The 71,797-nt window shown below is 39.9% G+C and overlaps 4 protein-coding genes and 2 long non-coding RNA genes across 19 annotated transcripts in view; 2 read left to right on the top strand and 4 right to left on the bottom strand.

Annotated features, from left to right (window-relative positions):
• The window catches only part of npas3 (neuronal PAS domain protein 3), a 324,742-nt gene extending 298,449 nt beyond the window's left edge, over positions 1-26,293 (top strand). For all 8 annotated transcript variants that reach the window (XM_074661224.1, XM_074661223.1, XM_074661226.1 and 5 more), the window contains 5 exons: positions 1,322-1,515; positions 3,710-3,816; positions 16,731-16,878; positions 17,005-17,120; positions 22,785-26,293. In XM_074661224.1, the coding sequence (XP_074517325.1) occupies positions 1,322-1,515; positions 3,710-3,816; positions 16,731-16,878; positions 17,005-17,120; positions 22,785-24,418 (2,199 nt within the window). In that variant the 3' untranslated portion in view covers positions 24,419-26,293. The remainder of the gene's footprint in view (positions 1-1,321; positions 1,516-3,709; positions 3,817-16,730; positions 16,879-17,004; positions 17,121-22,784) is intronic.
• Positions 26,294-32,161: 5,868 nt separating this feature from the next.
• Positions 32,162-36,593, top strand: LOC141783446 (uncharacterized). The gene is made up of 4 exons (XR_012597274.1): positions 32,162-32,291; positions 33,018-33,081; positions 35,208-35,278; positions 36,458-36,593. It is a non-coding gene; the product is annotated as an uncharacterized LOC141783446 (long non-coding RNA).
• Positions 36,023-47,497, bottom strand: egln3 (egl-9 family hypoxia-inducible factor 3). Its single transcript, XM_074660754.1, has 5 exons — positions 46,928-47,497; positions 39,660-39,779; positions 38,540-38,676; positions 37,925-37,998; positions 36,023-36,853 (listed from the first exon to the last, which is right to left on the bottom strand). Exons 1-5 carry the CDS (start codon positions 47,285-47,287, stop codon positions 36,825-36,827), a joined length of 720 nt encoding a protein of 239 aa, XP_074516855.1. The 5' UTR covers positions 47,288-47,497; the 3' UTR covers positions 36,023-36,824.
• Positions 47,498-49,134: 1,637 nt separating this feature from the next.
• On the bottom strand, positions 49,135-51,648 carry LOC141783447 (uncharacterized). The gene is made up of 3 exons (XR_012597275.1): positions 51,513-51,648; positions 49,839-49,949; positions 49,135-49,362 (listed from the first exon to the last, which is right to left on the bottom strand). It is a non-coding gene; the product is annotated as an uncharacterized LOC141783447 (long non-coding RNA).
• Positions 51,649-53,439: 1,791 nt separating this feature from the next.
• Positions 53,440-58,288, bottom strand: sptssa (serine palmitoyltransferase, small subunit A). Its single transcript, XM_074661254.1, has 2 exons — positions 58,080-58,288; positions 53,440-55,480 (listed from the first exon to the last, which is right to left on the bottom strand). Exons 1-2 carry the CDS (start codon positions 58,180-58,182, stop codon positions 55,377-55,379), a joined length of 207 nt encoding a protein of 68 aa, XP_074517355.1. The 5' UTR covers positions 58,183-58,288; the 3' UTR covers positions 53,440-55,376.
• A 1,026-nt stretch (positions 58,289-59,314) lies between these two features.
• eapp (e2f-associated phosphoprotein) lies at positions 59,315-62,444 on the bottom strand. 7 transcript variants are annotated; one of them, XM_074661245.1, is made up of 6 exons: positions 62,202-62,444; positions 61,096-61,277; positions 60,771-60,926; positions 60,540-60,654; positions 60,319-60,447; positions 59,315-60,037 (listed from the first exon to the last, which is right to left on the bottom strand). In XM_074661245.1, exons 1-6 carry the CDS (start codon positions 62,279-62,281, stop codon positions 59,749-59,751), a joined length of 951 nt encoding a protein of 316 aa, XP_074517346.1. In that variant the 5' UTR covers positions 62,282-62,444; the 3' UTR covers positions 59,315-59,748. The 7 variants fall into 7 exon arrangements, with proteins under 7 accessions (XP_074517346.1, XP_074517348.1, XP_074517349.1 ...); XM_074661247.1 differs by having other exon boundaries at positions 60,771-60,923; XM_074661248.1 differs by having other exon boundaries at positions 60,771-60,920.
• Between the last annotated feature and the right edge of the window lie 9,353 nt (positions 62,445-71,797).

Raw genomic sequence — 71,797 nt, 5'->3', positions numbered from 1 at the left:
CAGCAACACACACACGCACACACACACACACACACACACACACAACACAGCGTTACAGTTAGTAGTTTTAAAGCTGTTGTGTTGCAGCAGAGACCTGCAGGAAGAAGAAGCTTCCTCCTCCTCCTCCTCCTCTGTTAACTCGCAGCTCACTCTGCTTGTTAACAGTTGTAGTCGTCGCTGCAGACGTCCTGCTGGAAGCTTGGAGACATCTCCGTTTATATACTTTTAATATGTACCAGAAAATATGAGAGAAACGTAAATCAATTCTTTAGCGTTAATGAATGAATCTGCAGTTTCATTCAAGTAGAATGTTTTATATTTTCTTTTCTGTCCTTAAATATCCGCTCATAGCAACTAAAGCATGAGGAATGTTTTAAATTACAATATTTAATCACAAATAATCGCATGATTGTCCGTCATTAGAGAGAATTTACAAGCATTGCACTTCATTTTATTGCACAAACCTCGAGGAAATTTACAGATAGGTCACATTAAACATAAAGGAAACACAAAATAACGACAAGAAAAGGTATAAAAAATAAAATCAGTTGTTTAAATATAAAATTTTAAAAAGCTCCTCCGTATAAAGTTCCCTGAAGGACAGCTCTGATTCATTTACTTATTTAATTTTACATTATTATTATTATTATTATTATTATTATTAATAATAATAATTAGTTTTTTTTATATATTATCACTCTTTTATTTTATCTTTTCCTTACCACTATTATTATTGTTATTATTATTATTATTATTATTATTATTATTTATCTGTTTTTTATATTTTTACACTTTTATCTTTCCCTCATTAGTTTTATTATAATTATTATTTATATATTATTACTCTTTATTTTTATCTTTTACCTTATAATTATTATTATTATTTAGATATTATTACTCTTTAATTTGAGCTTTTCCTTACTATTATTATTTTTATTATAATTATTATGAATATTATTATTATTATTTTTATTTATGTAGCTATTGAACTTAGTTATCAACATTATTACAATCACCATTTATCTACGTATTTATTTATTTATCTCTCCTCCTTCTCCAACACACAAACATCTTAAAACTAAAACAGTTGAAGGACAAAGATCATAGCCGTTGTGAGGAGTTGTGCCCGTATCCTTCTTGAATACTTCGTTACTACAAGTTCAATTAGGCTCCCAAAGCATCCTGGGTAAAATGGGTGGATCATAAATACATGCTGTACATTTGGACCATTCAAACGGTCGTGTGGTTTCTCTTCCTGCTGATACTTATCTACCCCCTTCCCCTCACCCCCCCTCTGTCTGTGTTTTTGTATCGCGGTCAGGTGATACACGTCACGGGGCGTCTGCGCATCCGGATGGCGTTGACGCACAGCCGCTCGGTGCCCAATCAGATCATGGGGATGGTGGTGGTGGCCCACGCCCTCCCGCCGCCAACCATCAACGAGGTCCGCATCGACTGTCAAATGTTCGTCACCCGAGTCAACATGGACCTCAAGATCATCTACTGCGAGAACAGGTACGGAAGGCCAAAGTGGTCGAGAAAGGCACGAGTTAAAACTAAAGTCTGCTGCTTTTAGGCACAGTTTTGTTTTGTATATTTATTTTTTTTTTCCTGAAGTTTTTACGTGTTTTAAGAGCAGTTTCTTGCTTTTTACGTGATCTTGACATATATATATATATATATATATATATATATATATATATATATATATAAATGTAAAATTAGACATTTCTGTCACAAAGCGTTGTTTGTAGTTTTTATAGGATTATATACGAACCAGAGTTTGATTAAACTTTACGGATCTCTGTGACTAAAACCTGACGGCAAATAGCAACAGGATTCAGCAAAGAAACAACAGAAAATAGAATATTATAACGGGATAAAAATGCCAGTTATCACTATAATAGTATTCATCTGCTGTTGAAGATCATGCGATGTGATCGAAAGCTCCAGTCGAGAGGAATCTTGATTGTTTTGTCAACAACGAACCTCAACTTTTAATCCACCGTGCACGAGACGTTTCTTACAAGTGTTTATAAAAAATAAAAACGTCAACAACAACTGGACAAACTCCATCTGCAGATGAAGACCATGTGAAGTGGTCGAAAGCTCCACACACTACAGCTACTAAATGAACCTAGCGGTGATGGTTTTGTTTCTGAGCTTCAGATTTACTGATTTACGGGTTTTTATGTCATGAACTTACTTAAGTACAAATTTGAGGTACTTTACTTGAGTATCTTTCCTGTTAGTAACCATGGTGACGTGTTAGTAACCATGGTGACGTGTTTAGTGGAGGCAGAATAATTCTCTGAACACGTTAGTTAAGCTAGCAAGTATTGTTGGCTTGTTTTTTTTTTTGTTTCTCTCAACATGTGCCGTCACTCTCTCTCCAGGATCACCAGTGGTAGTTGAGGAAGTTAACGTGAACCAACGGGACCAGATTAGCCGACCCCCGACGCCGTTAGCCTCCAGTCTTTCCTTTGTTTAGCCTCCAGCTAACACCAAAAAGTGTCTATATACAGTGTCAAACATAAAACTCCATTTTACCGTTTCTGTTCAAGGAAGGAAAAGCAAGTTGTTATTCACGAGGACGTGTGACCCGATCCTCCTGGTTTAACAGTGGAATGTGTCTCTGATGGATCTCGCTCCGTCCTCCGTCCAGATAAAGCAGATAGGCATCAGGATCTCGCTCAGGAGTTAACCGGCCGACCGGAGCGGGGGGGGAGATTCATATCAGACCAAAAAAAAAAAAAAGCCTTCATGTTTTATTATAAAAAGAGAGGAGGAAAAAATGATAGTAGACAGATTGCTTTTTTTTTTGTGGGAGGAAGAGGAGACACAATGCGAGGCAGATGATGATATTCAATGCGGAGCGACAGAAAAGCATCTCGGCGGCGGCGGCAGCGGCGAACAGACAAGCGTCGCTCCCATTACGGCCCCATTTTGAGGATGAGTTTCTAAGAGAATGAGAAAATGGGAGGTTTTTTTTTCTAAAGAACAGAGTGTGCTGTTATCTGCCTGCCAGACATTAGTCTCCCCCCCCCCCCACCACCACCACCTCCACCTCCATCAGAATGATACGGGGGAATTGTTCCCTCTATCCTGTGGCGAATTTGTTCAAATTAAACCTTTTAAAGCTGATTTGTGTTACCTGTACAATAGACAGACGGGCTGCTCTCTCTGTTGTTGCTCTATTAGCTCTTCTTCTTCTTCTTTCTCTTCTTCTTCTTCTTCTTCCGTGAATCACTCTTTTTAATCGCTGAGATATCAGAACTGTAGAGACGAATCTGTCCCGGGGTGACAAGTTCAATATCTCAGAGCTTCACAACATTTCCGTTCAGGTAAGTGAGCTGCAGATGTGGACACAGGAGCTCGTCCAGGACAAAGAAACAGGACGTATCAGCCTGCAGATATTCATAAAGTCGTGGTGGTCAGCCGTGTTTCCTTCATCGGCCAGCTCCCTCCAGAACTATCGTGCACTTGTGCCGGAGTAAACACGTAAACGAACACTGTAAAAGATTTTGGAGAAGACGTTTAGAACGGTATTTAGCCTCCTTCTTTCCTCCGGAAGCCTGATGAAACATGCTAACATTTTAGAAAACAAATGCCACAACACAAAACACACAATGTTCTAATTATAATGTACACATTTTATATTCTTTATACACTTGTCCTTGTGCATTAATGTAGCTTACTTGTGTTGCAGGATCAGCGACTACATGGACCTGGCGCCGGTGGACATCGTGGGGAAGAGATGCTACCAGTTCATTCATGCTGAGGACGTGGAGGGAATCAGACAGTGTCACCTGGACTGTGAGTACTAGTCATCACCTGACTACGTTACTCTGCACTGATTGGACAGTCAAGTCAACTTATTGATCATTGCTGGTACATTCAAACCGAGGTTGAATGACGTGCTTGTTCTGGAGCTTTGCGACTCCATCTCAGTTGCCATGGTAAATTGACAAAAAACAAAAACACAACAAAACTACTGGGTTAGGTTTAGTGAAACATCACGGTTCGGCTTAGAATAAGGATGTTTGTTAACGAAAACTGTGATGAAACGTGTTCGTCAACGACCTTTTTTTCCCATGAAGAGACGATGACGAGACGGCACCGACGTCATTAAACACCAACGGTGACAACATCAAATATGCAATATTGAAAAAAGACGAGACTAAAATGGAGTTTAAAAACATAAAAACTTTACCAAAACCTCTCTTTATTTTTGTCACCTTCCACCTTCTCTTATAGTTCTCTTACAGGCTTTCATGACACTTTACTTACTTACATAGTCCTTGTTGCGCCTGGTGGCACGTAGTGCAAGGACTAAGGATCTCCACTCATCTCTGTTGTTTGCTTTCTTCTCAACGCTGCTCCAGCTGCATCCTCTCGTCTTCATTTCTCCTTCGATGGTTCGTCTCCAGGTTGTTTTGGCCCTCCCTCTTATGCGTTTTCCCTCTGGTGTCCAACGCAATGCCACTTTTGTCATGTCATCAGATGGTTTCCTTAATACATGTCCTAGCCATCTCCATCTTCTTCTTATCAATATTGTTTCCAGTTCCAAGCACCCTGTCTGTCATTTGTAATCTTCCTATAGGCCAGAGTATCCTCATGATCTTTCTGAGGCGGGTGTTGTGAAAGCTGGAAAGCTTGTCTATATGTCTCTTTCAGTCATTCTCCAGCACTCAGCACCGTATAGAAGGACAGATAGAATACAGCTGTTGTATAACTTTAACTTGGTGTTTCTAGTTATGTGTGTTGACTTCCAGATGTTTCCAAGTCTTAGAAATGCTGTCCTTGCTTTTCCTAATCTGGCTTTCATGACACAGTGTCAGAGAATTTCTCACTCGCATCATTCACATGTTTGCATCGTGCCATTTGTATCGTCCGGCACAAATTTGCGTCTCTTCATCTCTTTGCGTTGACTCTGTATGTAATCGTGCCGTGCAGAAAGTTCGCTTGGCTCTTGGCTTGGTGTTCACCGTAAGAACAATACTGCAGCAGCAGCTGTGTTTCTAGATGTAACTTTGAAAGTTAAAGTCCACTTAAAGAATCTCTGCTCTCCTGTATCTTTGGAAAGTTTCCTCGCAGCAGCTCTACAGTCTTATTACCCTTGTCAGGAGGCATAATACACTCGGCCTCCCCGACACACACACACACACACACACACACACACACACACACACAGTGAGGCAGAGGTTTGGTGTCCCTGTTTAGTGGCTGTCTGGATGATTTGCGGCGTGCTGTTTGTTGCTGCAGTCAGATCTTTTACTGTGGCGGTATAAAAGCTGAGGAGGCGTTCGGAGGCTGCGCGGCGTTTCATGGCGTGTCGGAGGCAGTGAAGGCGTTTAGGCGGAACGCCAAATAATAACAACAAGCGCACAGCGAGGACAACAACACGCCTGATGGGATCAAATAGTGTCTGCTGCAGCTGATTACAGTCAGATACAGTCAGCACCATGGTCACTTCTCTCTGCTGCTTTAAGGTGTCGCTCCAGCCCGACTAGTGAGCTGCAAAACGTTACGTAGATATTCTTTATCTACACATAATGGGACCACTTGCAGCCAGAACCGTTTCTAAACCTTTCAAGGCCTTCAGGTGTTTCTGTCTGTTGCTTTTCTATTCACCTGGTTTGCAGGTTCAAATGAATAATCCATGAAAAGCTCTCTGATAGTCGCCACCGCAGGTTTGAAAAGTGGCTCTGAACTAACTCTAGCAACATATTCTCATATCAAGGTTTAAGTATCTTATGAAAGAATATTCCTAATTTTCCGTGCGTTCTCCTACGAATGTCCAGCATCAACTTCTGCTCCAGTCTTTTGAAAATAAATTTCAATCTTTACAGGAAACAACTTTCCGTGGTTAGGCTTATGGTCCGTGTCCACAGCTTCCGTGCTTTCCACGCCCCTCATTCATTGTCTATGTAAGCAGCCGCGCAATGCACTCTGGTAGCGTCGCGTCGCGATTCGAGAGACTAGGCGTCACGACGCCCGCTCCTCATTTGCATAAAGTTGAGGGCTCGTCTACTTTATGTAAATCACGGGCGTCCGACGTGACTCGCCGCCTCTCGAAACTCCCGAGGATCTTTTAAACTAAACGTTGTTGATCCAAGATAAAGACAGATTCAGCAACGGCATGGATTATTTCTCGCCTCAAATGTTTTCAGAAACACATTTCAGTGAACTAAACCTTTTTTTCCAGTGTGTTTTTTTAGTGTGTTTACCGCTGTGACCACCAGCAGCCTCGTCACGTCATGATGCTTTCTTTCATACGTCGCCTAATCTTTGCAGGTCTTAAGACCACGGTGGAAACGACATCAAGGACCTAAAATTACCAGGAAGTTCTTGGTGGAAATCCTGCTTAAGTGGTTTTGTTGACTAAACCTAAGCAAGTGTTTACTGCGACCGTAGAGGAGCGTCATAGTTTGACGCGCCGGGCTACCCAGTACGTTAAGAAAGTGACGCATCAAACATTGTCACTACTTTCAGTAAATGAATATCAGTTCTAAACGTTGCAGATCTCTGACTCTGCTGCTGTAACACCTGACAGAACTAAAAGATGTCACACACCTCAACCAGAGGAAAAAGAAAAGCATAAAGCTCCCTGAAACTTTTTCAATTACCTCCCCCCCAAAAGTTCCTGAGCTCCGAACATCCAGAGTGGCAATCAGGAAGTGACTCTACGGCAGCCCGGCGGGGTCAGACGGAGCACGGAGGGGGGTGGGGAGGTTAGGATGTGTAAAACACGACGAAGAAAAAAAGGAAGTGAAATAGGGAGGGAGATTATTCGCCTCCGTCTGCCGAGAGGACGGGAGGTCAGGGAGGCGAGCCCGGCAGCCGGCGGTTTAAATGACTGGGTTTTAGTGGAGCGTAGTCTAATACGGCACCTTCGGTCACCTCGGCTGCTCCTTTTATTCTTCCTCTTTCAAAATTAATTTCCTCTCTGAAAGGGGGGCTTTCAGAAATGGATGGCTACGGGGCGCCGGAGGTGTCTGTTTTTCCTCTCCTCGTCCTCGCCGTCAGATTGTTCTGAAATGGGCCGTTCTTCGGGGCGGTTTTAATTCTCCGGCTGCTGATTGTGTGGAAGCTGATTTCTAATGATTCCTAGCAGACGAGGTGAAGCTTTCTGCCTAACGGGAGGCTGACAAATCTGGTTTGTGTTTTGTCGGTGATGAGTTTTAGCTTCTGGTTTGGTTTGGGCTTCAAGAAAAAAAAGGTTGTTTGTCTTCAGCTCTGCTTTTGTGCCACGAATGTATGTTTACTTGACGGAGCTTCCAGTAGTGATGATGATGTCATGTTGTACAGGTATAACAAGACAACATCAGGGAGTCATCAGGCTGTTCTTTGTAATTTGCAGATGTGTAACTCCACGATAGAAGGTTGGAAACCAGCGACGGTGATCACATACTCATTGGTGCATAACGGTCCAGAATAAGGATGCACCGATACCACTTTCTCTCAGACCGAGTACAAGTACTTACATTTGGGTACTCTCCGATACCGAGTACCGATACGAGTACTTCTCTGAGCCAAAAGAGCCTCGTTAACAGCCAGCTGGAGGGTGTGAGCGACACACGGAAGGCTGGGGAGAGGCGGTGCGCCGCCACCGGCTCTAGGTCGGCTCGGAAAGGCTCGGGGTGAAGGTGGCTCGCGGCCCCAGCTTTACAGCGCTCCCCGCCCGGACCTCGCCACACCATGACGGGGCTCCCTGCTCCCGGTGCGACTGTCGACCGGGGCGGACTGTCCTCATTGCGCCCCAACCGCGTCGTGCCGCGGCCCACGTAAAAGGATGTCGGCAACCCACCCGACCCGTCTTGAAACACGGACCAAGGAGTCTAACGCACGCGCGAGTCAGAGGGTGCAAGCAAAACCCCGCGGCGCAATGAAAGTGAGGGTGATGTGGGATCCCGGCCCAGCGGGGTCGGGGTCGGGCGCGTCGGGGAGGTGGAGCGTGAGGACCCGAAAGATGGTGACGAGAGGTTAACATCACGCTGCTGTAAAGTTGTATCGGTGCCGTTTTGCGAGTACGAGTACATGAGCACAGTATCGGACCCGATACCCGATACTGGTATCGGTGCATCCCTAGTCCAGAAGCTAAGATTTGAAACAGCTTCCTGCTGGAAAAGTTCCCAAAAGTTTTCCAGAAAAGGATCCTGTGATTTATTGTCTGATTGCACACATCAGTCCCAGAAAGACTAACCCTGGTTCTTCATGTTGTTGTCCACCAGCTGCAGACTTTCAGGTGAGAAAAGTCTTTCTGTCTCTGCAGAGCGGCAGCAGCAGCTCTCGGGCTTTGATTCTTTTGTGGGATTTATTTCCACGTCTGCTCTCGGTTCCCCCCGCTGCTGCAGGAGTCGGATAGTTAGGGAATCGATCAAGGTGTATTTTAGAGGGATAGCCTGTTCTCTGAACAGGGATCTAAATTTTAAAAGGCTTCTTTTTAAGTGGAGGACGAGGCGTGATCCCTCTCTGTGAAAAAGGCGTCGCTCTCTAAGTCTCCATCATTACCTGCTGACAGCCGGTCTTAGCTCGGGTCAGATCTCAAAGTCAATCTGTCCTCGTTTCCACTCCGAGAACACAGAGACGGAGGCTGAACTCGTCTTTTCACAAAGAAAGAAAGGGAGGGAGGGAACGGGGAAAAGAGTGATTTGTAGGCAGAGAAAGAGGGAAGAAATACTCGGCACACGGGATGAAGAGATTCTCAAAGAGAGGCAGAGAAGTGGGAACGAGTGATTTTGGCAGAGGGAGAAAAGAAAGAAGAGAATGCTCATCTTCTCAAGGAGAGACCAGGAAGAATGAGAAAGTATAAAAGAGAGGAAAATACCCATCTCTTCACAGAGAGAGAGGGATCAGGGAATGTAGCAGGAGGCGGAGAAAAGAGAGAAATAAGGTGGAAAGAAAAGGAGGAGAAGAAAGAGGTTTTATAGAAGTAAAGAAAGAATACTTTGAGTTGATCTCAGAAGGACAAGATGGAGAGAAGAGAGATCTGAGAGATGTGTTGTAGAGAGGAGAAGAGATGTGCAGAGGACAGGATATACTCATTATCTTTTCACAATAAAAGCAAAGGAATGTGTTACGGATGGCTGAAGAGCCATAATGGAGGCTGAGCCCGACAGCCGACCCGACAGAGGACCTGGCCTTCAGCTGCTTTCATGCCAAGATAATTAATACTAGGGCCGTCAATCAATCAACCAATCAACCAATCAATCAATCAATCAATCAATCAATCAATTAAAAGGTTTGATCACAAATTAATCGCACATTTTTTATCCATTCAAAATGAACCTTAAAGGGAGATTAGTCCAGTATTTAATCATTTTATCAACATGGGAGTGGACAAATATGCTGCTTTATGCAAATGTATGTATATATTTATTATTGTAAATCAATTAACAACAAAACAATGACAGATATTATCATAAAGTGGGCGTGTCTGTAAAGGGGAGACTCGTGGGTACCCAGAGAACCCATTTACATTCACATATCTGGAGGTCAGAGATCAAGGGACCCCTTTGAGAATGGACATGACAGTTTTTCCTCACCAACATTTAGCGTAAGTTTGGAGCGTTATTTAACCTCCTTCATGACCAGCTAGTCTGACATGGTTGGTACCGATGGATTCATCAGGTTTTATAGTTTCAGATGATACCAATATCTTCACTCTAGCTTTAAAACTGAGCTCCTACAACCTAAAAATCACAGGTTATCTTAACGCGTTAAAGAAATTAGTGGCGTTAAAACAAATTTGCGTTAACTCGTTTTTATGGCGTAAACTTTGACAGCCCTATAGTTCGGATTATTCAACACGTTCTCATCCCAACTCGTCACATACTGATGCTTTGTCAGACCCCTCGGCATCACTTATTGGTCGCAGTACACACGTGCTTTATGTAGTGAATTAAACAAAAACACCTGCTTAGGTTCAGACTATAAAATCACTTAGTTAAGTTTAGTAAAAACAACAATGTTTGGGTTTGAGATTACAACGTTTGTAAAGTGAAAATGAAACATAAAGTTGTGAACAACGTTCTCCTGGATGGAAGCCTCGTGTTTGTTGGACCCATCCACCTCTGTGTGTCTTTCTTTTGCTTTTTAATTACATCACCGCAGTACTTTCTCTGAGCGGTTACTGTCTGGGTTTACATTGGAGTTAATGGAGCGGTCGGTGCGTCGCATAAAAAGGGCGCCTTGTGCAGAGGTATCCAGCGTTGGTATTTGACTCCCTGGGTATGAGAACAGGCTGAATTATTCTGTATTTACTTCTTCAATAACTCATTCATTGACACTTTTCTTTGCAAATTGTAGAGAAGTCAGAGAAAAGTCAGCAGGTGACGTTTTGGTCACTTCGTCCACTGTTTCCTAAAGTTTGTGTCTCATGTCATTGAGGTTGTCCATGTTTCCCGCTTTGTGTGTGTTTTACTAACATACCTGTGTGTAGAGTTTCACAGCTGTGTGTGTGTGTGTGTGTGTGTGTGTGTGTGTGTGTTTTACTAACGTACCTGTGTGTAGAGTTTCACAGGTGTGTGCGTGTGTGTGTGTGTGTGTGTGTGTGTGTGTGTGTGTGTGTGTGTGTGTGTGTTTTACTAACGTACCTGTGTGTGTGTGTGTGTGTGTGTGTGTGTGTGTGTGTGTGTGTGTGTGTGTGTGTGTGTGTGTGTTTCACTGACGTACCCGTGTGTAGAGTTTCACAGGTGTGTGTTTTGTGTCTGCAGACAGATAAAAACAGTCTTTCAGTGTGTGGATTCATTAAAGGCGGCGTTAGTCCGGAGAGACGAGCTCTGCTAAAACGCCTGCAGGCTTAAATCCACCGAGCTTTCACTTCTGTGCTCGTCTCTCTCTCTCTTTTATTTCCTATTGTATTTGAACGCCCCTCGATCAACTCTCTCTCTCTCTCTCTCTCTCTCTCCAAAACATCCCGTCTGCCTCTTCCTCTTTTCTGTCCTTTTTCCTCTCTCCGTACGTCCAATTGTCTCTCTCCTTTCTCCTCTTTTCCTCTAAAAAACAACCTTAATATTATTATTTATTTTGTATCTGATTTATTTCTCTCCTCGTTTCTCTAAAAAACTTAAATATCTCCTTTTTTTTGTTATTAAGACGGTTTCCCTCGCGTCCTCCTTCGTCTTCCTCCTTCATCTCTCTGAGAACCAGAGAAGAAAATCTCCTCTTCCTGTTGTATGAAGACGAAGAGTGTATCCCCTTCTGTCATGTTTTCTCATTTTCTTGCTCTTATTGTGAAAAGACGAGTAATATTTCTACTCTTTCTCCTAATCGGCAGAAAAAAACAACTTTCTTTCTTGTTCATATTTGAGGTGCACGCCGTTATAAACCTTTAGAGACGATCAGAAACAGCTCTGTGAGTTCATCTGGATTTAATTTACATTTGTCCGAAAAAAAACAATAAAAAGTCAGAAATTTGTCAAAAAAAAGTCTGAAAATATTTGAAAAAAAGTCTGAAAATTGTCAAAAAGTAATTCCCCAAAATATTCTGAAAAAAAAATAAATAAATGTCCGGAAAAAAGTCTGACAATTCTTTTTCGAAAAAAAATCTGAAAAATGCCTCGAAAAATTGTCTGAAAAAAAGACCAAAACAAAGACAGAAGAAAAGTGAAAACTTTTTATGAAACTATAAAACTTGATGAATCCATCGGTACCGACCATGTCATACTAGCTTGTTATGAAGGAGGTTAAATACGATCCAAACTTACGCTAAATGTTGGAGAGGTAAAACTATCATGTCCATTTTCAAAGGGGTCCCTTGACCTCTAACCTCCAGATATGTGAACGCGTGAGGGTTTTTTTCCGAAAAAATGTCCAATAAAAAGTCTGAGAAATGTCCGAAAATTGTCAAAAAAAAGTTTTTTAAAAATGGTCAAAAAAAAGTCAGAAAAAAGTCTGAAAATTGTCAAAAAAAAGTTACAAAAATATTTGAAAAAAAAGTCTGAAAATTGGGTTGTCCGAAAAAAAACAATAAAAAGTCTGAAAATTGGGTTGTCCGAAAAAAAACAATAAAAAGTCTGAAAATTGTCCAAAAAAAGTCTGAAAATTGTCAAAAAAAATGTCCCCAAAATATTCTGAAATTTTTTTTAAAAAAGTCAGAAATTTGAAAAAAAAAAAAAAGAAAATGTCCGGAAAAAAGTCTGACAATTCTTTTTCGAAAAAAAATCTGAAAAATGCCTCGAAAAATTGTCTGAAAAAAAGACCAAAACAAAGACAGAAGAAAAGTGAAAACTTTTTATGAAACTATAAAACTTGATGAATCCATCGGTACCGACCATGTCATACTAGCTGGTCATGAAGGAGGTTAAAAAACGCTCCAAACTGTCAACTGGCATGTCCATTTTCAAAGGGGTCCCTTGACCTCTGACCTCCAGATATGTGAATGTAAATGGGTTCTATGGGTACCCACGAGTCTCCCCTTTACAGACATGCCCACTTTATGATAATCACATGCAGTTTGGGGCAAGTCATAGTCAAGTCAGCACACTGACACACTGACAGCTGTTGTTGCCTGTTGGGCTGATTAATCATGATTAACTGCGGTCCAACTCGTGCGAGTAAAGAGAGGTGACAATTCGCTTCGCTCTCAGTGTGAATGCGACGTAATACCTAGTAGTCCGTGGGCGGCCTTTCAGACTGTTCTTCCGTGGGCCAGCAGAGGGCGACAGAGAGACCATCTACTTACTGTCTGTCTCTCTTTCTCTCATAACAAGAAGGTCTTCATCCCTCCATCTCCTGGCAGACAGGAAGGACGTTTCCATAACGCAATTTCACAGCAGTAAATTACCTTCACGTTAATGTGACACACACACACACACACACACACACACACACATACACACACAGAGTAAATCTGGAAGGTAAAACGAGACTAAAGAGGAAATCCAGCAGATTAAAGAGAAGGAAAGAGAGGAAGATGAGGTGAAGAAGGGGGAGAGGTGTAGAAAGAGGAAAAAGGAGAGAGGTAAACACAGAGGGGAAGACGACGGTGACATTGAGTGAAAGAGAAAGAGAGCGACGGAGGAAATGAAGAGAGAAGAGAGAGGAGGTAGAGAGGCTTTAAAAGGGAATAGGACTCCTTTAATCTATCGCTCTCTCTCTGCAGCCTCGGGCGAGCCTCCAGCACTCTCTCTCTCTCTCTCTCTCTCTCTCTCTCTCTCTCCTCTTCTTCATTAGTGGGCGATCAGAGAGTGGGTGATTTAATGGAGGAGTAAGAGGAGAGGGTTAAACATATAAAGCTCACCTGTAGGAGAGAGGGAGGAAGATGGAGGGATGGATAGACTAGACTAAAGAGTCTGCTCTCCTGGTTTTATCATCTTGGACTTGTTTTGGTCGCCGGTCTCCATCAAATCCAGTTGGCAGGTTACTTTTTTGTCCTTTCCCATCCTGCTCTGTTTACATTACAAACACAACTACTTTTAAACATTATGAAAGACTTGGATATCACCTATGGAGGATGGAGCCTGCCAAAATAATAAATAAAAAAATATTTCATTAAATGGAGCAAAAAAAATATACAAAAATAAAAAAATAAATGCAAAAATAAATAAATACATTCAAACATCAATAAAAATAAATACATAAATAAATAAAAGGGAAAATTATACAGAAGAATAATATATATATTATATATTATATATTATATATATATAATATGAAAAAGCAAATTAAAACAGAAATATCAATTTATGTCACATTTTATCAGTAAATTAAAGGCTACATTTATTTTTGTTTTTGATACATTTAATGGCATATTTATTTATCGGTCGAGTCATTTATTCATTTATTTATTTATTCATTTCATTTTGATTTTGACAGTTTTTTCAAGGCATTTTTTCCAACTTTTTTTCGTACTTTTTTGAGAATTTTCCGACTGTTTTCGGACATTTTTCAGACTTTATTTTGGAAATTGTTTTTACTATTTTTTTTTTACTTTTTACTGACATTTTTCAGACTTTTCATTGTTTTTTTTCTGTTTTTCTTCTAACATTTTTCTTTTTTTTTTTTTCTTTTTTTTTTTACAATTTTCGGACATTTTTCAGATATTTCATTGGACATTTTTCTGAAATTTTTTTGGACACTTTTTTCAAATATTTTTCTGACTTTTATTTTGACAATTTTCTAACTTTTTTCAGACTTTTTATTGGACATTATTATTGGACACATTATCTTCACTCTAGCTTAAAAAATGAACACGCAACAACTTCAGAAAGATCAATTTGATGCGTTAATGTGTTAAAGTTTTTTTGTGTGAATTAATTTCAATTTCGTTAACTTTGACAGCCCTAGTTAATACATTATATGATTTTCATTTCATTATACTTTATGCTTATAAAAAGTGGCATAAATCAAGTTTTGACAACAAAATCAAAGTTTAAAGTTAAATTTTTTTGCTGTTTACTGGATTAATGACCTAATGACAGTGACAGCCGTAGCAGCCTTCTATTTACTGAATAGTGATTATAATCGTCTGTATGGTGAACATCATGTGAGAGAGACGGTGTGTATTCTGCACAGTCTGCTGCAGTTATAAAGTGTGTGTGTATGTGTGTGTGTGTGTGTGTGTGTGTGTGTGTGTGTATGTGTGTGTGCGTGTGTGTGTGTGTGTGTGTGTGTGTGTGTGTGTGTCCTCCATTGGACATGCTGATACACTGAGCTGCTCTCTGAGGACCTGCAGTCATCTGAACAGGCAGCAGTGTGTGTGTGTGTGTGTGTGTGTGTGTGTGTGTGTGTGTGTGTGTGTGTGCATTCATTGTGTAGTTATTTACTCTGCCGTACAAACAAAGCAAGGTCACATTCAAGGTGACGTGATCTCACCATCTCTGCCTTAACATGCAAACAAGTTATTTTCCCTCCGTCTCTCTCTCTCTTTCTCTTTCTCTCTCTCTCTCTCTCTCTCTCTCTCTCTCTCTGAATAAAGAAGGAATGAGCGCCGGCCGCCCGACCAAAGTCAATTACAGCAGCCCCGGGGATGTCGTCTTAAACAATGCTATTAGTTTCTAATAGTTTTTAATTACTGGCCTTCTTTTTGTATAAATCACCCCTCCACTTTCTCTCTCTCTCTCTCTCTCTCTCTCTCTCTCTCTCTCTCTCTCTCTCTTTCTTCTCTGTCGTTACTGAAGCCTATTTGTGTCCGTAATTAAACGGAGGAGAGGGGATATGAATTTAGTGGCGGCCCCTCGCTCTCGTCTGCTCTGACTGTTTCTGTTTGAGCGGCTCCTGATTAATGCCAATACATATTGCTTGAGATAACCATTTAGTGGTTCATTTAGACAAATTTATTGCCTGCGTACCGTCGCAGGGCGGAGCAGAGGTGTGTGTGGGGGTGGAGGAGGGTGGTGCCTCCTGAGGCCACGGGGCGCTGTCGCAGTGACACAGCGCTATCTGGTGGAGAGCGTCAGGTACTGTTGTAATCATCCTTTACTGAAGTTAGATCATCAGAAACACAACGGGCTGAAGGTAAAAGCTCCACACTCTGATAGAAAATAGCAGAAAGAAGGAAGGAAGGTACGGAGACCTAAAGTGTCCAATATTAGATAAATAAACAAGACAAAAATATCAAAATCCAAATATATAATCTACAATAATATTGTGAAATTTGAAAGTGCAGCTCAGAATCATAAACATGTCATTTCATCCGACTTCTGCTCATAATGAATAACAGAATAATCCACTGGTTGTTTTTTCAAAGTCTGGTTTTATTTCATAATAACTTCCTTCAGAAACGTCGTTACCTTCTTTACCTTGATACATCCAGACAAACAGGGCAGAGCGAGTGAGATAAAGACATATGAGACGACTCGGGACATGTCGGTCTTGACTTGGGTCTTGACTTGGGACTTGTCAGTCTTAACTTGGGACTTGACTTGGGCTTGCCTTTCTTGACTTGGGACTTGTCTTGGGACTTGTCAGTCTTGACTTGGGACTTGACTTTGGACTTGTCGATCTTAACATGGGTTTTGAATTGGGACTTGTCAGTCTTGACTTGGGACTTGACTTGGGCTTGCCTTTCTTGACTTGGGACTTGTCTTGGGAGTTGTCAGTCTTGACTTTGGACTTGAGTGCAAAGACTTGAGACTTACTTGTGACTTGCAACAACGACTTGGTCCCGCCTCTAGTCTTCACCGTCATGACTCTACTTTCATAAAGAGTTAAGAGACGAGACGAGACAGTTTCCAGCTGACTGACAGCTGATGACTCTACAGCTGGTTTGTTGGTTGGTTGTGAATCATGTGACACGAGGCAAACGTTCAAGGCGTGCTAACCTGCTAACGTGCTAACCTGCTAACGTGCTAACCTGCTAACGTGCTACCCTGCTAACGTGCTAACGTGCTAACTGTTAGTCCGTGAATCTGAGATACACACACCTACAAACACACGGAGAGGCTGGCAGAGAGTGTTGGTCTGATTAATGACGGCAGCAGCAGAGCAGCTCTCAGCCAGCTGTCACATGACATCTGATGACTGCCTCACTTCCTCCCCCTCTCTCTCTCTCTCTCTCTCTCTTCCTCTCTCTCTCTCTCTCTCTCTCTCTCTCTATCTCTGTTCCTCTCTTCCTCTCTCTCTGTCCAACTCTTCCTCTTTTCTCTCTCGTGTGATGAACAAGCTGCTCGGTCAGTGTGATGTCCAACAGTTTGAAACAACATCCACCATGACATAACAACCCTCCTCCTCCTCTCTCTCTTCCTCTATCTCTGTCTCTCTGTCTCTCTCTCTCTCGCTCTCAGTGATGAACAAGGGTCAGTGTGTGACGAAGTACTACCGGTGGATCCTGAAGAACAGCGGCTACATCTGGATCCAGTCCAGCGCCACCATCGCCATCAACGCCAAGAACGCCAACGAGAAGAACGTCATCTGGGTCAACTACGTCCTCAGGTCAGAGGTCGACTCCGCCCGGTCGTCACGGCGACGACAATCGTCTCAGTTTCAATGAAAGACTAGACTAGACACATAAATACGAGAACGAGCGCCTAATAAAACCTTGACTTTGTGTGTTCACAGTAATCATGAGTATAAAGACGTGCCGATGGACATCGCCCAGCTGCCCAACCTGCCCGAGAAAACCTCCGAGTCCTCCGAAACCTCCGACTCTGAGTCCGAGTCCAAAGAAAACTCTGGTAGGTGGAATTAAACGTTTTAGAAAAGGGAGGAGATGGAGTAAATAAAACCTTTTAGATTCCTTCCAAGCACCTCTTCAAGTATCACCAGTATAATAACCAGCAATAAGAAACGCAGCCTGGATAAGAGAAGCCAGAGATGCTCTATCAGTCGGTGCCAGTGTGCCGTCTGTGCCCGGCTGGATGGTGATGAACGCCAACAGCTGCAGGGACTGAGCGCTCGCTGGCAGCGCCGCAAAAACCGCCACACAGTCACAAAAAAATAAATAAACGGCATAACTCTGTAGAACGCCACGAAAATACCTCCAAACTTCACACAAAGAGGCCTCAAAAGAACCACAGAGAAGCCTCCAAGAAACGCACCAAAACAAACACAGAATCCCACGTTGAGCAGCGTAACACCAAAACACGCCGTCTGTGACGCCGTTAAATGACGGCGATGCCAAAGAGTGTTGCCAATTTAAAGACTTTCTGGGTAAACCTCAACTGTTAACTAGAGCAGTTTGACATGTTCAGTCAACCAATCGACTGTAGCGACTCAGTTTTAAAGCTAGAGTGAAGATACTGGTATCATATGAAACTATAAAACCTGATGAATCCATCGGTAATCCATCTGAATGTTGTCAAAAAAAGACAGAAAGAAAGTCAGAAAAATATTCGAAAAAAATGTCAGAAAAATGTCCAATGAAATATCGGAAAATTGCCAAAAAAAAGTCTGAAAAAAAAATCGAAAACAATGTCCCAAAGTTTTTTCGAAAAATACCTGAAAAATGTCCCAAAAAAATACCTAAACAATGACAGAAGAAAAGTCCGATACTGGTATCAAATGAAACTAGAAAACCTGATGAATCCATCGGTACCAACCATGACATACTAGCTTGTAGTGAAGGAGGTTAAATAACGCTCCAAACTTTAGCAAAATTTTGGCGAGGAAAAACTGTCATGTCCATTTTCAAAGGGATCCCTTGACCTCTGACCTCCAGTTATGTGAGTGTGTGAGGGTTTTTGTTCGAAAAAATGTCCAATAAAAAGTTTGAAAAAGGTTTGAAAATTGTCCAAAAAAAATGTCAGAAAAAGTCAGAAAATTGTCAAAAACAATGTTCGAAAGAATTTCCGAAAAAAAGCTCGAAAAATGTCAGAAAAAAAGACTGAAACAATGACAGAAGAAAAGTCCGATACTGGTATCATATGAAACTAGAAAACCTGATGAATCCATCGGTACCAACCATGTCATACTAGCTGGTCATGAAGGAGGTAGTTTCATATGATACCAGTATCTTCACTCTAGCTACCGTTAACGTGTTATTATCACGTTTAATGTGACAGACCTAGTTAATACATGTTATAAAAAGTGGCATAAATCCAGCGTTTCAAGTGGATCTCATTAATTCTCACACAACACAACAAGCTTTGACACCAAATCATCGTTTAAAGTTAAATTCTTTTGAGCTGTTTACTGGATTAATTATTTAAAATAACACTAATTATCTTAATAATTTCACCAGAAACATCATAACTAACACTCCCTAACGTGAGCATTCATACAGAAGAAGAAATGAAATCTTAAAATTCAGATCCAGAAACACAAATCAGGGATTCATTACACCGTGCGCCACCAACCATCTCAAGCAGCCAACACTGGAGAAAGACAAAGCTCAGCCACTGCCAGTATAGTTTGAATTCAAACCAATACAGGGCCTCCACCTTGAGCATAATATTATCAAGTCCTGCAGCCTGTGTTGGCATGATGAGAATCAGTGCCAGCTGTTATTCTAGCTGGAGGAGAGTGATTCTGGCACCCTGTCGGCTGTAAACTGACGCCAGCTGCTGCAGGAGGCAGCGATTCAGCCGGGCTCCAACAGGCCCGAGGTGCTCAGGCTCAACATATTCTAAAATGAGATATCTGGCCTTTGACCTTTGTTCTGTTAGGATGCAATCTGTGCAGAGCCAGAGAGGACACGAGCGCCGCTGCCAAAAACAAAGAGTTTTTTTTGTTAGAGTTTTTTTTTTATTGGTGCAATGCAACAAAACATCAACATAACTGCTGCCCCAAATACTCACTAGAGCACCACATGTAGATTCATCCGCCGATGAAAAATAGTCCCCAACAAAGTCCCCATTTCCTCTTGTTTGTTTGATAAAAACTACAATGAAACTATACTAAGATTTACATCTTCAGTAGGAACCACAGACTGTATATAAGAAGTGGACGTGGTCACCCTGACGTCACCCGTTGGTTCATGGACTGCAGTTCTGAAGCCTCGAGTTCGGCATTTTATTCGACGTCATCTTGTGTTTTTTTAAACCAAGAACTGGTCGTGTCTATATGGTAACTTCCAAGTTGCGAAAACACGCGAAAACTCTTGTTAGACCCGCTGCCCGACGACGTATCCTAACCATAACCCCAACCATCCGAAGTCAATGCCGAACTTGGTTAGTGAGTTACCTTCTAAACACGACCAACAGAAGTGACACGAGAGGGGGGAGCTAAGTACAACCGAACGCTGAATAAGACATCACGTCGTCATCTTGGATTTTGACCGTCACCATCTTGGTTTTGACCGTCACCATCTTGGTTTTTGACTTTCACCATCTTGGTTTTTGACTGTCGCCATCTTGGTTTTGGGCCGTCACCATCTTGGCTTTTTGCAACCAGAAGTGACACGAGAGGGTGGAACTAAGTACAACCAAATGCTGAATAAGACATCACGTCACCATCTTGGTTTTTGACTTTCACCATCTTGGGTTTGTGATGGCGACGGCCAGAACCCAAGATGGCGACAGCTGAAGACCAAGATGGCGAAGGCTAAACACCAATATGGGGACGTCCAGAAACCAAGATGGCGACGGCCAAAATGCCAAACTCCAGGCTTCAAAATGGCAGTCCACAAACCAATGTTTGATGTCACGGTGACTACGTCCACTTCTTATATACATCTACAAGTCTATGGCCGGGTATCTTTCAAACTCTTATAACGCAGGTTTACTCTTCATAACACAGATGACAATAAAGAAACTTAATCCAAAATCTATATTTCAATTTGTAGTTATTGTTCCTGTTTTGTTGACTGGGGAAATATCAGGGACAACAATGGAAACAAGTCCAGGACTTTATGGTGTTAAATCTGACGAATTCTAGTATTTTATAAACCACCCGAACCCAAACCCTCGCCGGCTCTCCGGCTGTCTTTAAGACTCGAGGTCCACTTCTGATTCCAGCCGGAGAATGAATCTGTTTAGCTTGGAAAGCACACTTAATGGAGATACAAGGTTTTCCCCAGACAAAGCAATTGAGTCGACATTTCAGGTGCCACGAGGGAGTCGGAGCGATGCCAGCTGGGCGGCCGCCGGCCTCGGTGTGTGCTGGCAGCGTTTGAAGAGTGTGTGTTGTGTTGTGTTGTGTGTAATGGGCTGGACAGAGCCAACATGCCTGAACAGCAGCAGCTACACATACTGAACACACATCAGTGCAGCCACAACACAACACAACACATGGAAACCCTGTCTGGGAAAATAAAACGGATCAACACCTGAGAGCAACTACACGGGAATCCAAATACACAAACTGGATCCTCAGTAGTCCACGTGAAGAAAGCTTTAAGGAAGTCTTGTTTTCATGCCATGATTAGTATTTCTTCACTTTTAAATATACTGAAATATTTCCACAACTACTGGATGAATTGCCTTGAAATGTTGTACCAGCTTTCACGTATCCAAGAGGATAAACCCTGATGATATTGGTAGGGCCGTCCGGACGATACTTGGGTACCGATTAGATATGTTTTGTGATTTTTAAGTATTGCGATTCGATATTATTATTATTGAGATTTTTGTTTACTTTTTTAACATTAGACCATGAAGGGGAAAAAGTTGAATCATAGTATCAACATTAACTAGTGTTACAATATTTTTTTAAGTATTTGTTCATAAAGCAAAGTCCTTCACAAGTATAGCCAAAGACGGCCAAAAACCTAGATGGAGACAGTCAAAAAACAAAGATGACGACAGCCGAAGACCTAGATGGCGACGGCCAAAGACCTAGATGGCGACGGCCAAAGACCCAGATGGCGACGGCCAAAGACCTAGATGGCGACGGCCAAAGACCCAGATGGCGACGGCCAAAGACCTAGATGGCGACGGCCAAAGACCTAGATGGCGACGGCCAAAGACCCAGATGGCGACGACCAAAGACCTAGATGGCGACGGCCAAAGACCTAGATGGCGACGGCCAAAGACCTAGATGGCGACGGCCAAAGACCTAGATGGCGACGGCCAAAGACCCAGATGGCGACGACCAAAGACCTAGATGGCGACGGCCAAAGACCCAGATGGCGACGACCAAAGACCCAGATGGCGACGGCCAAAGACCCAGATGGCGACGGCCAAAGACCTAGATGGCGACGGCCAAAGACCTAGATGGCGACGGCCAAAGACCCAGATGGCGACGACCAAAGACCTAGATGGCGACGGCCAAAGACCTAGATGGCGACGGCCAAAGACCTAGATGGCGACGGCCAAAGACCCATATGGCGACGACCAAAGACCTAGATGGCGACGGCCAAAGACCTAGATGGCGACGACCAAAGACCCAGATGGCGACGACCAAAGACCTAGATGGCGACGGCCAAAGACCCAGATGGCGACGACCAAAGACCTAGATGGCGACGGCCAAAGACCTAGATGGCGATGGCTAAAGACCGAGATGGAGACAGCCAAAGACCTAGATGGCGACGACCAAAGACCTAGATGGCGACGGCCAAAGACCCAGATGGCGACGACCAAAGACCTAGATGGCGACGGCCAAAGATCTAGATGGCGATGGCTAAAGACCGAGATGGAGACAGCCAAAGACCTAGATGGCAACGGCCAGAACCCAAGATGGGGACGTCCAGAAATCAAGATGGCGACAGTCAAAATGCCGAACTCCAGGCTTCAAAACGACAGTCCACAAACCAATGTTTGATGTCACAGTGCCTACGTCCACTTCTTATATACAGTCTATGGCCGGGTATCTTTCAAACTCTTATAACGCAGGTTTACTCCTCATAACACTGATGACAATAACAAAAATGTAATCAAAAATCTATATTTCAATTCCACATTTTGTGGACTGTGGAAACATCAAGGACAACAATCGAAATAAGTCCAGGACTTCTCTGAGAACCCCCTCTGGCTCTCTTGTAAGACTTGAGGTCCAGATGGCGATGGTCAAAAACCAAGATTGATGTATACCCACCATCCTCAGTCTTCCTGTTTCTCTTTTTGAATGACGAATACAGACTACCGCCACCTGCTGGTGTGTAGAGTTATTTCCTCTCAGGCAGGCGTAGAGCATACATGGTAGTTGGCCGTTGGCTGTACTCTTCGCGGTGTGTTCGAGTGCAACTTTTTGGCCGAGACGAAGGCGGCGTAAAGCAACGCAACTGGTGGCCTTTATCGCCGCTATTTCTTTGATGTCGGGTTGGTGTGTCTGGGCTTTTACATCTGCAGGTGTTTGTTCATGAATGTCAAATTTCATGGTAAACCATCCAATTTTTTTCAAGACATTCAATTTCAACTGCAAAGATCATCCTCTGGGGACCATGAATGTCCGAATATGTCAATCCATCAAATATTTGTTGGGATATTTCAGTTTGAACCAATTTACCTCTTTCTCCTCAACAGACGCTGAGAACGCAAAGTCAGAGGGGAAGCCAGGCCACCAATCAGAGCGCGAGGACCCGGAGACGGACAGCAAGCGTCAGCAGCAGCCCGGCCAACCGCACTGCTCCTCCGAACAGGAAATGAAGCGTCAGGAGGAAGGAGACAGCTCGAGTAACCCCGAGAGCCAGGACAGCGATGACAGTCTGGAGCCTTCGGATGGAGAGGGGGAGGAACAGGAGGAGGCAAGAGGAGGAGGAGGACGAGGAGGAGGTGGAGGAGGTGGAGGAGGTGGAGGAAGGATTGGGAGGTTAGCAGGACTGGGAGGGTTAGGTGGACTGGGCGCCATCGGAGGACTGGGTAATCTGGGCGGGCTTCATATTAAAGTAGAGCACTACGGAGAGGGCGAAGAAGTACAGATGCACAACTCACAGACTTCTTCATCGGAGGAGGAGGAGGAAGAGGACGATGACGACGAGGAGGAGGAAGAAGACGGAGGCGTGCAGGATTGCGACGGCGCCGATGCCGGGAGCAAGCTCCAGAAGAGGCGGAAGAGGAGGAAAGTGCAGAAATGGGACGGATCCCGAAGCAGGAGGCTCCGTCTCTCCTCGACCCCGCCCAGCCCCGTCGCCATGGGTGACGCCACGCCGATGGTTGACCCCTCCCAGGCCACGCCTGCCAACTCCTCGCACCTCCTCACCTCCGCCGGCTCCCCAAACGGCGCAGGTGCGACGTCCTCCGTATTGAAGATCAAGACGGAGATGGCCGAACCGATCAACTTCGACAACGACAGCAGCATCTGGAACTTCCCACCCAACAGAGAGATTTCCAGAAACGAGTCGCCGTACAGCATGACCTCCAAGCCGGCGCCCCCGGGCTCCCACGAGAACTTCCCCTCCCCCCAGGGAGGCTCTCTCCAGGTCGCCATCCCCGACTCCGTCCTCACCCCTCCTGGAACCGAGGGAGGAGCAGGAGGAGCGAGGAAGCCTCCTTACAACGGAAGCTCGGCGCCGTCCTCCGCTTCCAGCGCCGCCAGTTTAGCGCCTCCCTCCAGCGCCTCCTCCGCCGACCCCCTGTCGCCTCCTCTCTCCGCCTCCCCGCGGGACAAGCAACAAGGCACTCCCACCACCTCATCTTCTTCTTCCTCCTCGTCCTCGTCGACCCCGTCATCCTCGCTGCTGTACTCCGGCGACCTGGAGGCTCTACAACGCCTACAGGCCAGCAACGTGGTGCTTCCGTTGGTCCACCGGGTAACGGGGACTCTGGCGTCCACCAGCACGACGGCTCCGCGGGTCTACACCACCGGGACCATCAGGTACGCACCGGCGGACGTCACCCTGGCCATGGCGCAGGGCAACCTCCTCCCCAACGCCGCCATGAACTTCGTCGACGGCTCGGGGTTCGGCCTGGACCCCAAGACGCCCATGGAGATGCTCTACCACCACGTCCACAGGCTCAACATGTCGGCGGCGGCAGCGGCCGGCCCGTTTGTCGGATCCCCGTCGGCCACGGGCGGGAACGGCGCCCTGGGGGGCCAGATGCCGACGGCGGCCAACGTTTTCACCACAGCGGAGGGACTTTTCTCGACGCTACCGTTCCCGGTGTACAGCAACGGCATCCACGCCACGCAGACGACTCTGGAGAGGAAGGAGGATTAACGCTACACGTTCGAGACCGCATTACTGTGTTTCTGGAATCAACAACTGTGTTCAAAGACTACTCACTAGTAAACAAAATAAAAACTATTTCCTTTATCTTTTATCAACACGGCACTGTGTTTCCGAGAGGGGAGAAAGGATGACAGATGTACTCTAGCACTTTGAATCTGAGCAACTGAGCTTGTGTAATAGACATGAATGACCCTCAAACATGTCCCCCCCTTTTTTCTATCTTTTACCTCTCTCCTCCTCATCCTCTTCTCCTCCTCTCTCTCTCTTTTTGCTCCTGTTTCTTGCGATCAGCAACGTTTTGTTTTTTTCCTCTTGAACAAACAAACAAAAAAAAAAACATTCTTTATTGTAAAGAATTTCTTTTCTTTGCCTACAGAGAATTCATATTTGCCTACGGACTCCGCTGGAGCCGGACGGGGGGATACTTTTTTATGATTTTGACTTTTATGTTGCGTCTTTATGAAGATGCTGATTGTGTGTATTTAACGGAGGACGGTAACAGGGATTTGACAGACTATGCGGCGGCGCTCCTCCACATGTATCTTGATGTGATCAAGGATTTTAAAAGAAGAGGGAGCTCTCTCTCTCTTTGCGCCCGACATAAAGGTCTCAGAGATAATAATCTTTTGAAAAAAGGTTTTTTTCTCGATTGAGGGAATAGTTTAGAGAATTAATGCTTTTCATTTTCTTTCTTTTTTTTTTTTTTATAAAATATTCTAGCTCAGATTTAACTTACGAATCAAGAAGAAAAACAAGAAAAAGCAATTTCAGCCGGGTAATGACCTGTGAATTATCGAATGTTACTACTTCCTCTCTTTTATCCCAGGAGTTTACCTTACAGGTCTCGCACCAAACATAACCTCCTCTAACATCATCCTCTCTCCGTCATCCTCCTCTCTCCACTTCTGTCTACCTGGTTTTTAAACATATACAGATTCATGGTGCTACCGACCGTCCAGTAACCCCGATTCAGCTGGCTGATGTGGGTGCTGTAAACGAACCCACGGCTCGTTGACAGACTGATTTATTTTTGGTTTTTGGAGGGGGAACTTTGTTTTGTTTTTTCTCTTTCTGACCTTCAGGAAAGTCAGAAACACAGCAAGAACCTTAGAACCTCTAAATCAGCATCTCTACATGTCCCTCCTTTGTTTGTCTTCAAACAAAAGCACTTAATCTGATCGCCATGGCAACATGGAGGTCGCATTTTAGGCTTTTTTTATTTTTGTGTTTTTTCTAACTTAATCACTTTTAATTCTCAGTGAGACTGAGGCTAATACGCTAGCGTTGCTAACTTGAAAAATGAATGTTGAAAAACCTCGACCGGCTCCTGTTTGATTAGTTTTACTACTTTTTCCTCCTCCTCCTCCTCCTCCTCCTCCTCCTCCTCCTCCTCCTCCTCCTCCTCCTCCTCCTCCTTCTTCTTCGTCTTCTTCTTCCTAAACCAGAATCACCTCCACAAGATTTTTCCTAAAAACAATCCACTCTCTTCCATCTCATCGCCGGACCCTGTGATTTAAAAAAGAAAAAGAAAAAAAAAAACATATCAACAAAGGAGATTGTAATAAAGACATGCATTTTTCAATCAATCAATCAATCAAACAATCAAAATCCAATAACTACAAAAAAAAATCTTTTTGAGGAAGAGAAAAAAAATTCCTTTAAACAAAAATGTTGTCTTTGTCGTTGTTCTTCTGTTCTGTGTTTCTTCTCCCCCAGCCCTCCGTTGCCAAAAAAAAAAAAAAAGAAATCTCACAACGTTTAGTGTTTTAAAAAGCACTGTGATTCATTTGTAATTATATTTTTTTCTTCTACTTTTTAGGTAAAAAGAGAAAAAAAAGATGAGAACACGTAAAAAAAACAAAACCACATCCATCTTTTTAAAGTTGACAGCCCCGTCTTTACCATCCCGTCATACCTTATTACCCAGTGTGATTAAGCCGTAAAAACGTTGTTACCGATGTGTTTAGTGTCACTGGCTGTCAAAAAGTCTTTCATGGCGACTTCTCTCTCTGTGTGTGTTGACTATATGCAGTATATACTGAGCTACTGTAGCTGTTTTTGTCCTTTGTCTTCTCTGTGCTCTATCTCTAGTGTGGGGGGACGGGGAGGGGCGGGGCTTAGATGGAGAGGGGCGGAGCCTATAGAGAGGCTAAGTCCCGCCTCTTCCGGTGGACCACCACGGGATCTTATTACGGAAAAAAATATGAACAGTAGTCAACGGAGAGAGATGAATGTTTTTTTTATCCTGTTTGAATTGCGCCATGAATCACACAGATGATGTTCCATCCATCCATTTTCTTATCCGCTTATCCGGCGCCGCGTCGCGGGGGCAGCAGGCTTAGCAGGGAATTTAAGATGTCCTTCTCCTCAGCAACGTTTTCCAGCTCTTCCTGGGCGAACCCGAGGCGTTCACAGACCAGATCAGATATTTAAGCTCTCCGGCATGTTCTGGGTCCATCCCGCCCGGGGCCCCTACCAGTTGGACGTACCCAGAAAACCTCCAAAGAGAGGCATGCCGAACCACCTCAGCTGGCCCCTTTAGAGGGGAAAGAGCAGCGTCTCTACTCCGAGCTTCCTCCAGATCTCTAAGGCTGAGTCCAGCCGCCCTACGGAGGAAGCTCATTTCGGCCGATTGTTTCCGCGATCTCATTCCTTCGGTCACTGCCCAAAGCTCATGACCGTAGGTGAGGGTTGGAACGTTGATGGACCGGTAAATCGAGAGCTTCGCCTTCCGACTCAGCTCCCTCTTCACCACGACGGTCCGGTACGGCGCATCGCATAACTGAAGACGCCGCACCGAACCGCCTGTCCATCTCGGTTTCCGGCAGAGCACCATCATGGCCTCAGACTCTGAGATACTGACTCTCATCCCGCCCCAGTGCGTGCTGAAGGTCACGGTCTGATGAAACTAACAGAACCACATCGTCTGCATAGAGCATAATTCTGAGGTCCCCAAACTGGACTCTCCTTCCCCCAGCTGGGCTTTGAGATCCTGTCCATGAAAATCACAAACAGGATCGGAAACGTGTTTCACTTTGTGCCGAGTACTGTGTATTTTTATTTTGAAAAGCGGACGTAGTCCCACGAGTCTACTTCCTAAAAGCCTAACCAGGTACAAGGACTGCAAATTAGCTAGAAGTCCGATATACGTTGCATCAGGTGCACTTTAATTAAGTGTAACAATGCCTACATGTATTGTCCCTGTCAGATAAATAAATAGACAAACTCATATCTGAGATTCATGGATGGCGCAATTCAAACGGGATCAAAAAAATATTCTCTCTCCGTTGACTACCGTTCATATTTGTTCCGAAAAAAGGTCCGATGGTGGTCGACAGGAAGGGGGCGGGACTTCGCCTCTCTATGGGATGATTGACATCCCCGACAACGACCCCCTTCTCTGTGTCTTCGTCCGTCTCTTCCTCCGTCTCCCTCTATCTGCAGTCTTAGTGAAACCAGTGGAGGTTCGTGGAATTTCGTGTTCGGTGGCCTTTGCAAAAAACAAAAAAAACTTTGTAGAGTCCACCTTTTTTTCCGCTGCTTCCTTTTCGTCTTTGTAAAACCTCTTTATTTTTTGTTTGTTTTTTTGTTTTTTTTGGGGTGGGGGGGGTTTTCTAATCCTTCTCTCTCTTTCTCTCTCTCTCTGCTATTGCTTTTTGCTGTTGTGTAGTCTTAATACAAACCTCTTTATCTTGCTGTCCTTTCTCTCAGAGACGAAAAGATTCTTTAACTAGCTCAAAGGTTTATGGAGCCATGTTTTTCCGCCGCTAAGGAATTCTGGGAATCGTAGTTTTCACGGCTCTTGCAGTACAAAAATTAAATTACGATGAGGAAAAAGCTTAAAAGTAGCATTTTTAGATTGTAGTCCTGGAATAAAAAAGAAAAAAGCCTCAGTTGTGAAACCTTTCCCAGAGTCCCTTGGGGGCTTCCTGTGTGCATTGGGTGTATTTCATTGGTTCCCACCGAAACTTGTTGACTTCCTGCGCAAAACTTTCTCTCACGGGACAAACTAAAAGTTACACAAGTGGTTCAAAGGGGGGAGAAAAAAAAAAAAAAAAAATTATTTCAGGACACGTAATAATAATAATAAAAATTTTAAAGATTTCTAAAGAAATTAAAAGAAGAAAAAAATATTTCGCACTATAAATCTATTTTTATAGGTGTTTTGGAAAACTGAACTGCATGTTTAGTAAGTTCGTCCGATGCGTTTCACGTGATCGATCCCTCTTTTGTTTTTGTTTGTTTGTTTTTTTCCAGCGTTTTTTTGTGTTTTTTAAAGTCTGTCGATCCGAACGGGGGACGCGGCGGAGGCCCGTTTAGAGGAATAAAGTCTGCGTCGTGGCCTCTAATCTCTAACCTCCCTCTCTCACACATCAGGAAAAACAATCTGTAGCGTCTGTGCTTTTCTGTGAAGAATCAATGTCTTGTTACTGCGACTAACAACGAAAAATAATAAGCAAACAGGTTTATGAAATTTAACGATGGATTTATTTATTTTTGTGTTCGATAAAGAGGAATGTGATTGGTCCACTCGCTGTGGGTTGAATGTTAAATTCAGTCATTTCAGGAGCATTTTGTTTCCGGCTCCCTCTGGATTTTTCTACTTTTTGGCGGTTTTTGCGTGACAACGGGGGGGGGGGGGGGGGGGCACAAACGAATGGCAGGTAAAGAAAAGGGGATTGGTTGGCGTTGGCGGCGGCGACAGCGGGGGGCGGGACGGGGTGCACATAACTCAGACGAAACCAGGAAATACACCCACATGTAACAAAAACCAAAACAGCCGGTCCAAGCTGTTTCAATGTTTTTTCTGTGTTTTATGTCGAAAAATGAAAAACTTTTTTGCTGGTGATTTTAAAAACGTTATAAAAACCTTAAATCACAGCTGCTGTCGGAAAAATACATAGTGTTTAAAGAATTACAAATATTGAAAAATCAACTTCATTTACCTGTGAAAGAAAAACTGTTGTCTGTGTGTTTTTAACTATTTCTTGTACAATTATACAGATTCTTTTATGAGGAACTTGGTGCCAAGTAGCTGAAATACGGGAGAGAGGGAATCTCTTATTATCAATGTTAACAGTGTTATAAAAATTCTAAATACAAACAAATTAAAATATTAAAAAAGAGAAAACTATGGTACATTTCTATTTTTTTGTTTTGTTTTGTTTGTTTTTTTCCTCACAGAAGAGGGGGAAAAAACACATGACTAACTGATGCTAACTTTGAGTGCCTGGCTTATTTTTTATTATTATTATTATTATTATTATTATTATTTTCGAAAGACATCTTTTTGAGTTAATTTACCACGAATAATGCTGCAAAATTCCGAAAATGTACATACTTCATTTTTATAGCAGTTGTTCTTTTCTAAGTTTACTAGGTTCTCATCCGTTCAGAGGAACATGTCACATACACCGTTGTCTTTTTCTGTAACCCGGTTTTCACCATCTTACAGGTGCCATATTCATAATAAAAATTTCTCTCGAATTTGGGACCAGATTGCATCATTTCTTCTGTTTGACGCCTTCAGCCATCCCGCCAGAATAAGACAGACGCTGCTACATCTCAGTAAGCTGTCCCGTTTTCTTTCCTCCACCCTTTTATTTTGAAAAGCAGGATGCTTGTTTTCTGGTTCCTGTTTAGAAAAATTCTGCTGCGTCTCCTTGAGCTTCCTGTCAGCGTTTAGTTGGACAGATCAGAGGAGACGCTGCAGAGTGTAACTTCCTGTCCATGCCTGGAAACCTTCTCACCACCAGACGGCCAATCAGGTACGTGTATCTGCAGCACGGCGGTGGCGGTGGCGGTGGCGGTGGATACATCACCTGACATACTGGTCACATGGTCATGTAGGGTTTGCTTCACTATATGAGTCTCACTGCTGGTGAAATCAAAGCTGTTATGGTGTCGTGGTTTTACTCACCACACGGTCCAGAGGGTGCATTCAGGGTCGTGTCTAGAGGGTATCCCGCAAATTGTGAAATCTGATCTGAGATCTGCAAAAACTCTCGCTAGACCCGACGACCGACGACCGACAACCTATCCTAACCTTAACTATTAACGGCCAACACCTCGACTTTCAACAAACGTATTTTTTCATGCTTTTTCCTAATAACGTCCAGCTCCAGTCTTTTCAAAATAAAACTACTTAGTTATGTTTAGGAATAGATTGACTTGGTTAGTTTTAGGAAAAGATCGCGGTTTGGGTTTAAATAACCTTCTAATGCATAGAAGTGCGTCTGATTGAGAGTAGTTGATGATACAGAGACGCTTTCAAATAAGTAACAGATGTGATTGACAACAAGCACGTCGGCATTAAAGTGGCAGGTTTTTGAATGGAGTTTGGTGCGTAGAAGTGCGTCTGATGGAGAGTAGTTGAAGATACAGAGAAGCTCTCAAATAAGCCTGTATCCGTCCAGATCTCTCTCACTTTTATTACCTTCCTCTTGCCTGTATCATCTCTCCTCCACCCTTCCTCCTCCTCTCTGCAGTAATAAGAGCGGAGAGGTCAGTCAGTCGACCCTCTGAGGCCGACCAGCCAACTTTAAATATTTCACACTATTTTAAATGAGCGCCCATGAATGATAGATCACAGGCAGCTCTGCGGTGTGTGTGTGTGTGTGCGTGTGCGTGAGGAGGTGCTCCAACCTGGAGCTCCTTCTAATAACCTCTGGCTGTCCGTCTCCGTGAGGAGGTCTGATGTGGAATTTAGATCCGACAGCGTCAGTCGTTCACCGGAGGCGTAACGAGCGCCCTTTCATCATCGGCCCGTGATGGACGGATGATGAAACAAAGCGTTAGAGATGAAAACTCTCCAACTCTCTCGGGGGGGTGCGTGGGGGGGGCTGATCTCCAGCTAATTCCCAACATGCACTGGGAGTCAGAGCATCACTAAAATCTGTACGAGTATTTTTCGGAGACACGCCATCGCTGCCGGAGACATGATGTGACGTTTAAGTTCCTGAAGATGAGATCAGTCTGTTAATGTTCCTACAGGGAGTCCGTCTGACCGTCTGCGCTGCTTGAAACAGAATCTATACTGAACGTCTTCTATTTATCTACGACCGGCGCTGTGCTTCCTGTTGCATTGTGGGACATCCTGAGCCTGTTACTGTCTCATAACAGAAACAGATATATTTATTATACACAAAATTCAGATTTTCTTTTCTCCAGTCTTTGTTTTTACATATTTAGGCCTTTGTTTAATTATTCAAATAATTATTCAAGGTTTTATTAGTTTTTAATTTTCAATTAGTTTTTATTTAATTTTAGTTTTGAATTTTCCATTTAATTTAATTTTAATTTAGTTTAGTTTTAGTTTTCAGAGTGTTTGCTAGTTTTCTTTTAGTTTCAGTTTTTATATATTAAGTTTTTATATTTTTAGTTTTCATTTTTATATGTTTCATTTTCATATATTTAATTTTTATATATTGAGTTTTAGTTTTTATATAATTTAGTTTTAGTTTTTATATTTTTAGTTTTTATATATTTAGTTTTAGTTTTTATATATTTAGTTTTTATATTTTTAGTTTTCAGTTTTGTATATTTAAATGTGCGGTTAAGTTTTGATTGTTAAAGATGAAATTTAAATTTTTATATATTTAGTTTCAGTATTTATAAATGTAGTTTTTATAATTTTAGTTTTAATTTTTATATATTTGGTGATCATCCACCACCAGGTGATCAGGTGATCCTCCTTCACCAGGTGATCAGGTGATCCTCCTCCACCAGGTGATCCTCCTTCACCAGGTGATCAGGTGATCCTCCTTCACCAGGTGATCAGAGCTCTCAGCAGTGCAGGTCACACTAACTTGACTAAGATGGCCACAGTCTGCTACCTGAGCACAAACTTTACTGTGTACAGGTGAGTAACTAAAACTGCCTTTTGGGTGAAAATAACATCTGATCTGGTGAAATAAAGTTACTGATTGTAAAGCTGAAGACTTTATGTTTTCAAAATGGTAAGACATGATGCATATCTTCTATGAATAGATCATCTTTTACCAGCAAATGGAACTGGTATTAAGTATTAAGTATTAAAGTATTAAAGTGGCAGATTTTTGAATGGAGTTTGGTGTGGAGGTTCATCTTGCAAAGAGAACTTTAAAAGAATAACACTGATGTAGTTGATGACTTTTAGGAGTGCTCAGATTTAGGTAGCAGGTGTGATTGACAACAAGCATGTTGGCATTAAAGTGGCAGATTTTTTAATGGGGTTTGGTGCATAGATGTTGTTGTGTATTCTTTACGTCTATCTGCCCTGAGCTTACCTGAGCAAGTGGTAGGTTCCAGTCAGGTGAGGCTGATGATGATGATGATGATGATGATGAAGAGCAGAGGCTGCAGGTTTTATCTGTGAATATTCTCATTTCTGTCTGGGTTCCTGTATTTCATTGATATCTAATAAACATCACATTGTTTTGCATGGACTCTGGTCTACGCTGCTTCTTTACTTTACGTCTTTGTCCTTAGATGAAGTAGAAGAATCCGGCTCATGGAAAATAATAAAAGATATTAAAATGTGTCTGTATTAAAACATTGATGGTCTAGATTATCTGTATTACCTGACAGTGTGTTCTTCTTCTCACAGAGTTAAATCATCACAGTGAGGTGGAGCTACAGAGACATCCAGAGGATCAACACGGGAACTGCAGGTCAGTTCAGCAACTCTTGGTTTCTATGAGTTTTATGCATATTGTGTTTAAGATATGTGAATAATTTCATACATTTGGGAAGTTAAATACCTCTAATTTCTTGTTTTAGTTTTTGTCCTAGAGCTCAACAGCATATTAAATTAAAAAAAAGTTATTTTTACATCAGCAGCATGGATGTAGGATATATTTCTGTAGAAGCTCCTTAACTGATTATTATTTACAATTAATTTGGCGCAATTTACACAAAACGCTTTGAAGAGTTTAATCATTATAGCATTAAAAATTAACATTATTAAATAGTGCATGAAAATATGAAATTTCTTCAAAAATTATACAAATAAAACGAGAAATAAATGTGCAAAAGTATTATCGTTAATGTTACCGGTGATAATTCCTTTTGAAAACATCACGTTATTTATTGAATATTCTGTATCACTCTATTCTTTCATACTTTATTTTTTCCCTTTTTTCAAGGTTGTTTTCATAAATGCAATTTACAGTTCGTAATTACAATAGTTTATAAACCAATTTTTTAAATAGTTGAGCTTAGAGACGAACACAATAAGTGCACTAGAGAAAACAACTTCAGCATATAAAATTAATAAAAATAATAATAATAAAAATAATACTAAAAAGAAAGAATAGAAATTAAAAAATAAAAATATTAATACAAAGAAAAAAGTAATAATAATAATAATAATAAATTGTATCTGTATCACTCTAAATATAGATAATACTGTGTAGTATAGAGTGACTTCACAATGCAGTAAATCCTACATTAATATTTTTTGAACCAATTTACTTTTTTTCTGCATCAAACAAAACGCTTCTATTTGTTTTACTTAAGACACCAAACCTTAGAGATTTAATGTACTGTAGTGTACTTTACAGTACTTTAATGTACTGTCGCGTTATGGTACAAAACACTGAACCACCAATAACAAAAACTCATTTGGCACATTAAATCAAATTATCTTCATAGTAATGAAGTAATGCTCATGTACTGTTACTTGCGTACACTGTAAAAAAAAAACTTTTTTTTTTTTTACAGTTTTTCTCAAGAAATTTTAAATTTTTTCCCTGTATTTCAAGATGACTAAAAAAATTTAAAAAATTGCAATAATTCTGTTTATTAAAATGTGTCATGTGTTTTAACAAAATAAATCTGTATAAATGGAATACACTAAATATATATTTTTTTAACATCTTTTGATTTGCTAATTTTAACAAAACTAACCATCAAAATAAAGTTTTCTTTTCTGATAAAAGTAGCAGGATTTTCTGTAATTTTACCAGAAAATACTTTTGTTATACCGATATATCACTGTCAAATACATAAAGAATACTGTTATTAATCTATTTATTGTGCATAATTGCAAGAAAATATATGCCTAAAGAAAGAAATATTGTGTCATACTATACTATGACGTTTTTTTACTTTTTTGACATGCTATACTATGAGTTATTATGTGATGTTGTTATGAGTTATAAGAAAAAGACTTTCTTAGTAATTAACTAATGCTCATGTACTTTTACGTTTTCTGATATTTTATACTTCTACTACATTTGAGAGGGAAATATTGTACTTTTAACGCCCCGTCATTTATCTGACAGCTATAGTTTTATACTACTTTAACATTTTACATAAAAAGGCACGATCCACTATTAAAATATGACTTCTGATGGATTACTTTTTATACTTTAAGTACAATTTGCTGATAATACTTCAGTACTTTCACCTAAGTAAGATTTGGAATGCAGGAAGTTTTATCTTGTGAAAATAAAACGTCTCTTATTTGTATATCAAAGTAATTCATATCAATGAAAATCTGACTTTATTGCTCAACTGTGTATGAGAACAAAATAAATACATTTACGTTTGACAAGAAATTGTCCACATCCTCAACCACAAACATGATTATCATCCTTTTAAAACTTTAAAAATGATTTTAATGTCCGTTACATCTGTCAGCTGAACTCAGATCAGAACTACAGTCATGTCAATCAAAGAAAAGTTAGTTTCTTGTGTTTGTAACTTCCTTTAAGTTCCTTTTCTTTGGTTTGTTTTTTCGAAACAAGCTCACCCCGGTGAAGAGTGATTTACTCAGAGTGGTTTCTGTTTGCAGGGTGAACAGAGTGACGGCTTCCGGCTGTGAAACACTGAAGCGGGCTGGATGAGAACAGAAAACTCTGTCAGGTAAGAAACTCTTTCTCATTTCAGATCGACTTTTATATTCTATATACTCTGACGTTTTTTCATTTTTTATGACTTTTTTTTCGACCTATTTATACTATGACTTTTTTATGACTTTTTTCGCCTTACTATACTATGACTTTTTTTTTACATAATATACTATGACTTTTTTTCAACACACTATTCTATGAATTTTTTATGACTTTTTTTCAACACACTATATTATTACTTATTTATGACTTTTTTTGACATACTATATTACTTATTTATGACTTTTTTTGACATACTATATGACTTTTTTGACATTTTTTTACATACTATACTATGACTTTTTTTCGACATACTATACTATGACTTTTTTATGACTTTTTTTGACATACTATATGACTTTTTTATGACTTTTTTTCAACATACTATACTATGATTTTTGACTTTTTTTCGACATACTATATTATAACTTTTTTATGACTTTTTTTCCGACATACTATACTATGATTTTTTTATTACTTTTTTTTCAACATACTATATGACTTTTATGACATTTTTTTACATACTATACTATGACTTTTTTTCAACACACTATAATATGAATTTTTTATGACTTTTTTTCAACACACTATACTATGAATTTTTATGACTTTTTCTTCGACATACTATACTATGAATTTTTTTTTTTACTTTCTTCGACAGACTATACTATGACATTTTTTTTCAACATCAATTTAAAAACAGTCAAGTAACAAAATCCATTCTTAAAAAATAACTTTTATTCAACACATTTTTAAATATCATGTGACAGTTTTTCAGACTATTCATAGAATCTAGACTCAGACAAAAGGTTTCTTTTCCAACCAAACAGTGTAGTTACACCAACATGTGGTATTAAATCTACCTAAGGTAGTTCCGGTCTCACTGCAGTAAAAAAGGCGGTGTAAGTTGTTAGCGAGCGTTATTTTTTTCAGGACGGCAACTCGGGCTCAATAACGTCTCTGAAGAGCTCTTTGAACGGAGCATCAATTATTCATCTTCTCCAACACAGACATACAGTCTCTGTGCTTCACACACTGTCCGTCAAATCTTTGTCCTGCTCCATCGCCTGTGTTAGTGTTTTTCACGAATGTATGTTTCCAGTGTATTATCTGTAAAGCTTAAAGACTGTTTATCATCTCTCCTCCTACTTAGGTTTGAAGCGAGCTGAAGGCGAAGGTGCAGTCTGCTGTTTTCCTGCGTCTCAGCAGAGAGTATTGCACAAACATCGAGTAAAGCAGGAAAAGTCCAGAGCAGCTGCTGGTCACCTGAACTCATCATCCATTAGGTCACAGCAGTTCTTGCAGCCATGCAGGCAGGCTGTTCTTTCCATCCTGGATGCTGACCAGAGCTATGAGGGTATGCAGTTTTATCGACTGAAGAGTTAAATCCCCCCTCAACTCTTCCAGAGTGAAGTCTTTGTTGTTTTCCTTTTCCAAAAGCTTTGAGAGTCGGGAGGAATCGTGCTGTCCTCTACTGCAGATCAGGGTTTCAAACACCAGGTGATGACGTTTCCTCACAATCAACTGGAGCTGCTGCTCTGCTGCCGAGCTGAAGTAGAAACACAAGAAGGTACAAATAAGAATTGGGAAAGTAAAATATCCTTAAAAAAGTCATGGTATAGTATAAAAAACTCATAGTACAGTATGCTGAAAAAAAGTGTCATAGTACAATACGTCGAAAAATAAAAGTCAGTATAGTATAAACAAGTCATGGTATAGTATGTGGAAAAAAAAAATGTCATGGTGTCAAAATATGTCGAAAACTAAAAAAAGTCATAGTACAGTACGTCGAAAAATAAAAAAGTCATATTAGTACGTTGAAAAAAAGAGTGATTGTAAAAAAAGTCATAGTATAGCATGTTGTAAAATAAAGTGTCATAGTACAATATGTCAAAAAAAGTTATATTACAGTATGTTGAAAAATAAGTGATAGTACAGTACGTCGAAAAAAAAAAGTCGTAGTCTAATATGTCGAAACAAGTCATAGTATAAAAAGTCATAGTACGTCGAAAAAAAAAAAGTCATAGTACAGTACGTCAGTAAGTTTCATAGTGTCAAAGTATGTTGAGAAAAAAGTCATAGTACAGTGTGTCGAAAAATAAGTCATCGTATAGTATGTCGAAAAATAAAGTGTCATAGTACAGTACATCGAAGAAAGAAAAGTCATAGTATAGTTTGTTGAAAAAAAAAAGTTTCTTAGTGTCAAAGTATGTCGAGAAAAAAAGTGATAGTAAAAAAAGAAAAGAGTGATAGTATAGTATGTCAAACAATTTCATACAGAGGGAGAGTGACTATATTCTCTGCTCAGGTAGACATTACTCTATATCTTTACATAGACAATAGTTGTCTGATGATACATAAATGTCATGAGTCATTAAAAAGTCATAAAGTGTATGAAAGTATTCATCTAGTTTTCTGTACTGTTAAAAGAAGAAGTCACAAAAATAAAGTTTTAACCTACAAATCCACAAAATCTTGTACGTTGACTCCGTGTTATATTTCAGTTTTTTTGGGAGTAATTGTCCTTTAATTGTCCTTGCCTCATTGTGTAATTACTTACTGACTGGAATAATCCAAATAAAGTATTTATAAGTACTTGTATACTTGTGTGTATTTGTACCTGTCAAGTCCCTGAAGCGCCTCTTAGCCTCGGCTCTCTCCTCAGAGTCGAAGTACCAGACTGTGATGGCGTACCTGGAACACAAACAACAACGCTGATATTAGTGGTTTTACTTTTCTATATTCATGGAGGAGAGACATTTAAATAAACATCATATTAGTCTCAATATAAGATGCTGTTTATTCCAGCGTTGAACTGTTGTTAGCGTAGTTACACCTTCACACCAGCAGAGGATGCCAGTGATCTGTAGATGAAGTGTTTCTGTTCTCACTGAGAAAATAAACTCACTCATTGAACTGAGACATTTTAAACTGAAACTCATTTAAATTATATTAACGTTTTTTTCAGTGTGTTTTTGTTTCTTCACTGAGAGCTGAAAACTTAAAACAGGATTTTATATTTTAAATGTTTAAACTAATAACAGACTGTCTTTAGGTTTATTTATGTTTCTAAACTCATAATAATAAAACACACTCCTGCTGTGTTGACTGATTGTCTAATTTATTGACTGACTGACTGATCGATTACTGATTGATTGATTGACAGATTGACTAACTGATTGATTGACTGACTGACTGGTTGATTGATTGACTGATTGATTAGTTGGTTGGTTACCTGGTGCCGTAGGAGGGCTGCACCTCGTGTGGGTTCCTGCGGTCGGACCAGAAGAAGAGCAGCCGGTCGAACAGCGGTTTGATGTCGGCCACGTAGGATTTCCCCTCCGGAAAGATCCTGAGGACGCCGCCGTGCTCCTGATGATCAACGACACAAACATCAGCTGGTTGGAACATTTAAAAAGAAACCTGGTGAATCAGTGTTGATGATGATGATGACTGATTATCTGGAGATAGAACTGAGCTTTCCTTTGCTGTGACCGGCGTGTGAGGATGAAGCATTGAGTCGTTCAATTTTACTCATTTAGCGACTGGCTAGTTAGCTAGCTACCGGGCTAATCACACCATGATACAGTTACAGAACAGAAAAAGCACCACATGGACCGCTGGACTTAGTCGACATTACTTCAACATCTAGCCAGACTTTACCGTTACCATGGTGATACCAACATCGTTATACTATTAGCTCACAAGACACAGATATAAACCAAATGTTTAAAATGATTACTGTACAATCATAATTATAAGTACATTTAGCTGATAATATTTACATACTTTCACTTCAGTAAGGTTTTTGCAGGATTTCTACTTGTAGTGGAGTATTTTCACAGTATGGTATTAGTACTTTTACTGCAGTAAAGCATCTGAGGACTTCTTCCACCACGTTATGAAGTCAAACTTTTCACATCAACATCATCACAATACCATAAACATTACTATTTCCTCGTCAAACAGGAATAAATCTGACTTATAACGGACGGCTTAAACAAAGAACGTATATCGCCAAGAAGTGAAACTCAATAGTTCGTTCCATCGCAACGTCAGCGCCTTGGACTGAACGCGACTACTGGAGGCCTATAAAACATCCGCCTACAAAGTGCTGTAAAAAAGTAAAACTCAATTATTTCTATTCTACTGAAATGGTCTGTGTTGAACAATAAAAATAATACAAATATAAGTGTTTTCAGTCCAAAATGGCGTCAGCGGTTGTTGTCAAAAAAACACCAGAGTTTCGTCTCTTTGCTTCTAGACTCTCTGATCGCTATCGATAAAAATGACTAATCGTAAAGAGATCAAAAGGTCAGAGGTCAAACAGAGAAGGACACAGTCCCTGAACGCACCTTGGCGCTCCAGTTCTTGTTGAGGTAGTAGGTGCAGGTGATGCGGCGCCCGTCGCTGTTCGGGTTGTCCACGTGTTTGACGTAACCCGTCCCGTTTCCCGGGTAACAAGCCACCATGGCCTAAAGACACACACAGAGAGAGAGAGAGAGAGAGAGAGAGAGAGAGAGAGAGAGAGAGAGAGAGAGAGAGAGAGAGAGAGAGAGAGAGAGAGAGAGAGAGAGAGAGAGAGAGAGAGAGAGAGAGAGAGAGAGAGAGAGAGAGAGAGAGAGAGAGAGAGAGAGAGAGCATAGACCTCAGTATCAGAACAATAATACAGGTTTATTTACAACTTTCATTCCAGTGAGACACGAACAGGAGTGACAGCCAGCGCATGGAGGGACAGATTAAGGGATTAAAACGTATCACAAGAGGAAGTAATGCAATATATTGCTTTATTGATATTTTGTTAATTATTAGTAACTACCTGTAGTTGTTTTTAAGTTATTTCAAAAATGATACATTTAAGCGTTTATACTGCGTCATGATTAGGAACAAAATTCCAGATGCTCTGGATATCGAATTTAACACCTTTAACTTGATATCTTACAATTAAACTTCACATATGACGAGGAGGACTAGCAGAGCCATCTCGTGAATTGGAAGAAAACTTTACTGATAGCAATAACAATATATATTATTTTATTTTATTTTTGCAAGACTCATCCTTCTCATCTTGAAGCTAAAAAAATGTCCATAACACTAATATTTATTTTTTAAACTGGTATTTCTGTCTTTTCTATTTGATAGTTTTGGGAATTATATGGAATTTTCTTTTACTGTTAAAACATTTTCATTTGAGAAGATTAACCCTCGTTAAAAAGACAAGTTCGTTAACAAAACAAGCTCCAACAACAACAACACTGATTCACACCAAACTGCATCATCTCTACATCTCCGTGACGTCGGCGTCGGCCACCACCTGACCCTGATGATCACACACAGATCGCACCCAACCCTCACGTCTAATGCTTAAATAAAGTCGGAATTTTATGTGTTATTTTCTTTTTTTCTCGTAAAGTTATTACTTTATTCTCGTAATATTAAGACTTTTTATCGTAATATTAAGACTTTTTTATCGTAAAGTTACGACTTTTTAATCGTAAAATTACGACTTTTTTCTCGTTAAGTTACGACTTTTTTCTCGTTAAGTTACGACTTTTTTCTCATTAAGATACGACTTGTTTTCTCATAAAGTTATGACTTTATTCTGGAAATCTCAGAAGTTTTTCCCCTCAATGTGGCCCTATGTTAAAGGTCACATATTATGCTCATTTCCAGGTTCATAGATGTATTTTAATGTTGCACTAGAACATGTTTACATGCTGCAATGTTCAAAAAACCCTTTATTCTTCTCATACTGCAGCCTGAGTCTGCCTGCCTCAGAGCCTAATTCAGCCTCTGTCTGAAAACCACTGATTCACAGCCTGTCTCCTCCCACTCTGCTCTGATTGGTCAGCGTTTTCTGTCAATCAAACTTCCTCAACAACAACAGCGTCACCCTCCCCCTCCCTCCCGGAGCAGCTCTCTCTCTCTCTCTCAGAGAGACGAGTGGAGAGAGAGGCAGCTAGAATAGAGCTTATAAACCACTTTAAAGTTTATAAACCAGAAACTTCACCCAGCGCACGTTACCGGAGGAATCTGATCAGAAATCGGCGACACATGATGAACATCTGCGGTCCAGATTCCAGGTTTTCCTGACGGTTTCTCTCAGGTAAATAATACTATTTATATCTCTGTTAGTTAACTCAGTGTTTACCTCATGCATCAACTCTGTAAACCGTAAACACACACTCTGTTTTACGTCTGTCTTTACAGATCCATCTGTGAGAAATGACCGACAGAATCATCCCAGCTGAGAGCAGACAGCTGAAAGCAGATGGGAGATACAGAGCTAACCCGTTAGCATGTAGCTAACCCGTTAGCATGTAGCTACATGCTAACGGGTTAGCTACATGCTACCGCTATGACACGGTGTGTAAACACAGCGACCATCAGGGTGGAAAATAGAAGATGTGAAACAGTAGTCAGTTCATTATTTCTGCTAAAAGATAAATGTATGGAAGATCAGAGTAATGGTATATTATTTACAGTAGTAGCTGTCTCTGCGTTACCATGACTACAGATCACCGGAGCTTAGCTTACCATAGTTTACCAGAGCTGAAGACTTTCTCCTGTACCATGTTAACATAACTAACAGGTGAGATGATTACAAATGCTGTGAATAATTAATATTGTCATCTGTCAACTCAAATAAAGTTTGACTGTGAAACAGAAATGTGTTGTGTTGCTTACAGTCACTATTTACTACCTGTAATCTGCTACATGCATGACATCAAATATATATAATATATAAATATCATCTGTTTAAACAGTGTAATTACATAAAGCCTTTGTGAAAGAACATGTTATATTTAGATGATGGGAGTACATGAAGCCTGTTCTGCTGGTTCTTGCAGACTTTGCTCAAGTTAGGTTGAGGAGGAGAGACAGTGACGCGCTGTGGGGCGGGGTCAGCTACTGAAGGTTCTCTCTGGTTCGACCAGGAAACCCTCACGTGACTTGCATTTCTCTAATGACGTCAGAAGAGAAGGAAAAAAAGCGATTTTTTTTTCTGCACTCATTTCCGGACAAACGGAGGAGGAGAAAAAGAGAGAGGATGGTCTTTTATGATACTATGGTGGCCTGTAGACACACTGGGGACAGATATTGATGTTTAAAAGACATGGAAAAGTGCATTTTGCATAATAGGTGACCTTTAAAACATTTTCATTTGAGAAGATTAACCCTCGTTAAAAAGACACGTTCGTTAACAAAACAAGCACCAACAACACCAACAACACTGATTCACACCAAACTGCATCATCTCCTACATCTCCGTGACGTCGGCGTCGGCCACCACCTGACCCTGATGATTACACACAGATCGCACACAACCCTCTTAAAAGTCTAATGCTTTTATTGTGACGTATGTACCTGATTAAATGCCGTTTTTATGTGTGTTCATAACACACCTCTGCACGCTCCATAATATCTCACATCCTGTTCCCTTCCTTTTCTTTATGATCATCAACACACACGCACCGCTTTATAAAGGAAGGTCACGGCGTAGATTAACCCTCATCAAACACACGGGTCCCTGAACGCAACATCAACAACACCTTTAGTGACCTCACTGACGTCAGCGTTTTCCACCTGACGACAACGACGACGACAAGCGCTGATAAAGAGCGCCCGATCTGCTCCAAAAACCACAAGCGGTCGCACTGGAAATCACGTACACACACACACCATCATCACCATCATCGCCATCATCGTCAGTCTCAGTCACGCAACTGAGCTGCGATGGAGTGAAACTATGTGGAGAAACACAGAGGAGAGCCGAGGGCGGAGAGGAAATGACACACTGAAAACACAACGCCTCCGAGAGCCGTTTTCAATTGAACTTTATCTTATCTTATCCTCCTAGTAGAGAGAAGGAGGGAGTGAGGGAGGGAGAGAGGGAGGGAGGGAGGGAAGGAGGGAGGGAGGGAGATAGGGAGGGAGGGATTGTGGGAGGGATTGTGGGAGTGTGCGGAGGTCCGTGCAGTTGTTTGGCAGGTTTCCAGCCTGCTGAAGGTTTAATGACGGAGCGTACGTGTGGAGCGTGAGGCTGAAGTCTGGATCCACTTCAACAGCATCAATCTCAACACGGTCACTCCCAAACTGCACTAAATGAGGCCAATAATAACAATAACACTAATATCTGAGTAGGGCTCGATTCAAATATTTAACCGCAAATGTATGTATATATTTATTATTATAAATCAGTTAACAACACAAAACAATAACAGATATTGATCCAGAAACCCTCACAGGTACTGCATTTAGCATAAAACAATATGCTCCCATCATAACATGTCAAACTGCAGCCCAACAGGCAACAACAGCTGTCAGTGTGTCAGTGTGCTGACTTGACTATGACTTGCCCCAAACTGCATGTGATTATCATAAAGTGTGCATGTCTGTAAAGGGGAGACTCGTGGGTACCCATAGAACCCATTTACATTCACTGATCTGGAGGTCAGAGGTCAAGGGACCCCTTTGAAAATGGACATGACAGTTTTCCCTCGCCAACATGTAGCGTAAGTTTGGAGCGTTATTTAACCTCCTTCATGACCAGCTAGTCTGACATGGTTGGGACCGATGGATTCATCAGGTTTTTAGTTTCATATGATACCAGTATCTTCACTCTAGCTTTAAAACTGAGGCGCTACAACCTCTGAAAGATTGTTTGCGTTAATATGGTAAAGAAATTAGTGGCGTTATAACGATTTGAGCTAATGCGTTATTGGGTTTATTTATTTATTATTTTATTTTACTTATTATAATTTACTTATTATAATTTATTTATTTAAATTTATTATTTTCATTTATTCAAATTTATATTATTTTTTTATTATTATTTTTATTATTATTATTATTATTATCTTCACTCTAGCTTTAAAACTGAGCCGCTACAACCTAAAAATCACAAGTTGCGTTAAATAATAATAATAATAAAAAATAATAAAAGATTAAAATTAAAAAAATTAACAAAACTTTTGGGTAAACTATGGTTTATGGTTTTGGAGCGAAGACAAAAACGTGTTATCCTGCTGATCTCTGCTGTTTATTTTCCTGCAGCGTCTCCAGATAACTGAGTGTGTGTTAGTTCCTATCGTAACGGGGTTGACCTGTTTTCTTAAGAAGTTCTATCTGATAACACACACACACTGATAAGAGCTCGCTGAACGCCGCTGTACGTGAAGACGGACGGATCTGCCGGGAATGTGTGTGTGAGGGAAGTAAGGATACTGTAAATCAGTGTGTGTGTGTGTATGTGTGTGTGTGTGTGTGTGTGTGTGTGAGAGAGAGGAGGAGTGAGTAACTGAATGTGTACGTGAGAATCATCACCGCTACATCTGGAGGAAGTATTCAGATCCTTTACTGCAGTAGAAGTACGAATACAACACTGTGAAAATACTCCACTACAAGTTAAAGTACTGCGGAGTCAGTAAAATGTTCCCTATCTGCAGCAATGCATCATGGTCTATAAGAAAACACTACATTCACAGTATCCCAGTACGCCATCAACACGTCTCCCTGTACCATTAATCAGCACGCCGCCGCGGCAGAGGACACCCAGAGGACACCCAGAGGACCTGAACTGGTCCAGTAGGTTTCCTGTCCTTCCCGGAGCGTGTTCTGGTTTCTAAAGCCTTGGCTCGGGGCCCAGAGAGGGTCGCTGGACGGCTGCCAAACGTGCCTTCACATCACAAAGGGACAATAGTAACACGAAGGGGCTCTCCAGTGACACCGCGGTCATTTCAACATGTTTCTGTATGAAGCTTCCGTCAACGTGGCTCCGAGTCCAAACTGACAGCAAATACATTGAGTATAATACAACAGCTCTTTTTTCAATAATACCCAGTGCAAATTATAATTTTGTAATCCTGTTTGCACTATGGCAGAGGAGGTATTGAGGAGGAAATTAATCTGTTTAGATTAAAACTAGGGTTGTCAATTGATTAAAATATTTAATCCTGATTAATCGCTAATTTTTTTATCTGTTCAAAATTAACCTTAAAGGGAGATTTGTCGAATATTTAATACTCTTATCAACATGGGAGTGGATAAATATGCTGCTCCAAGCTTTAGACCAGACCAGCATGGCGTCATCTCTGAGGCTGCGCTCCCTTTTGGGGGAAAGAAACTCGACGTGACAGGAGAGAAAATGATGAAAAGCTGCTGTATGTATAGCGGGTTAACCGAGGCTTTCACGCTGAGATCTGAGGCTCATACGATACGCAGCCCAGTCGCAAAGCAGTTCGTGAAATAGTCCCAAAATTTAATGCATTGGTTTGTGTACATAAACACAAATTTCTATTTTTTTTCGTGAGAGCAGCGAACGATGCGTAGAGAGGAGGTCGGGGTGGATGGGTGGGTCTAAAAACACCAGACTTTCACCAGGAGACCGCTGTTGGTGTGCAGTCTAAGACCTGCTCTATATATATATATATATATATATATAGAGTGTCTCGAGATAACTTCTGGTATGATTTGACGCTATACAAAAATAAATTGAATTGAATTGAATTGAATTGTTGGTGCTCCGTGTGAGGCACGAAGTCAACGTTGATTTATTTGAACTTAAGTTACGTCACTTCCAGAGTTATATTAACCCAAAAAAACCCGATCTATTCCTGAACCTAACTAAGTAGTTTTATTTTGAAAAAACTGGAGCGGAAATTGATGCGTGTTGTTAAAAGTCCTGCCGAGCAACACGAAAAAAAAAGTGAAATTCGTGTCATATTGATTAAATTTCGTGACTATTTCACAAACTGCCGTGAGACTGAGTTGCGATATGTGAATACTCACTGTCAGTGTGTTAAATCACTAAATGGCTAAATCTAGCATTATCTACACAGAATCTATTTTTTTTGCTTTATTAATAAGAAATTAAACAAACCTATAAAATATATTCACCAATAAATTAAAAAAACACATGTTGCTGAGTGGATCCCGCCATCCAGCCGCTGAAACAACCTTGCAGAGGAACTGAAAAAAATTATATTTTTAAACGTAAACTAAAAACCCATCTATTTAGTCTGGCTTTTATGTAGTGTTTTATAATATTTATTTTGAATAATTACTTTATTTATCATCATCATTATTGTGTTTTATTTTACTTCTATTTTATTTAATCAACATTTTATTGCTGGTCATTATCATCTCTTTTATTCTATTAAAATGTCATTATTTTAATACAATCTGCTTATATAGTTTTTTATATAGTTATATATAGTTATATCGTTTTTTATTTGTTATATGTATGTATATATATATATATATATACATACATACATACATATATATATATACACACACACACATATACATACACATATATATATATATATACATATATATATACATACATACATATATATATATACACACACACACATATATATATATATATACACACACATATACACATACATATATACATATATATATATATATATATACACATACAACAAATAAAAAACAATTAATAACAATATATTGCAAAATCAAAGGTTAAATGTAAAAAAAAAAGAAAAAAAAGAAACCACATGAAGTAGAGGAGTAAATAAAAGTCAGAGTGAGTTCCATCTGTTATGTGTTGTTGTTGTTGTTGTTGTTGTTGTTGTTGTTTCTCTCTCACCTTGGACCGGTCCCTGATGTTGTTCCCTCCCAGCCTCGCCCCGCAGAGTGTGATGATGTGGTCGATGCGGTGCAGCAGGTACCGGACCGCCTCTCCTCCTCTCTCTGATCCACTCAGCCAGCTGATCTGGTCCCCGCGGATGTTCCTCCGGTGGACGCCCGGTCCGGAGCCCGCCAGCCGGCCGTCCTGCAGCTCTCCGGACCGGTGCATCTCCTTCACCTGCTCCAGAACCGCGTCTCCGGCCAGATCACCCAGGAACCCGTCCACGTAGCAGAACCCGTGAGCCAGCAGAGCCGGAACCACCCGGTCCAACGCCAGAGACTCCAGGTCCGAGTCCGACACCTGCTCCATCAACGGCATCTTCAACAGACCGAGTTAAAGTTCCTACTGAGATCAATAACTGTGAAGTACTCTGACATACAGTACTGCAGTAGTACTTCTACAGGAGGAGTATTACTCTGACTGACTACAGTAATAATCACATTCTTCTACTAACTAACCTCCAGACCTCCAGACCTCCAGACCTCCAGACTGAAGCGCTCTGTCTGAACTCATGTTGTCACCGAGCTCTTATTCAGGATACACCGTCAAGTCAGGAAGTAAACAAACACTCTACTTCCGGTTACCATTTCAAAATAAACGCCTTACTGACTGGAATCAGCAACCAGAACAGATGAAAATTAAATTAATTAAATATAAAACATAAATATCTTATTTAGTGCTACAATAATAATAATAAAAAACATTAACCAATTGACTCAAAATATATATACATTTATTATATATTTTATAATATTATATTTTCATTTATTCTATTTTTGTTTTTTGTTTTTTGACTGTTGATTGCAGGACAACAGATTAAATAATACAATAATAATTCAAATAAATAACAAAAATAGCTCAATACTTAAATTTATTTAGTGATTCTACAGTATCTTATTTTGTGCCACAGTCAGATAAAAAAGATTAACCGATTGACAGAAAATGTATCTAAAACTAATTATTAATCATGAAAGTAATTTATCAATCATAAATACCAATCCTTCCTTCTGCTTTTATATCACTTGAAAAACTTGTAAAAAATGCAATTTGAAGATGTCATCGTTGGTCAGTATTTTGCACATTCCTGCACAAAACGTTACAGCACTCTTTTTAAAAACACATATTATACATTCTTTAAATAATATTTGTATTATACATTTAATTAGTCAGTATTTTGCAAAGTCCGGCAAAAAACTTTCCAGCCGTCTCTTTTTAAAAACGGATACATTGTACATTTTTTAAATCATATTTTATTATCAATTTACGTTTCTTGACTGTTGAGGTAATTTATCATCTTTTTTTATTTTGTGACACTTTATAGACTTAGCAATTGTTTAAATTAAGTAACAATTAAAACATGAATTGAGTGCACATCAGCACAGCAACATTGGAGAGTCAAGCTTTTATTTTGAAGACATACCTTTACACTTCCGGTCATAAATGCTGCTTTACAGAAGAGTTAAAGAGAGAAAAGAGAAAAAGTGAGACGTGCTGGATGTGATGTTCACCATGAGAGGGAGGAAGAGGAGGAGGAGGAGGAGGAGAAGAAGAGAGGAGGAGGAGGAGGAGGAATAAGAGGAGGAGGAGGAGGAGGAGGAGGAAGATGAGGAGGAGGAGGTGGAAGAGGACGAACTCCTCACTCTGTTTAGTTTTATTATAACCGATATTATTATTATTATTATACGAGATATTCTTTATAACAATGTCAAACATTTAATTTGATTTCTTGGCAAAAATAGTGGAAAATTACCATAATAATAATAATATAAATATAATGTAATAATGTAATTATTAAACACAGGAACACAAACTGTATATTATATATTATATTATATAATAATAATAATATAAATATAATGTAATAATGTAATTATTAAACACAGGAACACAAACTGTATATTATATATTATATTATATATTAAGAATATTATTCATCAATAAGTTAAACATGCTGTTGTTTTTAACTGATAAACTGTAAATAGAATAAAATCAGATGACGTCACTCCTCTCTGCTACGTGCCCGCGCACCGGGGGGCGTGCCCGCCGCCATTGAGGACTCCACGAGCAGCATGTGGCCCACGCGCTCCCTCCCACCGGGGCCCGAGGAAGTAAACAGTGAACGTGAAGTTGACCACGCGCCAGGAAGAGACAGACAGCAGCTGAGCACAGCAGATATAGCCCATATATACAGGATCAGGATACTAATAATAATACAGAGCAAGATAGCCCATACATACAGGATAATAAAAATAATAATAATAATTATAATTATAATACAGAGCAGATAGCCCATACAGTATAATAATAATAATAATAATAATAATAATAATAATAATAATAGTAATAATAATAATAATAATAATACAGAGCTGGGGTCATTTTGTATGGAGGACCTGCCAAAATAAAATAAAAAAATAATAAATAAATAAATGACTATAAATAAATAAATATTCTGAGACAACTCAAAGTGCTCGTTAAGTTAAAGCTGCACTAATCAATATTTTTATATTAACAATGGAAAAAAACTATTTTTCTCTCAGCGTGACGAATCTACAGAGAATAACTTCCCAACTGCAGTTGTGGTAAAACTACAAGTTCATCTATAGACAGGAAACAAATGAACAATTCTTTCTGCAACACTGTCATCAAAAAATAACCATAAAACTCAGTTCATAATTAAAGATGAGCTGTGATAACCAGAGACAAAGTGTGAACAGTCAGTCGGTTTATTCTGGCTCTGATTAATAAGACAAAATGATTTGGAACAATTGTCTTGAGAGCCTTGAAAAGTCGACGTCTAATGAGACAAACCAGAGGATATTTAGTGAAATCTGACTGTACAGTAGAAATGTTGTGTGTGTTTTTGTACCTCACATGGCAGCGGTTCAAACTCCAGTCAGCAGCTGATTGTGCGTAAGTGAGAAGAGCTTCATGGTCCCAGTTAACCAGTAACCAGCACTCTGGTTTCCTCTCTGGTCTGCTGCCAAACACAGAAGGAAACAGTGATTCTCAGGAAGAGCGTTGGAATCACAGAGATACTGCCTGACTTTACAGTGATAGGGTTTAAAGACAGAGTTTGATTGAAGCTGCTGATAATCAGTAGATATTATTTCCCATAGATATCATTTAATCTGCAGAATTAACCAATGAAGCAGCATTTAGAGCATTGTGATGTTCAACGTGGTTCATGCATACAGGGTGAGGCCAAAATAACATGAATACAATATAAACTTATATCTCACAACAAATAGCCGACATTTGAGAACCGTATAGTGAATTTTTCAAGATGGTTTAAAATCAAGATTCCGATTTGTGAAACTTTTATTTTATTCTAACAGCAAAGAACAAACAAGCAGTAATTCTTTAGGAAGACATCGTAAAACACGTTTGATGTATTTATCTATTTGATTTTCAGTGGTAGAAAGTAACTAAAGTGCAATTTTGAGGTACTCTTACTCAACCATATTTTAGAGTAGAAGGTTGAAGCATCTGAACATTTTGTTGAAAGTTGCAAAGTTGTAGCACGTACGGATGATTTGTTATGAATTTTCAAAGTTTTAAACTTTAGGCATTTGCAGTAGCGCCACCATCAGGACTATTGGCCAACAAAGCCAGTTGAGGAAATTTAGCATAGGATTGGACCTACTGTATGTGAACAGTTTGGTTTATTTTCATGCATGGCAAGGCAGATTTCCTAGAAAGAGAGAAGAAGAAGAAGAAGAAGAAGAAGAAGAAGAAGAGGAATATTGACAAAAACAAGAGGGACCGACAGCATAGCTGCCCGGCCCCTAGAAATGCGAAGAATTATATGTAATAAATTTGAAATAATTTCAGCAAAATTTCATATTCATAAATCCAAATATAGTCACCCTAAACCCTAATTTATATGGTTTGAAAATTAAACTAAACAGCACATTAAAACCATTTTAATTTAAAAAATAAATAAATAACAAAGCATAAAAAACAATTTATTTGTGCTCTTTGTTTGATGTTTTTAATTAAAAGTGTGTTTTGTTTGTATGTGCTCTATATTTGCAATAAAGATTTGAATTAAAACAAAAAAAAAGGTCTTACTACATTGCGTCTAGGTTCATGAGCCAATAGGAGAAGACCTGGACGGGGGTTTGACCAATAGGAGCGCTGCCCTGAGCTGACTGGCCAATAGGAGAAGACCTGGACGGGGGTTTGACCAATAGAAGCGCTGCCCTGAGCTGACTGGCCAATAGGAGAAGACCTGGACGGGGGTTTGACCAATAGGAGCGCTGCCCTGAGCTGACTAGCCAATAGGATTTCGCTAAAGAGAGGCGATGAATGTGAGTTGTAACAGTCCACTAACTTTCTTCTGTGTTTAATCTGATGAAATAAAACAAGAATTATTAGATAAATTAAACAATAGGATGATATAAAGTTTAGTGTATTGACGGTTTTACAGGCAGCGGGTGTTTTAGAAGTTAGATAACTACCTGCTAGGCAGGGCGAACTACTTAGCGACATTTCAGTAGAATCCACGTTAATATCAGGAGATTTTAAAGCAGTTTGTTACCTTATAAACTCCAACATAGTCCAAACACACTACAGGTAACCAAACACCTTTAAATCTACTCCTTCTTCGCTCTCCAACCGGAAGTTGTGCTCAGCAGCGGCTCAGCTCACTGCTGCCTCTGGTGGCCTCAGCGGGTAACAACAGAAATACACCCATGGCTTTAGCAACAAGTAGTGGAATATAACTAAGTACATTTACTCTCTCTATTGTACTTAAGTACCACTTTGAGGTACTTGTACTTCACTTGAGTATTTCGATTTTATGCTACTTTTCTTTACTTCTTCTCCACTACATCTCAGAGGGACATATTACTAGTATTAATAGTACTTATTACTCAAAAACAAATGAATAAATAAATAAATTACTTGATAAATAAATAATTCCGTAATTAAATGCAGCGAAAAATAAATGTAGCCATTATTTAATTGATCAAATGTGATAAATTGATATTTCTTTTTTAATTTGCTTCTTTATTTACCTTTGTATTAATTCCCCTTCTATCTACTCTTCTATTTAATTTTCCATTTAATTTATTTATTTTTATTAACTTTTAAATATATTTATTTATTTAGCAGCTAGTGTTGGAATATAACTAAGTACATTTACTCTATCTATTGTACTTAAGTACGACTTTAAGGTATTTGTACTTTACTTGAGTATTTCAATGTTATGCTACTTTTCTTTACTTCTCCTCCACTACACCTCAGAGGGAAATATTACTAGTATTAATCGTACTTTTTACTCATAAAATAAATAAATAAATATGTCATTAAATGCAGCAAAAAAATAAATGTAGCCATTCATTAATTGATAAAATGTGACATAAATTGATACTATTGGTTTAATTTGCTTCTTTATTTATTTATCTTTGTATTAATTCCCGTATCTATTTACTCTTCTGTTTAATTTCCCTTTTATTTATTTATTTTTTATTAAGTTTTAAATTTATGTCAGGGAAAAGAAATGCAAATAGAAATATCTAAAGAAAAGAATACAGAAATAAAAAGTTTGGGGAAATAAATAAGGGGTGAAATGCAAAGGGGAAAAATGTGCATAAATAAATAAATACATACATTTAAAAAAATAAATGAAGAAATAAATAAATAGAAGTAAATGCAAAAATAAATAAATACATTTTTTAATTATTTATTTTCAAATGTATGCATTCATTTATTTATTTCTGTGTGATTTTCCATTTGCACAAGTAAATACATACATTTAAAAATAAATATATATAAAATAAATAAAAAAATAAATAAATGAATAGATGTAAAGAAATAATAAATAAAAGAGAAAATTAAAATGTATGTAAAGAAACATATTCAATAAAATTCTAACTAACTAAATAAGAACTACTCCTTCAATGTGTGTAATTTGGCTCAAACACATTGAAACACTCCCATCTAGTGTCTAATAAAGGCAAATACAGGGGTGGGGAAAGAAATAATTTTTTATTAACCTACTTTTAAGACTTTGAGGCTTTTCACTGTCAATTACAACAAACATTAAAAAATAATTATATCTTTTAAAAAACTTATTTGAAGATCATCTTGTCTGACTTTTGTTACCAAAATAATGAAACTGTAGCTCTTCTACAGCTGAACGTAGCCATGATCGTTACACTCAGGACCACCTAAAGCCTGGAATTAAATAATAAAAAGTAATTGCAGACATTTTTAATGCAGATTTGCAGATAACTTTAAAAAGTACAAGGTAATCAGGATTCCCTCGTTTTGGGGGATTATTGCAGATATTGTTTTGTCTCTTTTTTGGCAAATGAATTACACTCAAAATGTGAGTTAAGGGAGGTGGAGAGAGAGAATCTGTAACCATAACTGTTTATAAAATGATTTAAGAAGTGCTCGTCTTATTTACACAATATTATCATATGTGTATTATTAACATTTCCGCAGGTAAAACAGACTGCTTTGTCTTAGTGAAATATCCCTTTAATGATTCCAGAGTCATAGAACAGTGTTTAGCATCAGTAGTTCACAAAAAAACACAAATATGTTTTATTCTATACGCCAACCTACCCGACCACAAAACTTTACAAATATGTATACAAGATTATATACACAAACAAATTTAGAGAAATACATAATTTTCGCAGGGAAAAAATAATCACAACTTTCTAAAGGGATACCAGTACATATCATAAAATATGATTACATAAAAAATGGAACATTTCTCATTTCTGTACAAAGAGGAAACTGTTAACGCTGCCTGCTGCGTGGTTTAAAAAGAGAAACGCTGAAGCCACGTCTAACTTTAACCCGGCAAGACAAACAGTCATTAGATACTCTGCCAGCTGAGCCAAACCTCTGTGTAAATATGACGCATATAAAAGGAAACACCTTCATTCTTCAGGCTCTATTTCCTTTAAAGCCTGAATTTAAATGTCACCTTTTTAACTCTAATTTGCAGAATTCTTTATTATCTGCTGACTTGTTTGTTTAGCTTTAAAGGGGCGGGTCCATCTGCGTTATTTTACAAATGGAAACGCCCACTCAGCCGTTAGCAGAAAGCAGTGACTTAGGGTGGCGCAGTAAGCTAATCAATAAGGTGCTGAATAATATGAATGCTAGCACTAGCTGAGTCAACGTAAGCTGTGCTAAGTTTGGAAATAACTGAAAGGGTTAGTTTCTATTTTTTTAAGTGGGGTTTTATGTACAGTTAAAGCCACCAGACTCCATTGAAAAAAACAGTAATTTTACCTCTCAGAACCGGGGAGTTGCTGGTCTACCGCTGCATCCATCGGTTAGTTAGTTTGTGTTATTGTGTGACTTTCTGATCTGAACTAACGTGGCGTCGACAGCAGTATGTCGCTTAGTACTCCTGTCTGCTTCTCCACACTGGGAGCACGCCAACCGCCATCTGAGTAACTGTATTAATACACTTACTATAAGGATGTGTGTATATATATATATATATATATATATATATATATACACACTGTACATGTAGCAGCGTCATCATGCAGAAACCTACGTCAGGTCACCATGTGGGGAAGACGGTTTTAGAAGAGCTTGAAGGGAAAATAGTCTTTTGATGATAAAACATACTTTGACCAAAATGTGAATGTCCACTGGGAAGCTTCAGAATGATATAAAAATAATGGACCCGCCCTTTACCTTTAGCAGGAATTTGCGGCGACTGAAGAAGCCACCTGATACAGGTTGGTGCTGATAGTTGGAGTGTTATTTCAGGAGTCAAATAATGAGCCAATTACATTCACTTACAATAAATATAAGACAAGTATGATTGGTTACCGCGCCACCATTCTCCACCTGTTCTTCCACCTTCTACTACCTCTACTGTGCTGGAAAATGATGTTGAAGAAGGTTGAAAAGTTGTTCCTTTAACAGCAGCTACTGTGACGATCAGGCCTCGTCCAGAGATCTGATCCTGCTCTAGTAATCATATTTGGCTCATAAAATGGAGTAAAAGGACAATTGTCCATCAGCCGCCGCATAAAACTCTAAGACAACAATGGTTTCATGTCTCAGTGGAATAAAAACAAAATAGTCCAATCGCTCCACACAACCAGACATCCGTCCTCAAAAACAGTCCACACCCTCTTCTGAGGCCTCGCCTCCGACGCTGCTCACAATCCCAACGATTTCAGTGAAGAAGAATAAGATCATCCAACGTGACCTCAAGCACGACGTTCAGAGCTTTGACCTTTGATATTGAATTAGCTTTGGAAGAAAACAGGAGGAGGAGGAGAAGTTCTGCCTCAACATGGTTGGAAACGATCGACCACCTCGAGCCCAGGAGACGGCAAGTAGATGGACGCACAGGAAGCCAGAGAGAGACAGGACCTATGGGCAGGCGGACAGACGGACGGACGGGGTCATCGTGTCATTGGACGACCTCGAAGTAGTGCAGGATAGCCATGATGTGCTGCGGCATGAAGACGTAGCCGGTGTAAACGGCCATGCCGGCCACGGAGATCAGTAGGGAGTCTGAGGAGGAGGAGTTAAGGAGGAACTGAAGAAGGAGATTCAAGTTTCTACTGGGGCTGTCGAAGTTAATTCAAATTTGTTTTAACGCCACTAATTTCTTTAACGAATTAACGCAACTTTTAGGTTGTAGCAGGTTCAGTTTTTAAGCGAGAGTGTAACTAAGAAAACCTAAGAAATTAAAGAATTTAAAAAAATAATGAAAATATATAAATTTAAATAAATGAAATAAAAAATAATAAATAAATGAAAATATATGAATTGAAATAAATGAAATAAATAATACATTAACATAAATAAATAAAAATAAGTTAATAAAAATAAATAAATAAACCCAACTGACCATGAAGACATTGTAAAATCACCAAAATATACATACATCTGTGATTGGTTTACAATCCTCACGATACTAATATTTAATCAAGTAGAAGAAAAATTTAAAGGTGAAAGGTCTTAAAACTAGGGCTGTCGCAATAACGCCATAATAACGCATTAACGCAAATTGAATTCAATAAATAAATAAATGTGTAATTAAATATAGCAAAACATTTAATACAAATAAATGTAGGCATTAATTAATTGATAAAATATGAAATAAATTGATATTTCTGTTTTAATTTACCTCTTTATTTATTAATTTTTCTGTATTAATTCCCTATTTATTTACTCTTGTTTATTTTTCTCTTATTTATTTATATTCATTTTTAAATACATTTATTTATTAATTTCTTTTTAAATGTTATTTCTTTTTAAATATTTAAAAGTTGTAATACATATTTCTTATTTATATTTTCTTATGATTTCTCTATGTTTATATATATATATATATATATATATATATATATATATATTTCTATTCTAGATTGGGATTACAACGTAACTCAATTTTCCCCCGTGGATCAATACAGTATTTCTGTTTCTGATATTTATTTATTTCCTTGCAGGAGGGGGGGAAGTTCGTCCCAAAGTGGCCGCTGTATTTATACCCTCCACCTTAAAGAAGGAGCTTCAAAACATGAATAACTCCCATCTCAAGTAAGGAGAGCTCAAAGTTTTGTCAAGACTTTGCAGCCTGATTATCAGCCAAATAAACCAAATAGAAATCAAGTTTATCCGACCATTTTTTAAGCTGTAATCAACAAGTATTTGGTATGTTTATACAAGCTATTACTGATTACTTAACACCAGAATCAGCAGCCTGATTCCTGAGCAGCTGGGTGAATTAACATTTGATGGATGTCAGCACTCAGGCTGATGACGAGCAGCAGAACAATAACAAACACACCTGAGCCTCAGGGAAGACGAGATGAGGGTGACACCAACTGTAGGAAGACGATACCTGCTGTACTACATAATGTGCTGCTGCTGCACAGATCAAAGTGCAGCAATAAACACCATCAACATGATACACTTTAATTATTAACCAAAGATCCTTCACAGGAAATCAACCAGACTTTCCAGGTTAAAGTTTTACTGCTTAATTGAGCTTCTGTTATCTAAATTAAAACAGAAACATATGCTGTATCTTGTGTTGATCAGCATGTGTGAGTCACCTGACGGTTGATAGGAAGCTCCCTGCGGCTAGCCCATTACATCCTCTTCTATGACGTCAACCACATTCAGAACTCCATCGAAGATTCTAGCTATTTAACGCGTTTTTACTTATAAACAAACGGTATGAGAGTAGAACAATAAAGTGTGAGAGCCTCTCTGATCTATTAGTGCAAAGTCTTTAAATCGGCACTCAAACATTAAATAATTCTTAACTACAAATAAGAGTTTTGTTATTTTCCGCAAAACCCTTAACTAGCGAGAAGTTCAGAGTCAATCACACAAGGCTCCGTTTAAAATTATATGTATTTAACGATCTTTCACTTATATGTAAATGCACGTACGTTATGGAACAAAATGCGAGACTTTTCCTAAAACTATAGCTGTAGTCCATTAATTCGGCATTATTAAAAAATATAAATAGTATTCATTTAATTGTTAAGAGTATAATGTGTCTTCAAACACTTGATCGATTCAAATTGAAAACGTAAACAGACTGGTACATTAAATATATGCCGAATTTACCATAAACCTCTATACATTTGTAAAAAGCCTTACCTGATATTCACAACACAACTTAAACAAGTTTATCCATTAGAACAGTTAGAGTTATGTGTCTTTAGCGAGAAGTTCAGTCAATCACACAAGGCTCCCTTTGAAATTCTCTGTATTTAACGATCTTTTACTTATAAATAAATGCACGTACGTTATGGAATAAAATGTGAGACTTTTCCCTAAAACTATGGGTGTAGTCCATTAATTCGGCAATATTAAAAAAATAAAAATAGTATTCATTTTTAGAGTATACTGTGTCTTCAAACACTTGATTGATTTACATTTCAACTAAAATATAAACCGACTGGTACATTAAATATATGCCGAATTTACCATAAACCCCTATACATTATTATATATATATATACCTGATATTCACAACACAACTTAACTAGGTTTATCCATTGTTAAAGTTAGAGTTGTGTATAAAGCTAAAGCACCCTGGTTAGCTCTGTTAGCTCACATTAGCTCGTTGGTTTCACTCGGTGAAGGATACTGAACACGGTCCTCTCCCACGGCTCCAGCATGTAGAGCGCCGTCACCAGCAGGTACTGGTAGTAGAACCAGGATAACTGCTTCCAACAGTCACCCAGAGCCATTATTCTAACTTTAATAACTTTAATAACTTTAATAACTACTAACTGTTGTTGTTTCCTCTGTTTGTGATTCCTAGTCGGGGACTTCCTGGTTGCGTATGACGTTTTTAATAAGGTGCTCTTTTTCAGCCAACCACAGCACGGCACGGATCTGACGCAGACAAGGGAGTTCCTACATCCTGATTTCAAAATAAGGTGCAGATTAAGTGAAAACATAAAAATAAAACACATATGTGATTTTTTTATTTATTTTTTTATTTGATTAATATCTTAGCAAAACATCATATCAACAAAATTAATAAAAGAATACCCTCCTTTTATACTTTTAAAGATACTATTTTTAAAGCATATTTGACAAATTGGAATTTTTTTTTATAATTTTTACATTTCAAATTTATTCCAATTGTTTAACAGACCCTGATTGTTTTTTGTTTTGTTTTTAATTCATCTTTTCCTTTCCTTAGATTTTGTTGTATAGTTTTTATATATATATATATATATATATATATATATATATATATATATATATATATATATATATAACAACGAGCTTATATATATGTATAACATGTATTATTTTTATGAAACTAGTTTCATATAATTTGTCAATTTGTTCCCCCAATTTCTTCTTTCCATCCTACCACTTTTCATACATCTGAATTACTTTGTCATATTTCCATTTTCTTGTCTTGTTTACAATTTTCAAATATATTGCTACTTGTGTTTTTAATGTCCCATGAAGAAACCCAACAATTAATTGATCCTACTAACAAGTATTGACTGATAATATACAATTTAAAAAACTCAATTGTTGTCCTTAAACCATGAATACACACACTGTAGTTTATTTTGACCATTAATACTCATTAGAGCCCCACATGTGGATTAATCCGCCGCTGAAAATAGTCTCCAACAAACTCACTCTTTCCTCCTGTTTGTTTTACAAAAACTACAGTGAGCAGCTGTTAGCACATTACCGATCCTTCTTTAAAATTGAAATTATATTTTGTCTTCTTGAAACATAAAGTAAGTATATTAGAACTATACCAAAAATTGTTCCTCTAGCAGCTGTATCGGTATTGGCATGAGTACGGTTCTGTATATGTCGACAGATAAATAATAAAAATACATATGGTTTGTTCACCAGAAAGCACTGACAAGTTTATTTGCAACTGTTAAATATCCCTCTCAGTACACATCTTGTTCACAATTCTTCAAAAAAAAACAAATGCCTCAAAATCCGTGCTCTAGTGTATTCAGTCCAGTAGTGACCATCAGAGATGATTTTCGCTGTCCAATTCGAGTTTTTGTGAGACATTAAAGAGAGATTAAAAATGCCACAGATAGACGACGTGCTGCTGATATTCCACTGATATCCAGATTGTTTTTCTCCTCATTAATCAACTGAAATGACCAACAATGTTCTCAACTGGCTGATGGGTCGATGCACTCAGAGCGACCACAGCGGGATTCCTCCCTCTCAGACAGAAAGAAGCAGTCAGCTCTTCTTCTTGTAATAAAAATAAACTCATGTGATAATAAAAAACACCATCTTGCTGCTTGTCCGTCTCAGCAGTGGCTGGCCAGGATGTTGAAGAAGTGGTAGACCTCGTCTTTATCGAACACGGCCACCTCAGTGGAGCACTCGGTGCACTGAACCGGGTGGTAAACCTCATCGGCGTCCATCCCCGCCGGCGTCGGGTTGGGGGTTTCCTCCATCGGCGTCTCCGTCTTCTGTCCCCTCCTCCTCTTCCTCTGTTTCGTCTCCTGCTGGGTTTTGTAGCGCAAAACCTCGTCTTTCTTCACCACGCAGTTCATGACGAACATGGCTCGGTACTGCGTCCGGTACTTTTCATGCCTGATGGGAAACAAAAAACTCAATATTTCATCAGTAAATAAAGCCGATGATGTCAGCTGAGAAGTGCCAGTTAGCCGGTGAGTTTTTACACGACTGCAGCTGGAGAATCGATGTCAATTAAAACGGGGCTGCAACTAATGATTTTTATTTCATTTATTAGAACATCCCTCACTTTGTTGGAGCGAAAGTCCATCGCGCAGCAGCTCATGTTGGGAAGCAGCATGTTCTGTGATGTCATGCCTCAGTGTGGTACAAACTAACCCTGACTCTTATTGTCTCACCTCTGACAGTCCAGGCAGAGCGTCGTCATGCAGGCGGGACAGTTGAGGATGGCGTCGCTGCTCGGTAAACCCAGAGCCTGACGAGACTGCGACCGAGACCCTGCAGCCGGTCGCTTCCTGCAGTCATACCTGCACAGGAAGACACAAGGCCGAATGACTACGAGGTAAAAAAGTCTCATCTGGATAAACAATATCAGAGTGACTCCTGCTGAGCGTCTTACCGTCTCCTCCTGGCGTCCACCCAGGCCTGGTCCCTGTCGTCCTCGTCGGGGTCGTACAGCAGCTCGTCATTGGTCAGTATGACCCGCTGTCTCCGCTTCCGGCCAGTGGAGCTGCCTACAGAGGAAACAGAGAGGTTTAACAGATAAAATTGGCTTTAATGAGGGACGACTTCATCATTCATGGTGGTGACATATTTAGGGAAACTAATGTTGGGAAACATTCATGCTTACTTGGTGTGTCCTCCCCCTCGGAGTCAGAATCAAAGTACACCTCATCGTACATCTCTGCGTTAGGAAGTCCAGGAGCGCCACCGCCGCCGCCACCGCCACCACCGCCACCACCACCACCTCCTCCTCCTTCTCCTCCTCCTCCTCCTCCTCCTCCTCCTCCTGCTCCTGCTGGAGTACAAACACACAAACATCAGGAATGCTTTCACAACAAGATCCTGTCTGTCTCACAGGATGAGACACCGATTATGATGAACCACAACGGACGGACACAATATCGCCTTTTCATTTAAGTGACAAATGTAATTTCATGGCAGGTCGGCGTTACCTGCTGCTGATGGTGCCCAGGTTCCCTCTATGGTCTTGATGGTGGAGCTGAGCTCGGCCTCCATCTCCTTCTCGAACTCATCCCCGCTGGACGACTCGCTCTCCCCCGTCAGGTACTCTCTGATCAGCTTCTTCTTCTGCTCCGGAGTCCCGTTCAGCAGCACCTCCAGCTCGTCCTCCGAACTGAAACACAGCAAGAGAGAGAAGTTCACATTTTGTCGTGTTTCACTTTTTCTGACATCCTTCGGGCAACAAGTCTGGTTTAAAAAACTAATCTGGCTCTGATTTACGGCGCATCCTACATAACCGCAACGCAACCGGTTCGATTCCAGCTGGTGACCTTTGTTGCATGTCATAACCCCCTTTCTCTCTCCCGTTTCCTGTCTATCTGTCTATCTGTCTCTTCACTGCCAATAAAAGGTGAAAACCAAAAAATATTTAGTAATGGTAATGATAGTCAATTGACAGAAAATGAATTGGCAATTATTTTAATAGTTTAAGACATTTTTCATGTAAAAACATTTCATGGTTCCATATTCCTGCTATTTTTAAAATGATATTATATAAAAAAATAAGCTTGAGTTTAGTTTATTTCAGTTTTTATTTTTCTGCATTGAGTACATTTTAAACACACACTTTTCATACTTTAAAGTACATTTTCCTAATTATACTACAAACATACTTTTACTGAAGTAGCAACTTTAATGCACGACTTTTACGTGCAAGTGTTTTTAAAGTGTGGTATTTATATATATATATGAATACTTCCTCACACTGGTTATGAAGGTCTACACATCATGCAGTGGTTTGGTTGTGCTTCTATTCATGATCTGAATGTGTTTATTATTGTTGTAGTGTTTATAAAGAAAGACGAAGACAACATGAGCGCTAGAATTAAAACAGCAAACCGCTCTGCCTTTTATTGATTTTATAGTATTATATAACTCATTATTATATGAATAAAAGTGCCGTGTAGAGAGAGACAGTCTCCAGCATGTTCCAGTTTGTTTACATGTTAGCATGTTAGCATGTTAGCTCGTTAGCCTCATGGTGCTAACGCTACACTGGCTTTACATCTAAAACCTCTTTCTATATATCATCTCGTACCTGTCCTCCGCTCTCTCCTCGTCGCTCGGCTCCTCGAGCTCATACGAGTCAAACTCCTGCGGTTTATTCAGTTTGTTCATTTTAACTTTTCACAAAGTTCAAGTTACACAAAATCAGCTGCTAACGAGCTAGCACCGTTAGCATCGAGCAACGAACCACTGCTTCCGGTTCCGGTTCCGCTTCTTCTTCTTCTTTAGTTTGGTTTAACGGAAGTGAACAAACACGGAGAGGAAACAGTAACGTCATCTACCGCGTGGAGGTGGAGGCTGGACCAAGCCAACATTTATATACATTATTTACCATAATAAAATAATGTTAAATAAAATAAAATCAAATAAAAAATAAAAATAAAAATAAAAATAAAAAAATTAAATTAAATAAATTAAATAAAAATAGAAAACAAATGAAAGTAAAAAAAATCAAATAAAACTTAATAAAATTAAACAGAACAGAAACAATAAAAAAAATAATTATATAGAATAAAAGAAAATAAAGACAAATAAAACAAGAAACAAAGTAGACTAAAATGAAATAAAATACAAATTATCTTCTTATCATAACCAAAAAATGTCTTCAAACATGTCCTCAAGGTTTTTATATTTTTGAGATTCAACAGAATTATAGAAAGTCTGCAGTTGTACTCAAATAATCAATACATTCTGGCTTTGATAATTTTATATTTGCCCAAAAGACAAACATTTACCAAATAATCAATTTGGGTATTTTTTTATACCCATATATTTTGTATATATTCACTGGCTGATTTATAATAATAATAATAACATTTTTGGTTAATCTTCTATTCAACAGGGATGCTGAATGAACAGCTGGACTGTTTAAACGTCCTGCAGCACTTTAAAGGACCCGACGTGTGATTCTGCAAACTGCTGCTGTTACAACAGACCACCACTAGGTGGCGCCAACAGATCAGAGATGTGCAGCTGGCATCTTCCTCTCAAAGGTCAGAGGGCAGATAAACATCCACCTGAACGCCTCGTAGTCCAAGAAACCAGAGAGGGAATGAAAAACAAATGATTCAATGTGAAACGGTAAACTCCCATCAGCACCACAGACGTTAATCAAATACACCTCCTTCTTCAAGTATTTCATTCATGGCTTCATGTAATGTTTTCTGTGCTGTGACACATGAAACATTTTCACCATCAGGGAGGATTTAAAAGGTCTTTAAATGTGCACCAACCTTCAGAGGAGACAATAAAATTATGTTAAAAAAAGCATAACTGATCACAGACCTGAAGGTCGTGAAAAATGGACAAAAATAAGATATTAAGATTTAATCAGTTTATTCTCCTGTTTATCAACCAGCAAGCAAACATTTAAAATGTTTCCTGTTATTTATATTTATATTTATATTCTACAAGTCAGGTGTCTCCCTCTCAGTTCTTTTAAATCGAGGTTTAAAACGTTCCTGTTTGTTATCGTTTATTAGTAAATTAAATGTGGGGCTGTTCATTCATCTATTACACTAAACTGTTGTCATACTGTGATTTTTATTCACCTGTTTAATTGGTTTTATTCAAATTGAGGTTATTCTTTAGGCTTCATCGATACAGAATGAATAACAGCAGGTTAAACTCACGGCTCCACTCATCACTTTACTGGTATAAACTGGTTTCATACTGGGTTTATCTGAAACCTGAGTGTGTTTAAAGAAACATTCCAACCTGAAATGTGATCGGACCGATACAGGATCAATATATAGATCAAACCATATGTGCTAAAGATTTCCTCAGTATCGTCCCTGTACATCTGTACACTAACAGAAGACACACAGTGTCTAATGTGTTAGAAACTGTGTTCCTTTAAATAAATTAATAAATAAATAAATACAAAACTAACTAAATCAATTAATAAATTAATACATTAATAAATTAATACATATCAAATACAAATCAAATAATAAATAAATAAATAAATAAATACTAAATAGATAAATAAATCAATACAAAATTAAATAAATAAATATATAAATAAAAATAAAAAAATAAAAAAAATAATTAATTAATACAAATCAAATACAAATCAAATAATAAATAAATAAATACTAAATGGATAAATAAAATAATAAAAAAATAAAAAAATAAATAAATGTATAGCGTTGCTATGTTGGGCTGATTGTAGCTGAGTGCTCAGAGGACCTGCTGTTTGGGTCGGGTTTTGGTCCTGAAACCAGACACACCAGATTTAGGTCTTTGTTGAGCCGAACCGTTTTGGCTACCTGGCCTTTGAATATTAGCTTCCTTATAATAATAATAAACGTTTTGGTACACTGATGAACGGCCTCATGCTCCAACATGGTGTTTGTTATGGACAATCCATGACTAGCGCAGAAGTCAAACAACACCTCGGGTTCAGATCAGGCAGGCCGTTCCTCCTAATCACCCCTTTCCAGAGTCCGGCTCCTCTCCAGGAGTTTGGTTAGAGGTGACTATCCACGTACCCAGAGCCAGTCTGCGATGCCGGGCATCAGCACGCCTAGATGCCACCAGAGCTCCTCTCCTCCCAGGTCTGGGTCCAGGTCTGGCTCCAGGACGGGGCCCCGGTCTCCCTGTTCCAGACGAGGTTACACAACTCTTTTGGTGCCGATCATATCTTCATTCTATCTTCATTTACAGCTGCATTAACATGAGATCTTCCTGATTCAGATCAGATATTTAAACGCAGATCACGTATCTCTAAACCACAATGAGATGAATCCCGTAGACGTGCAGGACGGCGCTGCAGTGTGTGTGTGTTTAGACGTATGTATCCAGCTTCCTGCTCCTCTCTGCTCTGTTTGTGTGTTTACGTCATCCTCTGTTGTTGTTTGTCTCTCTGTGTGTGCTGTTTGTTTTGTGTCTTTTTCCTGCAGTTTGTCCTTTAACGTGTCTTTCTGTTGTGTGACTGTGTGTCAGACTGTGTGTGTGTGTGTTTGTGTGTGTGTGTTTGTGCAGAGTGATATTTTCCATTCCAGGTGTGACATCTCGCTCCCCAGACAGCCTCCTCTTCTTCTTCTTCTTCTTCCTCCTCTCCGACACACTAAACAACTCCTCTCTGATTTTACCTGCCACACACACACACACACACACACACACACACACACACACACCTCGCCGACCACCTCTGTCTCAGCTCTGCCGCTCGACAAGCTAATTTAGCCAATTACACACAGGTGTGATGCTAATTTCCCCGAGCTGGCAGCCAGCTCCTGGAGGAGGTAAAAATAACAAAATTACACCCATCTGTCCCCCTGCCGGCAGGCGGGCTCTCCCACTGGGTGTCGGCTCCACCGCCACCACAAAAACACACGCACGCACACACACACACACCGGGGAAAGAAAACACACTCTGCTGGCTTTGATAATAGAGGAGAAGACAATGGGCAGTGTGTGTGTGTGTGTGTGTGTGTGTGTGTGTGTGTGTGTGGAGGAATCCAGCCACAGTTGCTTTTTCTCCTCTTTGTTTGAGGCGTTCAATGGATTTACAGCGATACGCAGCAATTTCCTGCAAGAAAAGAAAAAGCAGAGTTTTGGTGCGGAGGGATAATTATGTGGAGCTGCTGGAGGGCGACGGGGTTGGATGTGTCACTGTTAGAGTGTGTGTGTGTGTGTGTGTGTGTGTGTATGTGTGTGTGAGGAGGATTCAAACACAAACACATAACGTGGTCAGAACAGACGGAGGCCTTCAGACAGCGAGGGAAGCTCACAGAGTCTGTTATGAACGGTTGCACCAACAAGCGACTGTCCAATACTACCATGTATACAGTATACAGTATATACTAGACTATTTAGTATGCCCCAATACATATATGCCAACACGTTCTCTATGGAGGACAGAACCTGCCAAAATCCAAAATAAATCAATAAATGTCATTAAATGTAGCAAAAATAATATTAAAAGAAAAAAATATTTTAATTTGCTTCTTTATTTATTTATCTTTGTATTAATTCCTTCATTTATTTACTGGGCTGTCAATCGATTAAAATATTTATCGCACATTTTTTTATCAGTTCTAAATTTATCAAGTTCTAAAGTATTTAATCCTCTTATCAACATGGGAGTGGACAAATATGCTGCTTTATGTAAATGCATGTATATATTTATTATTATAAATCAATTAACAACACAAAACAATGACAGATATTGTCCAGAAACCCTCACAGGTACTGCATTTAGCATCAAACAATATGCTCCAATCATAACATGTCAAACTGCAGCCCAACAGGCAACAACAGCTGTCAGTGTGTCAGTGTGCTGACTTGACTATGACTTGCCCCAAACTGCATGTGATTATCATAAAGTGGGCATGTCTATAAAGGGGAGACTCGTGGGTACCCATAGAACCCATTTACATTCACTGATCTGGAGGTCAGAGGTCAAGGGACCCCTTTGGAAATGGACATGACAGTTTTTCATCGCCAAAATGTAGCGTAAGTTTGGAGCGTTATTTAACCTCCTTCACGACAAGCTAGTCTGACCTGGCTGGTACCGATGGATTCATCAGGTTTTATAGTTTCATATGATACCAGGATCTTCACTCTAGCTTTAAAACTGAGCATGTTACAACCTAAAAATGTAATTAGTGGCGTTAAAACGAATTTGTGTTAATGCATTATTTCGTTAACTTTGACAACCTTATTTATTTATTCTTTTGTTTAATTTTCCCTTTTATTTATGTATTTATTTTTATAATTTTTAAAATTAATTTATCTATTTTTGCATTGATTCTATATTTATTCTAAATGGATTATTTTTGTATTTATTTTTTTTATTTCTGCATGATTTTCCCTTTTGCATTTCGCCTCTTCTTTAGGTCCTCAAACTTATTTATTTATTAATGTATTCTATTCTTTTCACATTTCTCTCTACTTTTTTTTAATGCATTTCTGCCTCATTATGCAAACGATGGGCTCAGACTGCATAGACCGACTAATGTTAAACGCTCGCCAGATAGCTGCACTCCAGTCTTTGTTCCCGGCTCCGTACCGCGGGCCGGAGTGGGAACCTCCAGGCCGATACCACCGGAAACACTACCCAGAAGCACACGGTGGTAATTAAAGGTGACCTGATGAGCGTATCAGCATGTTTATTGATCTTTGATAAAACTTATGTCGTTACGACTCTCTGTTTGCTTCCACTCAGCAGGATCTTCTCCCATCATCCTTTGCTGCTTCGCCTCACTGGAGTCTCTGTTGTTTCACAGCGGAGGATCTGTTTGTTGCTTTCCTTCAGGAGATTCATGAAGGAAGCCCGATAACCCGACAAACCGCCATGTTTGTTTAATGCCCCGACACCTACGGCTCTGCTCCGAGCAACGAGCGGCAAACAGGAGGTGTAAATGTAAATGCAGCGGGACTGATGGATCATTATCCTGCAGCCTACACATCGTCCCTCGTGTCACCTCCGAGGACCCGAGCGTCTCCGGATATAAATACAGTTTGAGAGGATTTCATTATTGAGACTTCTGCTGTCATGTGGACGTCATGTGAAACGCGTCTCAGAGGTGCTCCCACCCTGCCAAGAAAAATAAATTGGTCCTCGCACATAACCTCCTTATCTACATTCCTGCCGCCGCGCCGTCCCCGTTTCCTACGGAGCACGTGTGATGACTCCGTCCGTACAGGTTGTATTATTCTACATTCTCACATAGATGGATCTGTCAGTCTATCTGTCACACAGCGGCGTTTTCCAGAGACCCGCTGAGACCCGCCACACTCTGACGAGGAAAGGTTCAGAGGCACCGCGGAGGGTCCGCTTCAGGAGGAAATAAAGGTACTCGCTATGAGAGGAGAAACAGGATGTAGTGTATTTATAGCTGGAAACACGCAGAACGCCGTCAGAACATTTATTTAACCAGGTGAGTTAACGTAACGCCGCGTCTACACGTCTTCACGTATACTGATGGTTTGAAAACAGATATTTTACTACGTTTTGGCCTCTCGTCCCGCAAACCGAGTTTTACTGCAGTTTAGTTTCACCATCTTGGGTTTTGTCCCTCACCATCTTGGGTTTTGGCCGTCACCATTTTTGTTTTTGAAATGACCCGAGATGGTGTGATTAGAAAGAATGCCGGTTTAAGGGTCTTTTCAGACCCGGAGGTTGTCGCCTGGTTCAGGACGCTCCACCCTGAGCTTCTGGTTGGGTTTCCACAGCGTCCAGTGTTATTTTCCTCTGGTTCCCACAGCGGACCTCCAGGTAACGTCCAGGTAACGTCCAGGTAACTTCCAGGTAACCTCCAGGTAACCTGCTGCTGTCAGAGTGTTGGGCTCCACCTGTTGGCCCGCGCTGCAAAAACACAGGAGACGGCCGAGCTTCATTATCTTCTGCCACCTCCATCTCTCTCTCTCTCTCTCTCTCTCTCTCTCTCCATGTAGAAAGTGTGGAGACTTGATTATCGGCCATGTCGGCGAGCTGTGATCCGCTGGAACCCACCGACACACACACACACACACACACACACACACACACACACACACACACACACACACACACACACACACACACACACACACACACACACACACACACATTGTCCATGAAGTCAGATTAAATGACTCGGTCCCTTGTTATTTCCTCACACTCTCAATGTTCCTCTGACACCGGGGAATATACCGGAGTGTGTGTGTGATATTTCCCAACAGTTTGCAGCTCGATCATTTCCATCTCTTTCATCCCTCCATCTCTTCTTTATTGCCTTTTCTGTCCTCTTTATTCCTCCTTCCTCGTCTCCATCCATCCTTATCTCCTACCCTCGTCCCTCTCTCACCTCGGCGGTGTTTCCTTCCTCCATCTCTCCGTTCGTTCCCCACATTTCTTTCCTCCAATCTCTCCTTCCTTTCCTTCAGGCCTCTCTTCTCGCCATCACTCCCTCGTTCTTTCTTTTTCTTTACAATCCCTCCCTCATCATTTCTCAAACATCTCCATCCCTCTTTCTCTTTTCCTTCCCCACTCACCTTTCTATCTCTTTTTTCCTGCATCACCTGAGTTTGGTTTTATCTTTTTGACTTTTTGTTGTTTCCTTGTTTCCTTGTCATCTCTTTCCTTTCTTCATCCCTCTATCTTCACCTCTATCCTTTCTGTATTCCTTCTCCCGACATCATCTCCGTCTCCAGCCCTCTTTTTTCTTTCCTCTTACTTCGGTCAGTTTCCTGATTTCAGAGGATAAATACAGCGGTGGAAGGTACTTTACTTAATATTTTGGGGTTCTTTATTTGAGTTTTTCCCCATTTATACTACTTTATACTTTCTACACTACTACATTTTAGAGGACGATATTGTACTTTTTACTCCACTACATGTATTTAACCAACAAAGTCTCACGGCAGTTCGTGAAATAGTCACGAATTTCCCTTTTTTTCTTGTGACGCTCAGCACGACTTTCAACAACGTATTTTTTGTGCGTTTTCCTACGAATGTCCAGCAACATGTGACGCACATGTCAATTTCCGCTCCAGTCTTTTCAAAATAAAACTACTCAGTTACTCAGTTAGTTTTAGGAAAAAATGTTGGTTTGGGTTAAAATAACTCCGGAAGTGTTGTAACTTAAATACGGAAGTTACGTGACAAATAAATCAACGTTGACTTCTGGTTTCACACGGGACATGAACAGCGCTTTTTGACCCCCTCCGTACGCGGCGTTCGCCCCTCTTTATACTTCCTGGTTCATGATGACGTAGATTACATACAAATTGATTTCATGGCATTTATTCGAATTTCAGTGTATTACTTTTTTTTAGATACAGCTACGAACGGTGTTTGAGAACGGCCTGAAACGGGAATATTCATTTTCATTTCCGTGTAAACAGCTTAGTAGGAATGTTGTCTTTTTCTGAATAAGGACAAAAACTGGAATATTTTGTGCGTATAAACGTAGTTATTGTGTTTGTCCACCTCCGTTGACTCCTCTCAAAGTATTTATATTATTATTATTACATTACAATCATATGAATACACACATAAACATATAAGGTCTCCATCATTTAGACCTCCATCTCTCATATTCCCCTTTCAGTTAACGTCTATAGATTCTACCTTTTGTCCTTTTAGTGCCCGGATTAGCATGTAAGAGAGACGCCAGAGATAAAGAGAGAGAGAGAGAGAGAGAAGGAAAGAAAAGACAGAAAGAGAGGAGAGAGGAGGCGATGCACAGAGAGAGACAAAAGTCCAGCTGTGAGATGAACGTTGGATGAACGGAGGAAGAATAAAACGGATCTTATCGTTCGCTGAGAGAAACTTCCAGAGCGAAGCCCGGCTTATTACCATGTAAATCACACACACACACACACACACACACACACACACATGTAGGAAACCACACACACACTCAGTACGATGTTGCACAAACACACCCCGCACCAACACACACTCCTTTCACTGCCGTCTGATTGGGTTGGGTTTTTTTTCAATGAAGTTGGCTCCTGCCTGGGTATTTTGATGAAGTTGGTTATTTATTGGGTGATGAAATTAAAGTTAATTGCTTATTGGTATTTTAATTAAGTTCCTTTCTCCGTGGGTGTTTGAGTGATTTTTGGAGTATTTATTGGTATTTTAATGAAGTATTATTTGGCTGCAGACTCAGTGGGAGAGCAGCTGAACAGGCATACACACAGCAGGTGGCCCAAACACACACACACACACACACGGGATGACATATTAACGCACAAACAAGCATCCATACACACATTTACACATCCATAAACTACTTTTTAAACGTCATGTCGGCAAAAATAAAGTATAGAATAGAAACACTGATATATAGTTTCATCAGTAGTTTCATAAAACAGCTGCTCGCTTTAGTTTTTATCAAACAAAGACGAGGAAATAGAGCGTTAGTTGGGGACTATTTTCAGCGGCGGATTAACCCACATTTGGTCAGTTTGAACTTTAAGGTTGGGGGTTCACAAAGACAATCTTTTACAACACAGAGGTCTGATGTATTGGGATGTTGCCCACATATTACACCATACAAACAGAATGCAACACAAGTAAGCATTTTCTATTGGAAGCGCTGCACAGCACGACGTTTTGAGCTGAACTGTAGTCGGATGCTGTTTCTATTTGTTCCTGCCGCTCGCTTTGAAAGCACCGCAACCGACGAGGAACGGCTGATTTTTTAAGTTGAAATGAGGAGTTACCTGATACGATACCTCCTCATTTCACTACAAACACCTAAATAAGGTGACAGCTGGCTGGAGGGAGATCACCAGAATAGTTTGCATCTTTTGTGTTGCATCAGGTTTTACCCGTCCACTATTACTTTGTTGATCAAGAATACACAGAAAATGAAAGCAGAGTGGAAATTACGTTTCCAACGTCGTCGCCTACGTCTACGATGTGTCCTCCTGTTGGCTGAAAATGCACCGGTATGTTTACGTATTGTTTTATTCTGTTATCTACGTAGCCCATAGACATCTATAAGGTACATTGTTCAGCACCACAAAAGCTCCGGCATCATCGGCCGCCTTTTTCACATGTTTGAATAGTGGTCGTGGTCCCGCCCCTTCCGCTACGTAGCCAAGATGACGGCAATTGAGTGTGAAAAGTGTCCAGCGTTCTACACTCAACGATTTGACCGTTTGGAGTACAACATCCGGGTA

The sequence above is a fragment of the Sebastes fasciatus genome, chromosome 15 (assembly GCF_043250625.1).
Source record: "Sebastes fasciatus isolate fSebFas1 chromosome 15, fSebFas1.pri, whole genome shotgun sequence".
NCBI classification, from domain to species: domain Eukaryota; kingdom Metazoa; phylum Chordata; class Actinopteri; order Perciformes; family Sebastidae; genus Sebastes; species Sebastes fasciatus.
Note: the sequence above shows the minus strand (reverse complement) of the source record. Positions and strands in the feature narration are given on the sequence as shown.

Coding starts and splice junctions, on each gene's coding strand:
- egln3 (XM_074660754.1), bottom strand. CDS start 47,287: ATGCCGTTGATGGAGCAGGTGTCGGACTCGGACCTGGAGTCTCTGGCG. Junction 39,780..46,927: donor ACATCAGGGACCGGTCCAAG/GTGAGAGAGAAA, acceptor GTGTGTCTTTAG/GCCATGGTGGCTTGTTACCC. Junction 36,854..37,924: donor GCGCTTCAGGGACTTGACAG/GTACAAATACAC, acceptor TTTCTACTTCAG/CTCGGCAGCAGAGCAGCAGC.
- sptssa (XM_074661254.1), bottom strand. CDS start 58,182: ATGGCTCTGGGTGACTGTTGGAAGCAGTTATCCTGGTTCTACTACCAG. Junction 55,481..58,079: donor GTGGGAGAGGACCGTGTTCA/GTATCCTTCACC, acceptor CCTCCTCCTCAG/ACTCCCTACTGATCTCCGTG.
- eapp (XM_074661245.1), bottom strand. CDS start 62,281: ATGAACAAACTGAATAAACCGCAGGAGTTTGACTCGTATGAGCTCGAG. Junction 61,278..62,201: donor GAGGAGAGAGCGGAGGACAG/GTACGAGATGAT, acceptor GCTGTGTTTCAG/TTCGGAGGACGAGCTGGAGG. Junction 60,038..60,318: donor CTCTGCCTGGACTGTCAGAG/GTGAGACAATAA, acceptor GTTTCCCATCAG/GCATGAAAAGTACCGGACGC.